The following is a 65,313-nucleotide window of genomic DNA, read 5'->3' on the forward strand; positions in this document are numbered from 1 at the left end:
CTCCCTCTCTCTCTGCCCCTCATGAGATTCTCTTTCTCTCTCTTTGTCCTTCACTCACATACTTAATCTCTCTCTCTCTCTCTCTCTCTCTCAAAAAAAAGAAGCAATGCAAAGTTATAAATGTAAAAAATAGATCAATTAAGATGGAATTCTAAAATATTCAAATGATCCCATATAAGGTGATAAAGGAGGGACAGAAACAAACAAAAAAGCAGAAGGAACCAACAAAAAAATAATAAAATGGTACACCTACATCTACCATAACAATATTTTCATTAATTATTAATATATTAAACCCTCCAATTAAAAGGCAGAGATTTTTAGAATGGATTAAAAAATAATATGCAATCTAAAGAGATGTATGTTATGCTAAAAAATGAAGATGAAAAGTAAGATGTAAACACGTAAAATGAAAGTAAATGAATGGAAAAAGATGTACCATGCAAACAGTACACCCAAGAAAGCTGAAGGGTTTATATTATCAGATAAAAGAGAAAACAAGAAAAAGACTCCTACAAGAGCTAAAGAGGAAAGTAAATTTCATGATGATAAAAGGTTTAATTCATCATAAAGACACAATAACAGTCCTTCAAAATATATAAAGCAAAAATTGACAGAATGGAAAAGAGAGATCGAATAGTGCACCATCTTAGTTGGAGATTTTAATACCTCTCTTAGTAATTGATGTACCAATTAGACAAAAAAACAAAGTATCAATTTAGAATTTTTTAAATAGTTGAAATGAATATTTAGCAGTGAAAGTAAAAAAAAAAAAAAACAACTTTTCAGACATTCAAAGACGATGAGAGCTTACCATCCATGCACCTGCAATAAAAGAACTGTTAAAGAAATACAAACCACAGAAGTTGATAATATGTCAGCTATTTTAATAGTAATAATAAAATAAAAATGCCAAATCTGTAGAGTTAGAGTGGTAAAAATAAAAATCTAAATAATAATAATATTGCAGAAAGATCCCCAATGCACACTTAAAACATATTAATACCTTTTTATGTTTAGGAAAAGGATGGAAATACTGAATAATGGGAGCCCTGTTAAGGAAAAGTTATAATTAAAAATGTATCTTTATATTTTAAGAGTAACACTAAAATAATAAAAACAGAAGTTATAGCTTTTGAATAAGAGAAACAAAAGAAATTTCATCAATGTAAAGAAAGGAAAGAAGGTAAAAAAGAGAACAAAAAAGAGAACCACAAAACACAAACTTAAAATAGAAGAAATAAACCCAATACATGAATTGCCACAAATAAAAACTACAATAGTTCTAATTACAGCAATTATCAGTTGATTTTTTCTTTAATTCCAACTTAAACACTGCTTTCAAAAAACCTAACTAAAAGAAAAAGCCAAACTTAAAATTGAAAATAAAGGGAAAGAAGCAGAGATATTGTCAAAAATACTATTCTTGTAAAAAGCTTGAGTAACAACATTAACATCAGGCAAAATAAGGTCAAAAGTCATTAGCCAAGGTGAAGAAATCTATATAATAATAAACAATCCACCAAGAGGAAGTAATATTCATGAATTTGTATGCACCTAATAGTATAGGTATAAACATAAAGAGCAAAAACTTTTAATTACCTTTATTAGGAACATACAACAAGAACTTTTTTGTACTACTTCCCAGGGAACTAAGTAAAAGACCTCAAATCAATCAGTTATACTCTGCTCCCTTTTTGTAAAATGGTGGTGTTCATGCTCATCTTACTAAACTCAGTGTTTTTAACTAAACAAATATATACTGATGTACATGTGTACATATATATGTACATATGTATACATATACATATATATGTGTATGTAAGTATGCATGTGTATATGTATACATATGAGTATTAACAGACACAAGATGAGAAAAAAGAAGAAAAACAAAAGATCCACCGCAAAAATTCAGGTATCATCAGGTACAAATGCCTCTACAAAAGGAAATGGATAAATGACGACAGAAGATAAACCATGAAAGTCATGATGGACATTAAAGAGAAAGAAAGAACTAATTACAAAGATCTAGAACCAGGGAGTTACACATAATAATTAAAATAAATAAAAAATACATTTCCTTTGGGACCTTGCATTATTTAAGTCAAATCGAAAATAAGTTAAATTCTTGACTATTTCATAAGTGAATAGGTTATCAACATTAAAACAGACAAAACCATTGGCTCTAAAGTGTCTCCTGAAGCATCTTTAAAAAAAAAAAAATAAAGGTAGTTGGATTGCATCAGGAGGTATTTGCTCTGATGGAAGATTTATTTAATTTTTAAGATAAAATGAGCTGCAATACAAAAATATGTAAAATCTGACAATTAATATGACAGATTTTCTTTAAAAATTAGATACTTTTGTGCTTTAAGAACAAAGTAGTTAAATAGTAATGCAGTTCATAATGAAGGTTGTTGAATTCCTTCTCATTACTTTGATCTCTCACCAACGTGTGTGACAGTACTTAACACTAAATGGATAAACTTACTAAATTCCCAATGTTCTCTTCTCCCTTGGGAAAGTAATTTCTATTGACATACTCTTCAAAGAAAAGCAGTTGTCTGCAAAACTGAGAACTAGTACAAAACAAGCTAAAAAGAGCAGGTTCCAAAAAGCCTAGTATCTAAGGAAGACAATACTGATAAGGTCAGAAGATTAAATTATGTCAAGAAAATGCAAAAAAAATGTTTAGTTATTTATTAAAAATTTTTTTTCAACGTTTTTAATTTATTTTTGGGACAGAGAGAGACAGAGCATGAACGGGGAAGGGGCAGAGAGAGAGGGAGACACAGAATCGGAAACAGGCTCCAGGCTCCGAGCCATCAGCCCAGAGCCTGACGCGGGGCTCGAACTCACGGACCGCGAGATCGTGACCTGGCTGAAGTCGGACGCTTAACCGACTGCGCCACCCAGGCACCCCTGTTTAGTTATTTAAAGATAAGACAGATTATTTCTTGCCTATGGGCTTCTTGAAAGTAGGATCCATGTCTTTTTCAACTGTTTCTCCAGGGACCAACAGAAGGCCAGGCATCAAACAGGCATTCAGTGATTAATTGTTGAATGGACTTAAATTAAGAAGGCATTGGTGCATTTACCTGGATCTGAAAGGAAAAGGGAACACAAGAAAAGCGAACATGTGTGGAGAACAATGACATCAGTAAATGACTGTTTTTACCACCCAGTGCCCATTTGTGTTTCTCCTGGTAACAGTGCCCTGAGGTAGTTCCTCTCCCTCTTAGCACATAGGTTCCAAGTGAGCCCCCAAAGATAGCTTAGGGATAGCATGTGATAAAAACCAAAGCCAGTCAGCATAGCACATTACCCTGGGCAGCATCAGTTCAGTGATGGGCGCCTGACACAATTAGAGACAAAGATACTTCTAAGAATCAGGGTAGGGGTGCCTGGGTGGCTCAGTCGATTAAGCATCAGACTTCGGCTCAGGCCATGATCTCAAAGTTCTTGACCATGGCCCCGCGTGGGGCTCCATGCTGACACTCAGAGCCTGGAGCCTGCTTTGGATTCTGTGTCTCCCTCTCTCTCTTCCCCTCCCCTGCTCACATTCTGTCTCTGTGTCTCTGTCTCTTTGTCTCTCTCTCTCAAAAATAAATAAATATTTTAAGAAATGAAAAAAAAAGAATCAGGGGACAGAATCGCTATTTTGCATTTGAGATTTGAAGACCACACCATTACGGATTAACAGCTGCTGCTGATCATGAGGGGAGAGCCCTCGCAGGGTCAAAGTCAACCAAAACAATGCAGAGATGAGAGAAACCCCAGCTCCAGATTGAGCCCCTGAATCCAGCTGCACCATGTGTGTCTGCCTCACAGGGTTATTTTGAAACACAGCTTTCAGCAAAGGGAGCCATAGTATTTCCCCCCATGTCACACAATCTTTAATTTTCTATGCTCTTGTCAGTTCTTACTGATATACCCCTTCCTCTTTTCTTCCCTTGTCCGTGCGTGATTCCTGGTCCTCACAACCATCCTCTTTATTTTCTGTGAGTTTACTCATTCTACCTTTTTCCAAATACTTGTGCTTGTGTTCCAGAAATTAAATTATGTAGGCGCTATGAATATGAAATGAATAAGACATAATCCCTTACCTGGGAGAGCTCATACTTCAGAAAGGAAACAGGCCTACACAATTTAATTTCTGGAACATGGTAGGTACTCAGAGTAATTGTAGACATAGCATGTGTGGTGCTGCAGAGAGAGCTGGAAAGAAGTCCAACGAGCTCCCAACTGGCTACTTAACTACAGTACAGAATATCGTGGCATCTCAGTTTCCCCTGTATGTAAAATAGGAATAATAATATAACATTCATGATTGTTCTGAAAAGTAAACAATGTTTGAAACATGTTTCTATGATGCCTAGCTTACAGAAAGTCCTCAATAATTACTGGTTTTTTAATTCCACTTCCAATAAACTTGATAATTCAAGCAAGCAATAATGAGAATGTAACCGAGGACTATAGTTACAGGGAAAAAGAAGACCGAATTTAGGAGCTAAAGTAAAATCAACAAATTTGGGCAAAGGACTAAATAGAACGAAGTACACAGATAATTAAATGTAACCTAGAAGATTTGGGGACTCAGAGGGACCACTGATGATTCATTATGGTGCAGAAAAAAAGCACAGAGCATGTTATCAGCTGGTTAAGAAAGAAATCCTCCTCCAGAGCTCTAGTAATGTAACTGGCAGTAGCAATGGTAAACTATAATTCAAGTGCTGTGTACACGTTAATTAGTCAGACTCCAGTTCTCTATTAGGGCCTCCATCAGCCATTCCAGTAATTAATTGCCCAAATTAGTTGTAAGCATTGAGCTCATTGATAAACAATTTAATGATAACAAAGCATATGGCAACAGCAAAAAAGAAACAGCTGAATATCCAAAATGGGGTAGAGCTACCTTATAGAAATTTCCTTAATACTTAGTACCCTTCTCTCACTAATTAAAGTTTCAGGCCTTTCTATGGAATTTCTACTGAACCTTTCTGATGAAATTTGCTGACTGGAAATGGCAGATCTAACTATCAGAATGAAGTGGAGGTTGAAACATATATTTGACACATAGATACTATACACATCAATAGTGAAATATCAGCCCACGAATCTCTTTTTCATTACTAGAAAAGAGCAAAGCTTAAGTATGATAATGCATTTTTGCTGACAGACTGGACAGTGCCAATAAGGCCAATGAGATTATATGTGGATTATCTCTAGTATTAACCATGTCTATTCAAGTAATATAGATCTATGTACACAAATTTAGACAAAGAGTGTCCCATATGGGACAAAGAGTGTCCCATAGCATCTTGGCTATGGGACCCTTAGTGAATTCTTTTTTTTGAAAGTTGATTTCTTAATTTTATATATCCAAACTCTTTTATTTAACTATTTGGGTGGGATTCTTTACAAAATAAATTTCTTATTTGCCTGACTCCTTATACAAAGAATATTAATGACTCAAGTTTATCATTATAAATAACAATTACTAAAGTGTTTTTTTGTTTTGTTTTTTTTAGTTTATTTGTATATATTTTGAGACAGAGAGTGGATAAAGGGTGGAGAGAGAGGAAGAGAGAAGGAACTCCAAACAGGCTCTGCACTGTCAGCACAGCACCCGACGCAGGGCTTGAACTCATGAACTGTGAGATTATAACCTGAGCCAAAACTAAGTCGAATGTTTAACTGACTGAACCATCCAGGAGCTCCAACAATTATTAAAGTCTTTTTTTTTTTTTTTTTGAGAGAGAGAGTAAGAGAGAGCACAAGCAGAGGAGGGGCAGAGGTACAGGAGAGAGAATCTTAAGCAGGCTCCATGCCCAATGGGAGCCCAGAGCCCTATGCGGAGCTGGAGCCCATCGTGGGGCTGGATCTCGCAACCTTAAGATCATGAACTGAGCAGAAATCAAGAGTCAGACACTTAACCAACTGAACCACCCAGGTGCCCCTAAAGTCTTAGGTATTTAAATACCCTTTAAATTAATATTTTCATTACTAGGACTTTGTTTTTGTAGCATAGTCAGTCTTAAAGGTGCCCAACATTTTACTACAAGGATATTGATATAAGGTTGGTTTCACACATAATTATTTACAGGATGTATACTCAAACACCGTCAAAATAGTATAGGTAAATGATAAAATATGCAACATTTACATAATTTTTACAAAATAAAAATTATAAGGAACATGTCATGCTTCTTTAAAAAAGGAAAATATAAATGTTACTATGAAAATATGAATCACAATATTGTGCAATGACACAGTGGTGACCTTAAAACTCCACAGATGAGCATAGTGCTGTTTGCTCTAACACACACAAAATCAGGCTCTATTATAATCCTTTTCAGGTCTTGTCCTTGAGTTTTGAAGTGTTTTGCCTTTCTCCATGGCAGTACAGCTATGTGCTCTGTCTTCTCAATATTGACAGTACATCTTTCCATAGCAACCCCATTCCGTTTTCATTCTCTTAGAGTCATGAGAGTAAGATGTCAGTGATCATTGAAACCAATCACCTTCTCAATGCTCAAGTCACCCCATTGACACCTCTGTCAAATGCCATTCAGCTGAAACTTGTACCCATACACTTATGACAACTTCTCCCTCGTCTGTCTATTCCTTTCAATTATGCGAGTTTCTGTTAGTTCCCTTACAATGTTAACATTTTGGTTTTAGGGATAGTCCTTAAAGTCATTCAAATATAAACACCTTTCCAGTCACAATTCTTGAAATCTTTAAAAATGACTATCATAGTACCCACAGTCTTCTCTTTTCCTTCATTTTTCATTCAGTCAATATACCATTATTTACCACCACCCCCTCCCCCGCTACTTTGTGCTGGGCACTGCTCTAGATACTATTAATACAGTAATGAGTAAGACCAATAAGGTCTCTGTCCTCATCAAACTCACATTGAAATGGGGAAGATAATAAACAAGAAAATAAATAAACAAGATAATTATAGATCACAGCAGGTATCAGGAAGAACCTAAGTAGGTTTTTGTTCAAGAAAAGGTACTGAGAGGGTCTGAGTACATAGAGAAGGCAATGAATCCGAGTAGATATGGAAGTTGAAGCTCCACCCATTGCGAAAGTCAAGGGAAAAGCATTTTAGGCAAAAGGAACAGAATGTGAATTCACTCTTAAATAAGAAAACTTTCAAAATCATGAAGGAACACAGTGGAGGCAACCGTGACTGGAGAGAGTGAGAAATGGGTGGAGCAGGGAATATGAGATAAGGTGGAAGAGGTAGGAAGCACAGATCAAGTAGGGACTTGGTAAGAGGCTTAGATTTCTTTCCAAATGCAATGGCACGTGACAGGCATGAGAGTGATAACATCTGATTTGTGATTAAAAGAACATTCTGGCTGCCTAAACTTCACAAATTCCTGTAACCATTTCTCACAGGAATGATTTGCATTGCTTCTCTTGGTCCCACCCCTCTAAACAAGCTCTAGTTTTTCTACATTCTTCTCTAGAAGGGAACCCAGAGGGGAAGGCAGTGCTTTGAGAGTGATCTATCATTCAGAATAAGGTGAAATACTCTGGGATCTTCTATTAATTTAGCTGAAGATTGTTTTCCTACAAGATTGGAAATCATATAAGGAAGCTTATTAGGAAAAAAAAAAAAGTAAATAAACTCTGCTTGAGGGCTCAGAGCAGTGGTTCTTAACCTTGCCTGCCCACTAGAATTACCTGGGAAGCTTTGAAAAAAAAATCCCTGGTGTCCTGACATCATCCCAGATCAATTAAATCAGAATGTCTGAAGGTAGTCTTTTAAATATCCCCAGGTGGTTTCATTGTACATCCAAGGCTGAACATCAGGACAGAATGGCTAGCCTTGTGCTTCCTAAACTTTAAGGAACAGAGGAATCATCTGAAGATCTAGTTAAAATGTATGTTCTGATTTCATGGGTCTGAGGTCTGTATTTTTTAATAGCTGCCAATATACTTTTGCTGCTGGCTTAAGAACCACACTGTGAGTAGCAAGAGTTTAATCCCAAAATTCTCATACCATGTGCAAGAATCATTTGGAGAGTTTGTTAAGACACAGGTTCCTGGACCCAATCCTCAGAGAATCTGAGTTGGTAGGGTAAGGCCTGAGAATCCGTATTTTTAACAAGTTCCCTGTTGATGTTGATGCTGCTGGTTCAGGGACAACATTTTGAGATCTACTGGGCTCTCCAGTGAGAAGGAAACACATAAACTGTAGGCTCTGATATTCAGAGCACAGACTTTATAATTTTGATTTTCATTACCCAGAAAACTTTTCATCTTTTTTCATTCTCCCCTGAATTCCATCTGGGCACATAGTTATGTATAGTCTCAACAGGAAAATGCTAGCTAAAAGTCAATTTATTTCAGGAAGAAAAAATATGACAATGACAAGCCAGCAAATGTGCTTTGGTAAGAGGGAAATTAATCGGGAACATTGAAGCCAGCCCTGATATGTTTCATAAGAAAAGCTTATGTTAAATTTTGAATTGTCTGCTTCTCATAGATTTTAGCTATAGCATGTAACCAGTTTCTCTACTTAATAAGATCTTGAATATTCTGAATTCTTTTGTTTTCACTGTGTATCTGCCTGTTCACTTTCTTGTTTCCTTTGTTTCAGTGAGTCTTCGTGTCTCTTTCCTGTGAACATGCTGCATAATACAAACTAATAAAAATATATGCCAAAGAGTAGGAAGTTAAGTATCATAAATAGAAAATAAAGTGAATTGTTCTCCCAGCACCAAGTGTTTCTCAGTAAACATGTTTCTGAGTAATATATTTCCTTCAGGCTCATCTGCATATCAAACATTGATAGATATATCACACTTCATCTGTCATATATATATGTATATATATATACTTATATATATATACATATATATGTATTTCTGATATGACACCATTCATTTCCTTTTGCTGTTTATCATCCTAGGAGTTATTATTTAAACAATTTTATTAATAAACTGTGTTTAACAAACCAGAAAGTTTGTATTTTCCTGTTATAAATAATTATTTACTCAATAAATAAAATGTTCATTGATGTCCAGGAACTACAAAATAATGATTAACTGTCTATAATGTAGATATAAAAACTACCAAGCTTAGCACTCTTCTTGAATCAGTTAAAAATTCAGGGGTACCTGAGTGGTATAGTGGGTTGAGCATCTGACTCTTGATTTTGGCTTAGGTCCTGATCCCAGGATCGTGGGACCGAGCCCTGCATCAGGCTCTGCCCTGAGTGTGGAGCCTACTTAAGATTCTCTCTCTGTCCCTCTCTCGCTCTCTCTTTCTCTCTCTCCACCCCCCGTCTTTTTTCCCTGCTGTCTCTAAAAATAAATAAATAAATAAATAAATAAATAAATAAATAGATGTATGTTATGATATCATCAAAGTCTTTAAAAAACCCTAAAACAATTATGGTACAATTCACCTCAAAATAGCATGGATTCTTATAGCTGTAAATTATAGTATGAAGATTCAAAGTGCATATTGTCAAACCAGGCAGATATGGGAGGTGGATAATTAGATATCTCTAAGTGTTCTACCAATTACCTGATATTCTTCAAACACAGTAATAAAAGGTACCTATTGGAGATCCTTCTCCCACTGGATTTAAAATGTCCAATTATTTTCAACCTTCTGATTAGAAACAATCTCTGAAGAATAGAAAGAAAGAAAGAGAAAAAGAAACAGAACACTCTCTTCAAATTGTGTTTTATTATTTTTAAGAAAAGAGAAGAGAAAGATTGACTTGAGAACTTACTCATAATAAATCTATTCTGGCAGAAACCCAAACAGAAACTAGAAGTTTCAAGTTAGAATATGGCATTTGATTAACATTTTGCTTGCCATCAGTCTTAACAGTTAAAGAAAATCAGTGAGTTAACATGGAGTGTCTTGCAAAGAAGTATAGAAAAACCAGAGAATATACCAAGACTCAGATTCCTTGTAAGACATGTTAGAAAGGTAAATTTCAGGCATGAATTCAATGACATGCTAAATTTTGAATTATCTCTTTCTCATAAATTTGAGCTATAGCGTGCAACCAGCTTCATGATTTCATTATTGAGTCACTTAGTGGATTACCCAGTGTTGACTAGCTCTAGTTGCATGGCTGGAACTGCATTGTTGAAGTCACCACATTATGAGTATTGCAGGTATACACAGCCCGATATGTTTCTTAAGTTAGTTAGCCCTGAGTGGAAACCTCTGAAAGCAATTAGCATTTTGGCAGTGGGGAAGGCGAAATGACCGAAAGCCACTGTAGCTAAAATAGCTCTACCTATGAATTATTATTCAAGCCAATATGTGTAATTTCTTCTGTGACAGGAGATGGGATAAACTAAAATTAAACTACTGGGGAGATAACATTGCTTAAAAAAAAAAAAAAAAAAAAAAAAAAAAAAAAAAAAGGAGCCATTTCAGAAAAAAGCCCAGAAAGTAATTATAAATGTAAGATATCCTGATTGGGAGAAAACACTACCTAGAGTTTCACACAAGTCTTTTAGAAGCTAGTATTATTTAATGCTTTCATTAAAAGCTCAGATGAAAATGTTAATAATAATCAAACTTACAAATGATTAGAAGAATTACTTTTGTTTTGAAAATTAGGATTAAAATAGAATATGAACCTGAGAAGTTGGAGAAACAGGTTAAAAATAACAATAGGGGCGCCTGGGTGGCGCAGTCGGCTAAGTGTCCGACTTCAGCCAGGTCACGATCTCGCGGTCCGTGAGTTCGAGCCCCGCGTCAGGCTCTGGGCTGATGGCTCAGAGCCTGGAGCCTGTTTCCGATTCTGTGTCTCCCTCTCTCTCTGCCCCTCCCCCGTTCATGCTCTGTCTCTCTCTGTGCCAAAAATAAATAAAAAACGTTGAAAAAAAAATTAAAAAAAAAAATAATAACAACAATAGTTCATTTGATAAAAGAAAAAAATGAAGTGGTTCACACAGACAACAGATTCCTACAAAACATTAATGAGAACAGAACACCAAAGAGCATGAGAAAAATGAAAAATGTCAATAATGTGTCACTAACACAAAAATTCTATGATACATTTTACCCTTCATTAAATACAGTATTTAACACAATTGAGCGAATTCTATTTGCATTGCTCTGGTTTGGCACCAAGTGAAATTCATTCTAGAAATATTACGTAATAAAAGAGACACAGATTATATCATTTCAAAGAGAACAGAAGAATTCGTAGGTTAAGAAAGAAGTACCTTCAATACGAAGATTACAGCAATTTGTTAGTCCAGAAAAAAGAAGACAAAGTGAAAATGAAAAAAAGTATTGAATAATATATAAATGGAAAATTGTACTAGTTGTGATGGTTAAGAGACTTTATAAGCAGAGACATGGACTTGAATCCTACCTCTTCAGCCCTACTATCCGCAGGAAAGAGAACATGACTTGGTAAGTTACCTCACCCTCTAAATTTCCTGATCTGTAAAATGTAGAAAATAATAATATCTAGGTTTGTAGGGTTCTTATAAGAATAAGTGAAATAATATATTCTGGAAAGTTTACATTGGTCTCATTTTTTTGTTGTTAATTAAGATAATTTAGTTACAGTAATGTTTTTCTATTTTTTTTAAGTTTATTTATTTAATTTGAGAGAGAGCCCACATGAGCAGAGGAGGGGCAGAGAGTATGGAGAGAGAGAGCATCCCAAGCAGGCTCTGCACTGACAGAGTGTGGGGTTCTATTGCTATGAACCGTGAGATTATGACCTGAGCTGAAATCAAGAGTCAGACACTTAACTGACTGAGCCATCCAGGTGCCCCTACAGTAATGCTTTTCTAAAGTGAAAAACAGGAAATACTAGACTACATCCCAACTGTGGGTTATTTTAAAACCAAGTCATTTTTTCCCAAAAATAAAGGGAATGATCTAAATCAGATTCCCAAACTTGCAAACAAAGCTTGTTTAAAATATTTTATTGTATTTCACAAGCACCTTTTGTCCTTGGGGCTACAGTTTGCTCTCACTCTTTTTATCTTTTGTGCCTTAAACTTAACTTCTAAGATTTCTAAACTTAATGTGTTATTTCCTACCTAAAACCTTTATATCCTCACTCTTTTCTCATTCTTCATACATATAATTTGAAGTCTACTATTTCCAGTGTCTTTCCCAAAAGGCCTACATTTCTTGTCACTTCCCTAACCACATCGATCAAATGTTGGCTGTCCTGAATTTCATAGGAAATGTGAGGCACTCTATGAGGGGTAGGACATTTGGTGAAAATCTAAATGAATAATTTCTAACACTATAAAAAAAATTAACCATTTCATGTATTTTATTGTATATAGTTATCAGAAAGGTTTTCACGTATCTTTAGGAGATTTTACTAAAGAAAGGCATGGTTTTTCTAATTCACTGGACACTTAAGTGCCCACAGGGGAGAGAATATGATACATGGTGGGGGGGGGGGGGCAGTGAATATGAAATCAATTCTGATGAGCACTCAGAAGTCTTTCATGATTCACGAATCCTGTCACTGAGACCTAGAATATCTAAGGTGTCAGATGAAGAAAAACTTGGCTCCAATTTCATTAAAATAGATCATTTAGTAATATGGAAGCTGTTATGAAAATGCTTACATAAGAAAAAACAGTTCAGAGACCTCACCTGCATTCTGAAATAAAATTGATTATTCAAACACATATTTTTACATGTGACTTGAGAATTCAGGGTTAGATACAGCAAATATCTTGATGTCAGGCATGAAAATATTGAAGAGATTTTCACTAGGAAGTCTAACAAAAATCTCGAAGCTAATAAATCCAAAACTAAATCCCCCAGACAAAATTTAACTTTACCTGAGCCCTCTGCTTCCACCCTTTTGCATTCAAAAAAAATGGGTAACCACCCTGCACTCAAATATTCCAAGATAATTAGGGGTGCCTGAGTGGCCCAGTCGGTAAAGTGTCAGACTTCAGCTCAGGTCATGATCTCATGGTTCATGAGTTCTAGCCCTGCATCAGGCTCTGTGCTGACAGCTCAGAGCCTGGATCCTGCTTCAGATTCTGTCTCCCTCGCTCTCAGCCCCTCCCCCACTCGCGCGCACGCGCTCTCTCTCTCTCTCTGTCAAAAATAAATAATAACATTAAAAAAATGTTTTTAATAAAATAAAATAAAAAAATATTCCAAGATAATCACCTCCACCCTTCCTCAAGGACTCAGGTAGCAGTCTTCTCCATCTTTGCTCATGACTCCCATAAGACAACCTGATGATTCCCTTGCCTTACCTGCCTCTCCTTCAAAGCCCCTCTCTTTTCTTTGAGATGGTCCTCATTAATAATCTTTCTCCATATTGCAACAGACTGAATAAAATCCTCTCCCTAATTGTCTGGTGCATTTTCTCTTTCACACACCAAAAACCGGTTCCAACTCTTGGCTCAGTTGATAGTAATCCATCCTGATGGTGGCTCAGGCTACAAGTCTTAGAGTCATCCCTGACTCCTCTCTTTCTCTCAAAGATCCCTGTCTGATTTATCAAGAAATCCTTTTGATTTAAACATCAAAACATATCCAGAATCTAGTCACTTCTGAATAATTTCTTCACTATCATTGATCTGAGCCACCAGCATCTCTTACATAGATTATTAAAATAACCATCCCACTGGACTTTCAGCTTCCGCTTTGCCTGGCTATTGTATATTCTCAACCAAACAACATGAGTGAATTCCTGAAATTTAGATCATAGGTTCTCCAAAGGTTCTCCAAAGCTTCTTATATTCAGTCAGAATCCTTACAGTGGCCTACAAGTTCTCTGCGAACCAGGCCCCCGTAATATCTCTGACCATTCTCCCCTGCTCACTCCATTCTGACAAAAACGGCCTCTTTTCTCTTTCTTGAATAAGCCAAGCATGCTCCTGCCTCAGAATCTTTGCATTGGCCATTGCATCTGCCTTGAGCTCCCTTCCTTCAGGTAGCTACATAAGCCATTCAGTAGGCTCCTCCAAATGTTTGTGCAAATGTCACTTTCTCCGTGAAGCCCACCTTAACCACCCTTTAAAAATTGTGCAAACAGGGGCGCCTGGTTGGCTTAGTTGGTTAAGCTTCCGACTCTTGATTTTGCCTCAGGTTGTGATCCCATGGTTTGTGGGTTTGAGCCTTGTGTAGGGCTCTGTGCTGGTGGTGTGGAGCCTGCTTGGGATTCTCTGCCTCCCTCTCTCTCTCTGCTCCTCCCCTACTCACTCTGTCTCAAAAATAAACATTTTTTTTTTTAAGTTTTGCATGCAAACCAGCTTTCCACATCTCACTACCATGTTCTGTTTTTCCCAGAGCACTTTACTTCTCTTAATACACTCTAGAATATCTTCATACCTATGTTTATTCTCTCTCTCTCTCTCTCTCTCTCTAGGAAGGAGAAACATTTTTATGTTTTATTCATTGATGTACTTCTTAGTCCCTACCTATTTTCTTTTTCATTGATATATTCCTAATACCTAGAAAAGCATTGGCACATAGTAGGCAGTTCAGTAAGTATTTGTTGAAAGATTGATTGGCCAGGTAATTAACTTGACTGATTGAATGAATAAGTGGACATAACAATACTAGCTATCTGTCTATAGTAATAATGAGTGCAGTGATGAAGCTGTGCACTGATGACCTGGATTATTTTCATTATGATTCTGTTTTAAGTTCCCACATCATTACCCCTAGTTCTCTTTCCAGGTTCTGAATGTGGTAAGAAACACTAGTATTACTGTGTATCTGGCAACATGGACACTACTTATGCATTACTATAGCCACACAGTCCTAAATAATAAGGAAATGGCGTAAGCTAAGTTGTGAATCAGGCAAGAGTATGCTCATAAGATAATTCTGTTTGTGAATTCACTAGAAACTTAGAGACCTTGGGGCACCTGGGTGCCTCAGTCAGTTAAGGGTCTGACTCTTGATTTGGGCTCAGGTCATGATCTCATAGTTTGTGAGATCAAGCCCTGAGTGGGGCTCTGGGCGGAGCCTGGAGTCTGCTTAGGATTCTCTCTCTCCCTCTCTCTCTCTCTCTGACACTCCCCCTCCCCTCATCAAAAATAAATAAATAAACATTAAAAACATAGAAAGAAACATACAGACCTCCCATTAAAGGAATGTGTATCAAAACCTGTACTTCCAAGATAAAACCATAGGCTACTGGGCATTTAATCAAGCCAAGAATGTTCATTCAAGTTTTGATAAGAGCTGTACAGAGTGGCAGGATGTGAGGTGGGGAAAAAGAGACTCCAGCTCTCTTCTCTATTTGAGGAGAGAAGGAGAGATTCTTGATTGCGCTGGAAGAGGACCACAGGTTTTATTTAAAATTTTTTAAAAATAGGGGCGCCTGGGTGGCTCAGTCGGTTGAGCGCCGACTTCGGCTCAGGTCACGATCTCGCGGTCCGTGAGTTCGAGCCCCGCGTCGGGCTCTGTGCTGACAGCTCAGAGCCCGGAGCCTGTTTCAGATTCTGTGTCTCCCTCTCTCTGACCCTCCCCCATTCATGCTCTGTCTCTCTCTGTCTCAAAAATAAATAAAACGTTAAAAAAAATTAAAAATTTTTAAAAATAATTCTTAAGGTTTTTTTCCCAGCCAGTTCATTTTCAATTCGCCTATTAACTATACTCATTTTGTCAGTGGCTCCAAAACTTTAGGATCAATCTCTGAAGACTGTCCAGTAAATAATATAGAACAATGAAGTCCAATGGAAACAACTGGCTTTTAGAATCAGAAAGATTCAGTTCAAATCCTGTACCAATCATTCATTACGTATCTTTGGCCACGCTTTTAAATCTTTTAACGTAGTTCCTCATCTAGAAAATGAAAACAATGATCTGTGCTTCAGACAGAGGTTGTGACAGTGCAGTTAGAGCTCCAAATACTAGATGTCGCTCATACTAGTAATTAAATAAACACTATCTCCGGGGCTTTTTTGTTGTTGTTTTTTTGTTTTTGTTTTTGTTTTTTTCTCTTCCTGAGGTTTAAAACCAAACAAGAAATCTCCCCTCATTCAAATGCCAATTGGGAATTAAAGAACTCTGTTTAAATTTCTAAAATTCTCCCAGGTTAAGGTACTTTCTGCCATAGGTTTTTCTGTTCCTTGAACACTCCAAGATTGATCATACCTTGAAACTTTGACCTCTGCCTGGAATCCTTTGCCCCATTTCATTACAGGCCTTCATTACAGGTGTGATATCTTAGAAAGTCCCTTCCCTCAATGGTGGCTCCTTCCCACGTTTATTACTCTCTATCATAGCACCCTGTTCCTCAAACTCTACAGCATTATTAAAGCTATTTTGTTTATTAACTTATTTAACCCTTTATTCTCCCTCCACCACCAGAATGTACTTTCTAAAGAGCCTTGTCTGAATTGTTTATAGCAGTATCCAGAGGACTTAGAAGATTGCCAAGCTCATTAGTGAGTGCTCAAAAATCAGCTGCTTAATGGAAGAATTAAAAGGATTTGTATTTAGTTAGTATCCTTTCTTTAAGGAGGAGCAAGTATCCTGGGTGCTGATTGCTTACCAGGGGGCTGGGGCTTGCATTCCCATCTCCCCCATGGAACCCTCCCCGAGAGGCAGGGGAAAGGGAACTTCATCTATTTCGCATAGATGCCTGTATCACTCATACATTCCTCACATTCTTTGTTGATGGACAGTCCCAACTGGGACAGCTGAAGAGCATATTAACAACTCAGCAGCAAGAGACTGACCTCTGAGAATCCTTTCCTACTCCTAAAGGATCCTCTTCTTTTGAAACAAACCCCACTCCTGAATTCAGCCAGATTTATTCCACTCAAACTTCTGACAAACATGCAGTTTTCATCCCTGGGTTCATTCTCAGGCTTGAGTCTAGCCTTGTTTCTGGCGCAAACACGACCCGAGCCTCTTTATGTGGCTTGGACAATTTGAAATGATGGGATGATGAAATATGAGAAGAGAAGAAGGAAAAGAATACTTACTATTTTTGTACTTGTGATTATTTGAACAGATTCCTTTGGTCCCATTATTGTTCCAATCTACTAAATTGAATTAAAATGTATGCTTGGGGAATTTTCTCTAATATTGGTAAAGTATAAGCATATATCATCTATTATATTAGAACACAGCACTTAAAATTCTTAATTGGTAGTATTGACTATTAGAATACATGGTATCCAATTTCCCATATATCTTAGATTTCATGGAATTTGAAGAATTGTAGTATATTCCATTCTGTAATGTTTTCATAACCTTCTTGCCACTGTGTATACAGGTGAGTGTCTGAATAGAGATTTTGCCAATGAAAGAAACTATGAATTGCCACCATAGATCTAAACCAGTTCACAGAAGAATAACTTTGCATTTGTTTACCTTTCTAAAAAGACTATTTTCCAACTGCTGGAAGTTTATTTTTTTTATAGAGCAAATGTAATGAAAAAGAGTGAATATTTGGGGGGTATATATATTTAGCCTCTTAAAACTCATATTACAAGACCCAGAAAAGATAGCATGTGTGTATAATGACTGCAAGTGAAATAATCAACAAATACAATAGGAAAAAGGCCAGTCCCTGTAGCTTCATGTCTACTGTTTTACACTGTGCTGAATGGCTAAATGGTTCATGACAAAAGATTTTCTAATGCCAAGCCGACCAAAAAATATGGCTTTTCTCCTGGCACTTCCAGGAGATTATGGTCTATTTGTTTATCACATATTTTTTTCATGAATATTGACTTTATAAATTTAATATGCATTCATTTACCTGTTTTATTATGCACATATGTAGGAGTATTTTAGAACTGCAGGATTTTTCTAGAAAGTTAGGCTTACATTGCTGAAAGAACAAAATAGTTTTCACATTCTGATATTCTTTTATTTATTCAACAGCTATGTGTCCAGAGGTTCCATTTTTAAAATTTACAATTTACCTGAATTCTTTACCTTAACCATCATATGTGCTGATGGTTTAAGACAGCTGTCTTACATCTTTATATAGAGGGAAAAAGGCATAGCAAATTCTCACCCTTTTAAAAGTAAAAGTAGGTCTTGGATCCTTTATGTTATTACTCAATTTAAACAATGATCCTCCAAAATAAAAAAGAGATCTTGAGGAACTTCAATAATATTTAACTACAGAAGGTATTTTTATTAACCACATGTAGAAAGTAGCATTTCTCCTAGCATTATTTTATAAATATTCCATTTCTTACCAATATTATTATAATTACTATTAATATTTAAAATAGTGTAACTTATTAGCAATAATAATAATTCTCAAACATGATGAGTACATAAAGGAATTATCAAATTGAGAATCAGTCCGAAACTAGAGAAGACTTTCAACTAAATATGCAAGAAAACCAAAACAAGAAATACTAGAAAACAGATTCATATGCTACTTGATATTTGAGATGATTCCCCCAATTTGCAAAAGGAAAAAATGAGAAATATCAAAAGTAAACAAGCTATGACCTTAACAACTGGAGAGTTGGATGTATATATTAGCTGAACATTTTAAAAGCTGAAGTTCCATCACATTTAAGTGGAAAATCAGAAGGTGGTGCAAATACACATTGCATCATCAGAAGGTTTTTTAACAGCACAGAAATGGTAAGTCGATTTTACTAAAAAGTGATTTCTTGTGCCTTTTCTATTCCCATCTTTGGTTTATTTTGGTTGGTATGAGAAAAAAAAAGGAAGATTAAAGTGAGGTAAGAGAAAAAAAAGTCGTGGAGCATTGAACAAGATAGAATTTTGGGAGAAAAAAAGCTATGTCCTTTTACTAATGGAACATCCAAGGTCCAATCAGAAATATAACCAGTTTTAGCTTGTATGAATGGGACCATGGGCAGGGGTGACTAATACATATGAAAGCAACCAAATTAGATAAGTTCAAAATATTTTTCCACCACTATTGTTTAAAGAACTTTTTTCCCCCAGTGAAGGTATACTAAAGAGTTTTCTTTAGTGGATAATTTTTTAAAGTGTGCATTGCTATGAAAGCTAAGCAATTCTGAAATTTTTATGAAATTGAAGAAGCAAGAGATTTTTAGGTCAAGAATTAATACTTCATTATGAAATTTCACCCTCTTTTGTCTTGGTTTCAGAAAAGATTCCACAGAAAACAAACAGCTAAGGTTGCCCAGAGGGAGAACTAAGGTTCCGTGTTCCAAAGTGGGTAGTGAATCGAAAATCCTGGAAAGTATCATGAAGCTAGAGAAAAGGTATTGATTTAATGAATGCATGTACATGATGATCGACAAGTTAGCATCCAGGTTCACTGCCCAATATTTATGGGAAGGAGTGGGGAGAAGGGGATTCTGGCAGCTTGTGCCTACTATTTCTGTAATGTCCAAAACAACCTTAGCAAGGGAGTGAGCAAGGACTGGGTCTGCATTAGGAAACATTCTCTGGGTTCATGAGGCTTGCTTTGAACTCTTTTTCACCACTATGTGTCAGCTTGTCTTTGTGTTGGTGGAAGGAAAAGGAAAAAGAAAAACATAAGACTGGCCTTTAGGTTCTAAATCAAAGCTCTCTGCTGCTGATTGTTGGTGTGGCTTTTCAAAGGCAAAGCGAGTGGGGGACATTAAAATTCCTTGTTTCTATGAACCAGGAGCTGAGAGGCTTTTTAGTTTTTTGGTTTGGGTTTTATTATTATTATTATTATTATTCTAAGTAGCAATAAAAGGATTTTTCAATGTATCTTACATTTACCTTAAAATATCCCTAATATTTATTTTTCAATTTGATTGGCACTTTGACAGGAAAAAGCAAGGTGAGAAAACTCTTTAAAAGGGAACCTAAACAGAGTGTGAGGAGGCTTCCCTTGTCACGTGATTTAAGAACCAGAGGGACCATTGCCCCTAACACAGTTTCTTGATAGTGACCCCAAGGTTCAAAGACAGATCAGTCGCCCAAGACTCCCACTCAGAAAGACTTGACAGGACCCTCCTCCTTGGATTTTCACTCTGTCCTCTTTATACTGCCCTATGCTGCCTCTAGCGTTAGATCAGGAAACTTTAAGGGATACTGAGGACAGGAGAATAGAAGAAAGCTGGAGAGGGCAAAGGTACTTAAGTGATTTACCTAAGTCAAGATGCTTGAACCTTTGCCTGGACAAGAAGAAGCAGCCTGCTCGTGCCAGGCAGTGAACGCACAGAGCGATAGCTAGCGCTGAATACCTCTGATGCTAATTTTCAACATTGGAAGATCAGCCTAGGGGAAGAAAGCTAATCGCTTCCCTCTTGCCCTCCACACCTTCTACTGGGATTCAAGTAACTGTCCTTCCTCAAACATCTTTGTGGGCTTGTTCTCTATAACACAAGTCCTCACCTGTGTCTTAGGTGCCTCTTTAAATTCTCCGTCCCCTCACAATTCGCAAATCATTATCCTGGGTATTCGTAAGCTGTAAACTTTGCCACTTTGGCACCTCAGGTGGACAGGAAAGATCTCTAGATTCCTTATTTCAGCGAAAGTCCAGAGGGCCGTTCCTGCCACTACCCCAACGCCTTACACCAACCCCCGCCCCCGCCCCCACACATACCCACTATTTATACACGCTAGGAAGACCCTCAGAGATCATTTATGGAGAAGAAGGGGTGCATTTTTGTGGCTGCTGGTGCACAGTTACCGAAAATCCTGGAAAGGCGGGCGCGGGACCGCATCCGTGCCTGTGCCGAGGCGCAGAGCGGGAACAGCCTGCACGTGTCCGCTGCCGCCCGGCCCCGAGACGGCTGGCACGATCGCCAACCGGGAATCGGTTGGTGCTGAGGGTGGGCAAAGGCAACACGACCCGGTGGAGGGCGGCGCGGAGGGTGGCGCTGGCGGCATGAAAGGCCTCTTTGTGCGGGACTTGGGGTGAGGAGGCGGTGAGAACGGCGAGAGCTGAGCCCGGACCTGGAGGCTGGGGCTCGGGGACGCCGCCACCCGCCACTCCTCAGCCGCGCTGGAAAGATCCGGGTAGTGCCGGCAGGGGGCGGTGTGACACCGGAGGGGGTGAGGTGAAGGCCCCCGGGTTTGGTCTTCTTTGAGACCTGAGGGGGGAGAGAGACGCTTGGAGAAAGCGGGACGGAATTGAGAGATTTGTCTCCCCGCCCCCTCCCCTGGGTGGCGGAGACATCGCGCTGGCTGGAAGGGTGCATCCCCTCTCCGGGCGCTCACTCCGCAGTCTAGGAGGCGAGAGAGCGGCCCCCGAGGGCGGAGCCTCCCTCCTGCCCCCGGGTATCGCTGCCCCGACCTGGGGGAGAGAGGCGGGCGCCGCGCTGCCCTCCCTCTGCGCCCCCGCCGCGTGGCTTGCGGCTTATTTTCCCAGCTGGCAAGCGTCGCGCTGCAGACAAGGGAATGCCTGTGGTGAGTTGTTTATTTTGTCGAAGTTTGCGGTGGGCCAGGGGGACGTGGGGGGCGAGCGGCAGGCAGCAGCCGGGACTATTTTGTTTAGGTCTTGCTCCACCTGTGTGGTATAAATCTGCCAGCCTCAGGGCGGCAGGGGGCCAGGGTGAGAAAACCCCAGGGCTCCAAAAGGCCTCTTTTTGCCACTTGCAGACCCAGAACTACATTTGAATTTTCCACTCCTGGAATCGGCTAGATCCTAGCTTACACTACGCCCCATACCTCTAATCACTGCTTCACGTACCCGCTGCGGACAGGGCTTGCGCTGTAAAGGACGGTCAGCGCCCATGGCCCAGGGACAGCTGGCCGTAGAAGTTCTTCCCGGGTACCCCTCCCCATTTCTTGAGGATAGGAGAGCTGTTTAATAGGAGGGGCGCTCTTCAAACTAGTGGGAACTTGTTTGGGCTACTTATGGCACGAAGTCCGTTCAGGCGTGTCGGGTCTACTAGTACCGCAAACAGATCCAGGTTGGCCAGAGTTTCCCAGACTTGAGGCTGGGGGTCGGTAAGCGCTTGGCTCCCAGGGGAGCCCAGAGGAATCCCCCAGGGCTGATGATGACAGTCACCACCGCGGCTGCGTTTGCCTGGAAGAAAAGCCTAAATACATTAGCGAGCTGGTAAAGCTTTTAAGGCCTTCTCCGGAGTGAGTGGCTGGCTAATGAGAGGTTAATTTTGTTTGGAAGGGAAGGCTGCGCTGGTTTCCTGAGATAAATGGACAGGAAGCGCATTACCTCCGCGCGCTGGCAAGCGGCTACCAAATGCTTTTTGCACCTGCCGCTTTGAGCGGTGCGATCCGCTGCAGAGCCCGCAGGGATCGTGGGGGCCGGTTGTGTACGCTCGGGTGATGAGCCCCACTCAGGCCCCGGGCCCTCTCCTTCCGGGGGCGCAGCGCTCACGCCAGGCTCTGGGGTCTTCTCTCACACCCAGGTCCTGCGTGCTCAGGAGCTCAGGGGCCCCCTGATCCCGCCAAGCCCCCTCCAGGAGCGGAAGGGTTAAGAATGATGTAAGTACAATCCACTAGCTGCTTTCTGCTGGGCTGTGGGACTCAGGGCTATTTTAGCCCCAGCTTTGCGTCCACCCTGGACTGGGGAGCAGCGAGGGGGCCTTTACTCTAGAATGGGTTGAACAAATGGCTACCCTGGTAGCTCCTCTGTCCTAGGTGATCTGTTAAGCAGAGAGACCCTCGTGTTAGATTTATGGAAATGGAGATATATTAATGGGAATAGTTAAGACATCATGTATGGGTTCAGATAAATAAACCTGTAATTCTTATTTAGAACCCATTAATGTTGCTGGCATGTGTTTTAATTCTATCCATTCGCACGTTCATACCATGGGACGTTTTGCTGTGACCCCTAATTGTGCTGTTCTGGTCTCATCTTTTCTTCCTGAAAAAGATGAAGGGAGAAAGACTAGAGATGGCAAGGAATAGGGTGCGTTTGTGAGTTGTGCGAGCTGTCACTTCACGATTTTTTTTCCTGATTAAAATGTAAAACTTTTATAAGTCATTGATTTTACGGGGGGGGGGGTGGGGGGGATACCCAGATTTTTCTTTGTGTAATCTTAAAATTCTCCTAACTTGCAGCATTCGAGCTGGAGGAGTGGATGCGCTATAAGCGACCATTCACCACGCTCTTACTTTCCAAGCCAATTCGGGGGATCTTGCTAACCAGTCCGAATTAACCCTGCGAGTGTGTCAACTGACCTTAAGTCTTGAAAACAGGAACCACCTTGCGGTTTAATTGTGAAAATTAACATTTTACTCTAGCCGGCTGAACACTTATGTGGTAATAAAAAATGAATTGTTAGGCGTATAAATCTTGAGCTTGTCAAATTTTACAACAGATGAGCAATAAAGCACCTTAGAAAATGAAGTTTTCCCTCTAAAGAACAGTTCCATTCCGATGCCGAATTTGTGGTGACTCGAGGACGCCCTCTATTGATAAGATAGTTTAGAGCAGTGTGTGTCTAAGGAACAGGATATGGAGGTGAGGAAAGTGGAGGCTGGGGGCAGGGTGGAATCATAGCAAGTAATGACAGCGAAAAGACCCCAACTAAACTGAATTTGATCCCTAACTTTTGGTTATGTGTTCTGAAGTATGGTGAATAAATTGCCATGCTTTTTTCATAAGGGTCAAATTAAATCTTGGGTTAAGGAAAAAGAACCATCTTACTGTTAGTAGTCTTTGTTGGCAACATATTTTGCAAAACTGTTCACATTTGATTACTTAAAAAAAAAATATGTTGACCAGTATTTCATTAACTTTAGTTCTTTGATTTATGTAGTAATTGCAAGGGAGTAAATTTTTAGTCCCATAGTATTTACTCCATAATATTATCTAAAAATCGTATCAGATAACTCCTCCTGCAAAAAAAGTCATTTCTCCAGGCAACTCTGAAGCTATTATTAAGCATATTATGGATATACACAAGGCTTGGATTATATCTTGGGCAGTGAAAGGTGTGTTTACCACTTGAGTCATCATAGTATGTAATAAGTAATGAAAAGTTACAGTAAAAATAGGCATTCTTCTTTAGGGACCTAGTGGTTTGTACAGTTCATAATGTGTCTAATGAGTAAGCCGGAATGATGTAAGGTTTGCCCTCAATTATCCTAGTCCATTGATTAGCACATTGTAACATGTGGAATATTAACGTGTCCGTGGTTGATACGAAATTACCAATTAGAGATTATGAGTAGCGAGCGGGTAGAATTGCAAGCTACAATTTGACTATAAGTGAATTTAAAATGGCAGCCCTGAGCCCTTTGGAGGAAAGGCAAAGGCAAGGGCAGTCGAAGTAACTCCGAGCCTTTGAAGCCATCTTTTAGATTAGATACCACTTCACACCTACTGATAACAGATTGGAACCTATCATCAACTTCACAACATGCTTTCCTGTGTCTCCACTTGCCAACCTCTTTTGTGGCACACAGTTGGGGTTTCTTCCTCATTTACGGATACATCCAAGTGGCAAAAGTGGAAACCGATCTGCCATTAAATTAATATACTAAGACCACGAAAATGTGTGGAAAAGCCACCAAGCAACAAGAAATCATGGCATAATTACTCTACACTGCATTAAAAACTCACTATCCTCATTAATCTAATTACACTGTAACAACACGTTGAAGTTCGCCCACTCTCAGACTCCTCCCCGCTGCTTTCAGGAAGGGAAATGTCAGAGGAACAATAACGCCAGAGCCTCGAACAGCTGCTAGCGAATTCCACCGGGAGCTGGTGGGTACCTTCCCAGCCCATCCGATCTGTTCCGGACCGCGAGTTACAATCGGATTTTCAACGCGGTGGGGTGCTAGTTTTACCAAACGTCCGGAAAGGGCTCGGAACACGGTTCCGCAGAGGTGATTGGCTGCGAAGAGACCTGCCGCCAGGCGCCTGGTAAAAGCGCCCACTTCCTCTCAGGAGCAGGAGCTGGAGCGGGAGTGACAGACTGGGGGTGACTTAAAACACATACGCACACAACACCTTAAAGGGAAGCCGAACCCAATCACATTAATTAAAAGGAAAGTCAAAGGCCGCTTCCTTTGTAACGCCGGCAAGAGAGAGTAGCCGTTGCCAATTTCTGTAGGACAGGAGGAAACAGTAAATCGCGGAAAGGGGTGAAGGGAATAGAAGAGGAGGGAGCGCGAAGGAGGTTGCGCCCGGGCGCGGCGGACAGGACTCTAAACAGGCGGACGCGGAACTCAAATTACAATGAGCAATCTGAGGGTGGGAGCAGGAGCGGGGGCGGGCTCTTTGTCCCCTGCGAGTGGCCAGCTGAGCCCAGTGGACCAGCGCTTGCAGCCAATGGGGTGAGAGGGAGGGGCTAGGTCGGGGGTGGAGACGACGCGGATTGGCGCGCGTGAGGAGGGCCGGGCGGCAGTGCAAGGCTGAGATTGATTGACCGCGGGGTCGCGGCACAGAGATATCCGGGCTGCAGGCGGCTGCTCGCTAGGGCTGGGCGCGCCTCCAGTGGGTCCACGCCCGCTGAACCCACGCTGGCCGGGACCAGGGCGCCCGCGCTTTGGGGGCCGGGCTCGGCACTAAGCTCACCGTCTTTGTGTCTTTTCTCCCGCCCCCTCTGCCCCGCCTGCCGCCGCGATGCCGCTGCGCCCCGTTGCCGCCGCCGCCGCCGCCTCGCTCCGCCCGCGGCGCGCTTTTCGCTGCGGCGGTGGCGGCGGCCCGTATCCGACGCGGGCCTGAAGGAGGAAGAAGAGAAAGCGAGGCACGTCCCCCGGTCCATGCCGCAGCCACGGCCCCGAACCCGCCACGGCGCCCGTGCCGCCGCCCTCGCCGGAGCCCACGAGACCTGCATGGACGGGCATGGGCTTGAGAGCAGCACCTTCCTGCGCCGCCGCCGCCGCCTCCGCCGCTGCCGCCGGGGCTGAGCAGCGCCACCGCCCCCAGCTCTGCCCGCCGCCCCTGGCGTTGCTGCTGCTGCTGCTGCTCAGCCTCGGGCTGCTCCACGCAGGTATGAGGCGCGCGCGCGAGGGTAACCAGCTGCAGGTCCAAGTGCTTTGTTCCCAAACACTCCGGCTCCCGAAGGCACACGTTGGGGCAGAAGGGCGGCATGGCGTGGTGAGACGGTAGAGGCCTCATGGGCTCCAGCCCTGCACCTCTGCCGGGCTCACGGCGCAGCGGCAGGAACGCACCCGCAGGTCGTGCGGCGCGCCCAGGGCGCAGAGGAGAGGCCTCCTCCCCCTCCCTCTCGCGTTTCCCCGCCTTCGGCTCGGACCGTTGATAAATCTTCCCAACAGTCGCTTATCGAAGATTTAGCGGGCGGGGGCGGCGGGGGCTGCGCCCCCGAGACAAACGTTCCGGATGCTTTATTGCTCGCTGCATTGGTGTTTACTGAAAGTCAGGCTGGGATCAGGTTTCCACCGCCGCCGCCCCCTTCGAAGCGAGACAAGGAGCCTTGTGCTGCTTCTCTGGAGTTGGGGGTGGCGACGAGGGGAAGAAATCGCACCAGATGTAAAGATTTTCACCGGAATTTGAAAACCTGGGGGGTTAATCTCGAAGTAATTTAAACGTCTTTAAACAGGGATTTCTTCGTATTTGCCAAAACTGCTTTTAGTTCAGTTTTCAACCTCTGTGGAAAAACTGGTGCTTTGTGGTTAAGCCGCGTGTTTTCGGGTTCCCGGAGGGGTTGACACATCTCCCTGCTTTCTGGAGGTCGGCGCTTCCCCTGTGGAAGCGGAGTGAGTTCTCTGTCCTTAGCCAGGTAGACCTACAGATGAGCCTTCTAGCAGGTGATAGTTATTTTTGTTGTGAAATAAGTTTCACTAATAGAGTGTTATGTCGTTTGTATCTCAAGGGAGGGGGTATCTAGGATGCTTTTTATAAATAAGTGCTACGTCTAGGAGTTTGTCTAAAAAATTTCTTTAGTGCCAAATTGAAGCTAAATTCTCTTAATTTGAGAACCAACTAGAGCATTAGATAAGTTTTCCTTTGAGATCTTTTTGTCCTGTATTTTATGACAGCAGTCTCAACGCTGTGATCTGGAGAATCGTGAACTGTAATGCCACCCAACTGTGTGGAGTAGTATTTATTTATTAAGTCATACCAGCCTTTCTAAAAATCTGGGAGGTCTTTTAAGTAATGGAAAAAAAAAAATGTGGCATTTGAGGAGACTTAATTTACTTTTGGTAACTTTGCATTGTGATGGAACAGCTGCATTTTAACACTCACTTGGGGAAACATAGAGTGTAATAGTAAGTTTTACAATGATTAAGGCTTTAAATGACTGACTTTAGAACCTTAGAAAATAATGTCAATCTGCTTATGGTTCCAAGAAAATTTTCATGATGTGTCAAAAGTTACATTCATAAGTGTTTTGTGTGAAGACTATATGTTCATAATGTCAAAGTGTAGGTTTCTTGAAATGGAAATTGAAGTACTGGGTAGGACTGTGTGTCCCTCTTGACTGCTTGGAATATTGTTCCCCTTAGTTGCCAGAGAGTTCTATTACAGAACTGGAATGTGGTCCTTGAAGATTTTTCTGGCCAATAATGAAAGCCCTAAGAAGTTGTTTTAATGTTTTTGAAAATTAAGGTGCCTTATTTCAAAAACTTGGAATGTGAAACTCCTCTCAGTATCTTAATGTGCCCTCACTTAAAGTCACTGCTATATTCTACCTAGAGTTTCTGTGGTGAGTGATATCTATGGACAACTTGTTGGGGTTGGGTGATTAATTTGGTTATGGAAGAAAGGGCTCCTTTTGAAAGATAGCTTTGAAGCATTTTTCTCTTGATCATACAAGGATTGTTTCTCAGAGAAGGGAGCCTAGCCGAGTGCTCTTTGCAGATGGGCTACCATATGTTTTATGCCTGGATCCATATAATTTGCCACAGCACCCCATATGTCCCTGCATTTTACTTAATTCAGCTTCAGCATATCTTATTTCTTTTATTATAAACTGGTGATTGTGTGGCAAGTTCACACGTGCAGTCCTGGCATCAAGGAAATGGGTCTTGAATGGTGAAGTCTTTGAATCATTAACCAGAGCTCTAGACCCACAAATCCTTTAGCACTTTCATTAACTGGAATGAAAATAGTACCACACCAATCATAGATGACCTGGCTCCAAAAATGAAGAGATCTGTAACTGCAGGTTTTGATTTCTGCCCTTAGGAAATGAAAAAAGAACTTTTATACTTTGCTCCCTACCTCCCCCCCCCCATCCCCCACTGTAAGCAAATCTCTACAATTCCTGAATGGAGATCCAATATGGGAGTTACTTGCTTACTCATACACTTCATGGCCTTGTTGGCTACATCCTTGAGATTGTTTCTGCTCTGCATTTTCTTGGCATTTTGACAGGAAGCTTACTTTACCTCCTATAACAGGCAAAGTGTGCACTGTCATTATAAATTCATGAAGCCTGGATATTTCTGGGTGTATGCTGCAAATTAGTCATTATACGGGAGCCTGCAGTGGGGCTGAAACTGCTGACCCAGATGCACTCTCTAGTTAGCCCTCCTCTTTCCCATCATCTCTATTTGAAAGGCTGTTAGAAACCTCATCCCAAACAAAAGAACCCAAGGAGTTCTGTTTTATGTGTCATTTCTCAAAAGAATCAGCACCTGCCTGCTATAAAAAAGGGAAGGAGTGGGGGGGTGGGCGGCCTGGGGGAGGAAGGAAAAAGGAGGTGGGAATCTAAATTATTTTCTGAACAGTTGCATTTGCATTTCATGCTCTTACTTTGGAATATTTTATGACTATTTGAAATAATTATAAGTAAGTGTATGCTCGGATAGATTTTATAGACCATAAAAAGAACAAATAGGCACTGGAAGTTTAGCGGAAAGTTCTTGTGCTGTCATTTAAATTGTAGTCCAGGAGCTCTTCATTATTGAGTGATCTTGGCCCAGTTTTCATTTCCTTGCTTTCTGCTTGCTATGACTCTGATTTAAAAAGAAAAACATAATTGATACAGTAGTTGCTCAAGTCTTTAAGCCATCAGCTACTGTTGTGTGAGACTCAGGAATGTGGAGGAGATGTGATATGAGGAACGAAAACGGGATTTGAGGAAAGGCATTGCGCCCTGGGCTTTGCTCTACCCATTTGTGATCCAGCCAGGACAAGGCCTGTAGTTTCCCTTTGTCCTGAATTTCCTAACTGTAAAATCGCTTTAATGCTTTTGAGTTGATTGGGTTTTTTTGAGTAAAAACAGTTGAAAATGACTTGACTTGATCTACTTTGGAGAGAGGAAATGTATAAATACAGGAGCTGCTTTTTACCAACTCTGGAATGAGTAAACATGAAATATGCCAAACACATGAAGGTGTGCTTGTGGGTTTTTTTTTTTTTTTTTTGAGTGTGATTTAGTGATAGCTGTAAGTCCATAGCTCCAAAATATTAAAATACTGTTGTTGTTTTTTTTTTAATTCAGGTTAAAGTAAATGCCCTATCTAGACTACATTTTTCTCTTCTTGGTCTTTGAAATTTAAAAATGGTGGGGAGGTGGCTTGAGAGGTTGTCATCTTGCAGTCTTTTCTGCTGAATTCAAGCTAGAAACAGATTACAGGCTGTTTCATTCAGGCTTAAAAGTACTTTAATACTGAAAAGATTAAAGTATCTTTCTGGAACGTTACTAGGGTTAGTTTTAAGTCTTCATCAGATGAAGTCCTAAATCTTGATAGTATCCTGAAGTTTGTGTCCACGTCTTAAAATAATTATATACTTAATGATACTCTTTTTCCCCCCCACATCTAGAATAGGAATTGTAAAATATTTTATGCCTGTAAAAGATCATGAAGTTCTTTTTAGAACAGTCTCCTCATTTCTCAGCTGAGGTACCTAAGACTTGAAAGGATTGAAACTTCCTCCAGTGCAATGACCTAAAAAGAATGTGGAAGTAACACAAAATATGTCTTAGTTAGTTTCCATAAAACTTGAGGTGGATGATTTAAGAAAAGTACTTTCCTTTTCAGTAATTCTAGAGTTCCCACTTTAAGGACCAGAATATTAAACTGTTTGGCACATACAACTGACCTAGTATTGGCAATTCTTACATCTTTTTATGCTTTGAGAGGTTTTTATTTTTTTATATGAGAAGCTAGTGGCAAAACATCATTTGAAAACTGTCAAATAGTAGGGTAGTAGTAGGTGGTTTTTCATTACTTCATTTTAACTTTGCCTAAGTCATTAGGTATATTGGAACTGTCGACCTAAGGAAAAAAGTCATTTATGTATGTTCTAAGAATTCTGTGTGCTATGTTTCCTTGGTTCTGATAAAACACACTTGGTGCAGTCATCTGCCTGTGCAGCATGATTTCAGTGTGGTGTCCTTTTTGATTCAGTGTACCCTTCCTGATGAGCTGCTTGGGATCTGGGATCCAATGGTGACGGGTGTTAAGGGAGAAGTAAATCTGCAGCTTGGTTAAACGATCAACTTTATTTATTTATTTATTTATTTATTTATTTATTTTAACATTTATTCATTTTTGAGAGACAGAGACAGCACAAGTGGGGGAGGAGCAGAGAAGAAAGGGAGACACAGAATCCAAAGCAGGCTCCAGGCTCTGAGCTGTCAGCACAGAGCCCGATGCAGGGCTCGAACTCAGGGGCTAGAACTCCCTGACCGTGAGATCATGACCTGAGCCAAAGTCGAATGCTCAACTGACTGAGTCACTCTGGTGCCCCTTGACTTTATTTTTTTTAAGAGAACATTTACACTTTGTAGCATCCAGGGGATTGTAGGTTTATATACAGTTTGTCAATAAACATCCTTAAGGAAATGCAGAATAACTTAGTACCTGGATTTTCTCTTGATATTCTTACCCTATAGCTGTACTAGAATCAAGTAAAGGTGTTTTAACTAATGCTATAAATTTAGGGATCCCTACCTAATGTGTGGAACCTTAATCATGGTTTTGTGCTTTCCAAAGCGAATGAGTTATACACTTAGCAAAATCAAAACAAAGTTCACATCTTTAACTTGGCCTTAGAGCAGAGGAATCTTTCTCAAAATCTATAAACAATAGCAAAGTGATCAAATACTCCGTTTAATTTTAACATGAGAATACTGGGCTCAGACTCATGTTCCCTAATAGTGGTTCATGATTTAAAGTTTTAAGGTAACTGATTGCGTGCAGTTTTTCTCCCGGTGGCTTAATTTGTGAGGGAAAAAGAAGCACAATGCAACCCTAGTTCTGAAGGCTTTCTTAAAATAGGAGTGTATGGAATAGAACAAACTGTTCCCAAAGGACAGTGTCATTTTCTCATGTAGCTCAGGAAGTTGTGAAGCGTTTAAAAAACGTTTGGTGTTATCTTTTTTCTCATAGGTGACTGCCAACAGCCAGCCCAGTGTCGAATCCAGAAATGTACCACGGACTTTGTGTCCCTCACTTCACACCTGAACTCTGCCATTGACGGCTTTGACTCTGAGTTTTGCAAGGCCCTGCGTGCCTATGCTGGCTGCACCCAGCGAACTTCAAAAGCCTGCCGTGGTAACCTGGTGTACCATTCTGCTGTGTTGGGTATCAGTGACCTCATGAGCCAGAGGAACTGTTCTAAGGATGGACCCACATCTTCTACCAACCCCGAAGTGACCCATGACCCTTGTAACTATCACAGCCATGCAGGAGCCAGAGAACACAGGGGAGGGGACCTGAACCCTCCCAGTTACCTTTTTTGTGGCTTGTTCGGAGATCCTCACCTTAGAACTTTCAAGGATCACTTTCAGACATGCAAAGTGGAAGGAGCCTGGCCACTCATAGATAATAATTATCTTTCAGTTCAAGTGACAAATGTGCCCGTGGTCCCTGGATCCAGTGCTACTGCTACAAATAAGGCAAGTATACTTTTTTCTTTCTTATAACTTGCAGATGTTTGATTCTTCAGACAATTTTTGAAGTATGATACAAAAGACAGTTTAAAAGGAACGTTTTCTTGTTCTTGGCATGCAATTAACAGGGTGAATGAAAGATTAAATGAAAATCATTTAGTAAAGAATTTCTCTGGAATTCTAGGCTTATGTAAAATGTGGGTCTTAGTACAACTAAGCAGTGATATGCAAAAAACAAAACAAAAACAAAAAACACCGAAGTTGAGTTCTCTATAGAAAAGGCAGGCCTGTTTAATGGGAAAATGTATACTTTTTTTTTTCTGTGAAGTCTTTTGAGTGTGACTCTTGTTGAAGAAATCCATGTTCCTATTTATCAGATGACCAAAGTGGGTGTTCCAAGTAAAGAAAGCTATCAAACCTGGGGCAATAACCCATCAGGAAACATATTTTATTGGAAATTCGGAAGCTATAGTAAAATGTAATGGCTATAAGCCAGCTTCCCAGTGGCAAAGCCACAATTGTGTTTTAGTTGTTAATGTTGCCGTGACCAAGGAATTTTAGAATTGGCTATTGTGGAGCAGTGATGTATAATCCCTGTCGTAATCTCAGGATAACATTTTAATTAAGCTGAGGGGAAAACTGACAAAATTAAGTTAAGCTTACCCTGCATAGCTGCCCTTGTCTGTGTTTGTGTGTGTGTGTGTGTGTGTGTGTGTGTGTGCGCGCGTGCGCGCGCGTGCGTGTGTGCGTGTGTACTTGCGTTAAGCTAATGCCAAATGGAGATCATCTGAACCAACTTTAAGGCACCACTGTCAGTGCAACTAGGTAAAGGGCTATGAACTGGATTCCCAGTTGGCAGTCAGTGCTAATTCAGGCATTAGTAAGTAAATACAGAGGTCAAAAAAGGTTTTCCAGAAAAAAAGACTGTCCCAAATAACCAGCTCCTTCCCTGTCTCTCCCAACTACAGAATCACACATACAGGCTATCTCATCTTGTTCATTTTCCTTTATCTGTTCGTCAGTTGGTTTGGACTGAAAGATAGTTGACAAGGATCAAGCTTTTGTAATAGTTATGACGGCTCTTTTGATTCCAGGACACCCTCCCTTGCCTCTAAACACGTGTGGCGTATATTTAAGTGAATTTAAATGATTTTACTTGGCATTTTGTGGAGGTAATTTTACAACCCCTCCAGAGATAGCTGGAGACACCCAGGGGTGTCACAAATCTAAGATTAGAAGTCATTGCTCTGAACAAAGAAGTCTGTTACATTAGTCCAAACATTTTAGGTGGACTCAAAAATGTTTATGCTTTAACTCCCAATAAAAGCCCAGGTTTGCCTTTCCAAATCCTGCAAGTAAACTTTACCTCCTCTGGTTTTTATAAGCATGCAAATAATTTTTCTTGTCTATATATTAAAATGCTGTAAGTTATGGTAGACAGGTACACAATTATGAACTTATAACACAAATCATGGCCAAAAATCCATCATTGCTGCAGAGTCATAGTGCATAAAACCTGGGGATAGTCTTTGGGAAAATATGAGGCTGAAGATTCAAGAAGGCACTTCCACTGGGAATGGAGAGAGTCATCATTGATCGTGTAGATAATTGAGGGTTTAGAGGGCCTTCACAATACCTTTGAGATTAGTAAGTGCTTTGTGCACAAGAAAATATTGGTTCTTTTCACAAGCCCTAAATTTAATTTTCCATGCCTTCCATCCAATCACGTGTCACGTCTACTTGTTACTTAGCCTTTCAAAATTCTATACTTTTTACTGATTGTGGTGAAATATTTGGGGACAATGAATTTTGTTATGAGTATTAATATTACATAAATGGAACAATTGACACTGAAGTATTTTAGGTCATTCCATTTCAGTTGTGATTGAATCTGTCATAGTTTTTAGCAAATAAATAAAAAGTACAACTTTGCTTTCTCCCTCAGTTTTGTAATGATCAGAAGTTTCACCCATTCCAAAAAGGATGTAGGAGAAAAACCATCCTCTGACTTAAATTCAAGCAGGCAATGAGAACATGTGGTCTTTACGTGCACTGCTGGAAAGTAGTTCCCCACATCTGGTGACCATGCTTTTCAGCAGCAGATGACTCCATGGCTTTGCAACCTCTGGTAGTTTTGTTGTGTTGTTTTGTTTTGTTTCCCTTCTACTTTTTTCAACTCTCTGCAAAGCCCCCCAAAATATCTGGAAGGTTACTGCTGAAGATCTGTCTCAATACTGATATGATCTGTGCTGGTGAAACACAACGAAGGGACTAAAATTTTGCAGCACAATTTCCTTTTACCTACCCAGGGCCAAAATAAAACCTTTAAAAATTTTTAAGCAACGAAAAAATGATGGTAATAAAAATAAAAATGCTCTGAAGCAAAAAGAACGTAGGAAATAAGTTCCAAAAAAGATCTGATTGTTTTTTTTTTCCTGATGTCTACTGTAATACTTTCTTAAAAAATCTTTCAGAAGATTTTTTTGCATGAGTCTCAGCTTTACTGAGACCTCAAAGAGGTACATAGACCAGCTCCTTAATAACTTAGCACTGCACATTGGAGTTACTGTATCATCCTTGGGGTCAAGCATTTTTAATGACGTATGTGCACAGTGTCACTAGATTTAACCGCTGACCAATGCTATGGTAGAGGCTAGCCAACTGTGCTGCTGAAATTGTTGTATGTAAGCACTCATTCATTTCACTGTCTTCAGCTATGAACTGAAGCACTGACCCCAGTGTTATGCTCAGTGAGGGCCTAGAGATAATTTCCTCAGTCCTGGGAACCTGGCTTCTTGAGCAAGCCATCTGGTAGTCATCTTTGTGATCTCTACCTGCCCCTTAGTACCTTTCCATCCTCACAGAAAGACAAAATGTAGGGGGAAAAAATCTAAACGCAATGAAAGTGAAGTCATCTCTATTCAAGGGGTCATTTATTAGCTAAGCCTTTTTCTTTGTCCACATAGCAAGCATTGAGTTTAGGGCAGCTAGACTTGCAGTACTCAACAATGTGGCCTCATCCACCGTCATCTACTTTCTGTCCTCCTTCCCTGGGAAACTTAGCGTGGTTTTCCAGTTGATCATGATGGGCACAGATATGCCTCCTCCAGGCCACTCTTGTTAGGCCCTCCACCAGCCCGTCTCCCTCTCTTCAGAGGAGTCTTGTGCGGTCGCTACCTTGCCAGGTAGGTGTGTGTGTCGCTAAAGGGGAGGCCAGGGCTAGCTTTTTATCCCCACCCAGGGGCTTGAGGGGTTTCTGGCACAGCTGCATGCCTTGGCTGAGATCCACACCAGCTCAGAGCTGTCTTTCCCACCTTTGGCTCTGAGAGGCGGCTTCAGGCCTGCAGGCCCTGGAGAAGAGAGATGAGAGGGACAGGCTTAGAACTGGCAGAATTGGCTAAATAGGGGGGGGGGGGGGGGAAGCAGTTTTTGTTTTGGGGGAAGAGGCGGCCACACTATTTAGGCTCCAAAAAGGACACATGTGCATAGCTCTCCTGGGCCTCAGACAAATACGCCGGATCATCTGGAGAGAATTCTGTTCAGTACCATCTCTTGCCCATTCTCTTTGCCAGCTCCTTCATCTCCTGTTCACTTCACTCTGTGTATCTGTGTATCTCTGTTTAAGTGGACTTAGGCTTTGTGCCATGGTTACAGAAGGCAATTTTGGAGTAAATTTGATGAAAAGATTCTTTACTTTACAAATGTATTCCTAGTAGCCTAAACAATGGGAATACTTTTTTAAATGATTTCTTACAAGTACTTTGGATACCTTAGCTCTATTTTTCAATTTATTTTAATGTAATCTTGTCTTTGTGCATCACTCTGGCTTTGTCATCCTGTCCTTCAGTCTCAATAAAACAAAATTGTAAGTAGGAGGGGAGATTGGGGATGACGGCAAGTGCCTTTATAGACTGCTACAGAATTTTCCATGCTTCCTCCTTTAGTGAGAGAAGGCAGTTTACCTTAAGGTGTTTGCATTTGGGAAAGAGGTATGTTCTTCGTCTTGGCCAAGCCAGGTGACTGTTGGCCAGGTGGGTGAGCACCCTGAGGTGCCTTGTACGTTCCGTGGGCTTCCAGCTCCTGGTAATCCTGTTGGCAGTAGTACTTAGAGCCTATCCAAAGCATGAGAGGAAGAGGCCATGCCCAGCAGCTACTTATTTATTAAAGTCCATAATTATCCCTAATTCTCAAATTCCAGCTACTTTCTGGGAAATTCCTAAAAACTTCCACTGGTTGATGATACTAAAGATATAGGAAGACTTAGATTGTTGGGTTCATTCTTGCTTTCTGTCTCCTTCAAACTATAACCCAAGGTGCATCATTGAGGTAAAACATACTTGCTTGTGGGGCCCTAGAACATGGTTTGGGTCCTCTCCTCCTCTCTGACGCCCATTCACATGTAGCTGTTGTTGCACAGCAGTACGTGGGCACGTAAACCAGTGTTCTGGATCATTTTCTGTTGGTTACAAAATCAAAGCGAGATGTGCCTGCATTTCAAAGGCTTTCAACTGTCATGTTAAACATATCTCTGGATCAAGGTCAGGAAGACTGTCCTCTTTTGAACCCAGGCCTAGTACATCTTTGTAGCCAAGTTTTTGCCCCCGACCCCACCCCATTATGTTTTTAGTATCTTTACAGAGATAGTCTGAGCTAAACAATAATGATCATTCTTATTTTTATTGACTAAGAAAGATGCCTCATACTCCCATAGGCAGGATTGTATTTTGAATATATGGACACTGTTCTTGCATGCTGGCTGCATTATTAGAGGGGACAGTGGCATTTTCTTTGAGAATATAGAAGCCTTTGCTTCCAGAGATCAGAAACTTCCTTGCAGGTGACTAACTTTTAAAGGCTGAAATTGCTCTTTATTTTGTTGTGATTATCTTTTATGCAGGTAATTCTTGCCATCTCTTTAAGATTGCTCCTTGTCCTAGCATTTGCAGAAATGCTGGGGGTGGGGGGGGGGGAGTAAGAGTGATTGAAGCATATTGGGGAACAGATGGGAAAGAAGTTTGCAGTTGTAGCTCCCTGCTCAGTGTAATCATTTCTCTCCTAAAGTGTATGATTAACTTGGCGCTGCATTTGAACCACCGAGCTTTACGGGGCCTACCATGGGGTGGTGAGGGAGATGCAGAAGTGGTATCAGTCTCTGTCTGGGTGTAAGCACATAGCACATCAGCCGTTGGTGGAGAATTGTGGGGCTTGTGTGTAGAACTAGCCACTCAGGGTTTCTTTCTAGAACATCAGTGGCCCACATTCATAAGCTGGTTGCAGATGTTCCTACTTAGCAAGTTGTCACAGGTGTCAAGAAGGGCCAGAGAGGTGGGCTGCTCGCTGTACCCAGGGCATACCCCTTCCCCTGGTCACTGTCACAGGTCACCGGTTCTACTCCTGGTATTTGGCACAGTCTCCCTTTCCACCCACTATGGTCAACGTGGCCCCTCTCTTGAACCTGCATTTCCTTATTCCCTTATACCCTAGAAGGATCTAGAACCCTGGCTGCCACTTTTGAAGGTTGTTGGTCTTTAATAACCAAAATAACTTTCCAGAGTTTTTTTAATAACTTTCCAGAATTTGACATCAGAGTCACCAATTCTTAAATTCATTTTTCTGGGTCCCATCTCCTCTTTAAAACCCATGAAAGCATATCTTAGATAACCTTCTCCTCCCTGACTTTATTTACTACTTGTAGAAACAAGATTGAAACAATAAACAGGGTGCCTGGCTGTCAGTTAGATGTCTTATTCTTGATTTGGGCTCAGGTCATGATCTCACGGTTCATGAATTCAAGCCCTGCATCGGGCTCTGCGCTGATAGTGTGGAGCCTGCTTGGGATCCCCTCCCTCCCTCCCTCCCTCTCTCTTTCTCTCTGCCCCTGTCTTGCTCTCCATCTCAAAATAAACTTTTTTTTTTTTTTTAAGAAGATGAAAACCGTAAATAGTTTTTAGAAGAGAAGTCAGCTATAATTCCAGGTGGTTGTGTTCTTCCTTTGTCCTTTTCTGTTTCCTGCCTAGCTCCTGTTTGTACTGGATTATAAGGTCTTAGGCCCAGGAGCTACTCAACTTTGCTTCATACGGGTTCAGCGAATTTCTTGGAGGGAAACGGATTTCCAAATATATGTAAGGGGGAAAAGAAGAAGGAGAAGAAATTATTAGCTGTATGGTTTATCTTTTAGTGTAAAAGATCATTCTGTAAGATGAATGGGCCTGCCTTGGTGGTTCTTTATGCCATTCTTGCCATACAAGCTACATCATCCTATTGTTCTGTGCATTAAAATCCTCTGGGTCCTAATCTTTTACCATCTCTGTTCTGTAGAATGAAGAGACTTAGAAGATGTTAGTAGAAACCATCTAAAATTGTATAAAGTTTGTACCTGCATATCTATTAAGCCCTGTATTTTGAGTCATCCTTCTCTGTGCCCCTCCCTCTGTCCCAGCTGTGGTTTAGGAGGAGCAGACCTTCAAAATATCCTCCATTTGTAAATGAGATGAACACAAGTCCTGTGCTAGCTGGGCAGGACTCCCTGCACTGCTTATGGGCCTCTGCTCCTTTCAAACAGATCCACGATCCTCCACAACTTAAACGAGAAGCCAAGTCTGATACACAACTGACAGAACTTCTTTTACTGTCACATTTCTAGCTGCCCTGTTAAATTTTCTTTGGGTCAACATTTTGAGAGGAAGGGGTGAGAAGGAAACACCGGATGGTTGGTACTTTTTTGTTGGCTTCAATTAATGCTACCCAAACAGTTTCTGCCTATGTGGAATGTGGCACATAAAAAGAGTTACTCTACAGTGCCGAACAATGAAAAATCTACCTTACCCATCTTGTCTTTATTTGTTTTGACTGCAGTAGAACTTGCTCTTCCACTGTTTTGAATTTTGTGTTCTCCTGGGTGGGGTAACTTCAGGACTTTGTAAAATGCTCAACTTAAGCGATAACTAACAAGCATAGCAGCACACATCTGAGGTACAGAACTGAACTGGACAGGCTTCCAGTGAAAACACAGTGCTGTTGATTGTAGAAAGAGCTTTTGGTGAAACTGGGTCTCTGGCAAGACGAGTTCTTTGTGTCCTAGTGAGCCGGTTATTTTAAGAGTTGAAGCTAAAAGAATGGCTAATTCTGGTGGGGTTCTGTGAGTGTTAGAACGTTGCATGTGTGCTACGGTAGATTGATAATGATGGCATTTAAACACTAAATGCTCCTCAGCTCTGCATTTCCTCCTGAAATGAGGGGTCAGGGTTTAATCTTTATACCTAAAGGTACGTTCAAGTGTGCCCACGTGTCCAAGTTTGCGCTCAGTGGTGTTGCTGACTTCTTCTCTCCTGCCTCACGCACATGAAGACCAAGGCTATTGCTTGTAGCATTTCAGTTAACTGACTTCTTGAAATACATGGTCATCACCTCCAGCCACCTCTTTCGTGAATGGGCTTTTTCTTTCTTTTTTTTAATAGCCCTGGGAACTTGAAATTGAACCTAGAAGTGGTAGAGAGTGAGTGTATTATAAAGACCTTCAGACCCTTTTAGTTTTCAAATCATTTCTCAGAAGTAAAAAATGATCGGAAGCTGTGATTTCCTAATCCCCATAGGTTTGGGCAATAACTCTGCTGAACCAAGGCCTAGGGCATTGGCCAGAGGTTCTGCTCTAGGGCCTCAGGATCTATGGCACTGCCCCCTCCGCCTCTTTGGAGGGCAATCCCCAAAGGCAAGACCTGCTAGGGCAGATTCCTGCCCCTAGAGTTACACCTCCAGCCCTGGCTCTCACCTTTCAGAATACTTCTGGCCTCTGGTCTGAAGCACAGTGGCAGTGGAGGCCTGTAACACTGTCCACACATGCTTAACTTCACATCTAGAAACATGACTTCTTACACTTGGTGGCCTCATCATAATGCAAAATCTGAATACAGCAACCAACAAGTGCCATGTTGAGTCCTCTGAGTGGCTAAGACTTGAGGACTAGATGCCCTCCCTCCTCATGCCCAGCCTAGCCTTGCTCTGCTCTGTACCAGGAAGCTGGCCTATTTCACTGTCTAGGAGCCTATTTATACTTAGAGCCTTCCTTGTTTTAAGTACACAGAAGTTACTCTTTGGAAGTCTACATTTTTGTGCCTCTTATGTGTCATCCCTGGGCCTGCTTCCCTTTCACTCTTGCGTATTCTTTCCAGCCACTGAGATTAACGCTTCTCCCCTGGACCACCCTAGCAGCCTCAGCTGTGGGTGTCCTTCGCCTCTGGTTTGGTTTCTTCTTTCTCCATCCGCTGCCAAGAACCCCTCCAGCAGCCAAGGCAGCCCTTGTTCCTGCATGTATTACCTGGGGCAACACTGAAGAATAAATAAGTCTGATCCATTCCATTTCTCTGGAATCCTGGAAGTGCGCCTAGAACAGAGCTCTGTGGAAAGAGATTCCGAGGGTAGAGAAACCTATTTTGATACCTCTTTTGAAGGTAAGAGGCCTCATTCCAGCCCTAAAAGAGGAGTCCGCCACCCTCCTCTTACACATGTATACTGTCTTTCTGCTAGTACCTAAAAAAATACACTTTTGTAGGTCTTAGGTTCAGCTTTCTTGTATGTAGATACTTGATGTATAGGTTAAGTCGTCATTTTAGAATTACATATCAGTTACTGACCATCTCAACAGTTTCCTCTAAATACTGTATACAATACTCTACTGTGTCTTTTTTAATTCAAGTATACTTCACATACAATGTCATATTGCTTTCAGGTATACAACATAGTGATTTGACAACTCTATACATTATACAGTGCTCACCACGATAAGTATAGTCACTATCTGTAACTGTACGACGTTATTACATCCTTATTGACTGTAATCTCTTTGTTGTACTTTTCATCTCCATGAGTTACTTATTTTATAACTGGAAGTTTATACCTCTTAATCTCCTTTATATTTCACCCATCCTTCCACTGCTACCACCACCCCGCCCCCAGCAACCACCAGTTTGTTCTTTGTATTTTGAGTCTGTTTGTTTCTTATATTACAGGTATAAGTGAAGTTATCCAGTGTTTCTTTCTCTGACTTATCTGACTTAGGGTAACACCCTCTTTATCCATTCTACTTTCAGTAGACACTTGGGTCACTTCCAAATCTTGTTTATTGTAAACAATGCTGCAGTAAACAGAGGGGTGCATGTATCTCTTTAAATTAGTTTCCATTTTTCTGGAGTAAATACCCAGCAGTGGAATTACCAGATGGTATAATCTTTTATTTTTAATTTTTTGAGGAACCTTTATACCGTTTTTCCACAGTGGCTGTGGCACCTGGCTCCACCAGTTTACGTTCCCACCCTTTTCTCTCCTACTCACTAATACTTGTTAGCTCTGTCTTTGTGATACTAGCCATTCTACCTGGTGTAAGGTAATCTCTGATTGTGGTTTTCATTTGCATTTGCCTGATGATTAGTGATGTTGAGCATCTTGTTATGTGTCAGTTGGCCATCTGTACGTCGTCTTTGGAAAAATGCGTATTCAGGTCGTCTGCCCATTTTTTAATAGGATTTTGTTTTTGGGATTGACTTCTATAAGTTCTTTATATGTTTTTGAAAATTATTCTCTTACTAGAAACACCGTTTGCAAATATCTTTTCCCTTACAGTAGATTGCCTTTTCATTTTGTTGGTTTCCTTCACTGTGGAAAACCTTTTTAGTTCGATGGAGTCCCAATAGTTTATTTTGGTTTTGTTTCCCTTGCCCAAGAAGACCTACGGAGAAAAATGTTGCTAAGGCCAACATTCAAGAGATTGTGGTCTATGTTTTCTTCTAGGAGCTTTAATGGTTTCCAGGCTCACATGTAGGTCTTCAATCTATTTTGATTTTATTTTTATGGTGTAAAAAGTGGTCCGCTCTTCCCAACACCATTTATTGGAGAGACTGTTTTTTCCATTGTATGTTCTTGTGCCACTTTGTTATACATTAATTGTCCATATAAGCATGGGTTTCTTTCTGAACTTTTTTTTCTGTTCGATTTATTTGCGTGTCTGTTTTTGTGCCAGTGCCATACTGTTTTGATTACTACAGCTCTGTGTTATAGTTTGAAATCAGGGATTGTGATGCCTCCAACTTTGTTCTTTTTCAAGACTGCTTTAGCTACCCAGGGTCTTTTGTGATTTCATACAGATTTTAATCCTAATTCTGTGTAAAATGCTGTTGGTATTTTGGTAGAGATTCCATTTAATCTGTAGATTGCTTTGGGTAGTATAGACATGTTAACAGTATTCTTCTACTCCATGAGCATAGTATATCTTACTGTGTATTTACTTGTTGTCTTCAATTTCTTTCATCATTGTTTTACAGTTTTCAGAATAGAGGTGTGTCACTTACTCGGTTAAATTTATTCCTAGGTATTTTATTAATTTTGATGCAATTACAAATGGGATAGTTTTCTTAATTTCTCATTTTGAGAGCTTCTTAGTAGTATATACAAAGGCAACGGATCTCTGTATATTAATTTTGTATCCTGCAGCTTTATTGGATTTAATTATTCTAATAGGTTTTTCGTGAGATCCTTAGGGTTTTCTATACATAGTATCATTGTCATCTGCAAATAGTGACAGTTTTACTTCCACCTTACGAATTAAGAATGACTTATCTTTCTTGTCTGATTGCTGTGGCAAGAGTGGACATCCTTATTTTATTCCTGATCTGAGAGGAAATTGACCCTGAGAAATAAAGAGTAGATATTTTGGACCTAGAGATAGAGCTTGTGAATGTTTTCCTTTGAAGCATGTACCCTTATTGGAGTGGTTTATTTTTGCTCACACCAGAGGACTTAATGTAGAGGCTGTGTGCCAGTTTATCTAAGTAAGGGTAAGAGGGGATGTGAGCAGTGGTTCTCTTATCCTCCCTTATAGGTGCCTTTTTTTTTTTCCAACCTATAATTGCACCCAGAGGATCTAATGAAGCAGACATATCAGCTGATGATGCGAAATAGAATTAATCTTAGCTTCCTTTAACACAAACAGAATTTTAACCAGGTACTTATCAAAATTGTGTTTCTCTGTGTTCTTTCCTAATTTCTGGGACTATTTCAGTTTCGTTTGTTGGCCCATCTTAATCCAAGAGATAGGAGTCCCTTGATCTGAGAGTCCAGTTCTGGAATTTGAAGATTCTGGTAAGGTCCTGCACTTACAGTGCTGAATAGCCTGACTAAACGCTGATGGTTGTTTCTTCCAAAATACAATAAGCACAAGTAGTTAAGTGTACAGCCTTAAGGGAATTCTGCTGTTTGAAAACCTATGCACAGCACTTCACAAAGCTGTTGAGCCTGGTGGAGCTCTTTCTCTATCTTGGCAAAGCTGGGCCTGGGTTTTCCTTTGTTGGTTACCTCATTTTCTTTTAATGCATTTTCTTTTCGTGGTGGAAAAGAGAGGCAGGTGCCCCTAAAGTTCGATTTTTCACAGCAAACCTTAAATCCGTATATCACATGTAGAAAGGTTGTTTTGTAGCTGCTATCTCTGTCTTCCTAATAGACCTTGTGGGTGGTAAAGATCTTAGGGAGTGCAACATTAAAAATGAATGAGGAGTACTGGAGTAGTTTGTCTGAGGTAGGGGTTGAGAGGGACTTGGTGGGAAAGGTTTAACAAAAGGCATTGATGTTTTAAATGCACAGAAATGTCATCCATCAATAATAAATGGTGTGGCGTAGAATAGATGTGCCAAATTGAGTTATTATAGCATATGGATCAGTTCATGGATGGGGAAAAGTAAGCACTATAGCTGGTGTTTTTAAATTCTCTGTTTGAGAGCTTTAGAATACAGTTTTGAATATCCTGTTTTCACCCTCTAATAGCTGCTAGTTGGCAGTTGAAAACATTTGGAATGTCCAAAAATTCTGAGGTGTTTGGTTTTTTTTGTTGTTTTGTTTTTTTGTTTTTTTTTTAAGAATAAGAATTGGGCGCCTGGGTGGCTCAGTCAGTTTAGTGTCCGACTTGGGCTCAGGTCATGATCTTGCAGTCCATGAGTTCGAGCCCCATGTCAGGCTCTGTGCTCATAGCTCAGAGCCTGGAGCCTGCTCCAAATTCTGTGTCTCCCTGTCTCTCTCTCTGACACTTCCCTGCCCACACTCTGTCTCTCTCAAAAATAAACATTAAAAATATTTTTAAAAAATAAGAATAAAAAAATTTTGTTTTTCTAAAAACAAGATAGAATCTGAAAATTAATTTCTGGCTTCTTACAGCTGAGTGCCTTTTTTAAGAGCTTGAGTTGTAATTGTATAAGGAATGAAGTTACATTACAAAATATAAGTCACGTACAACTGTTGCCTGGTGTTTTCTTCACTCACGTTGATTATATCTCTAGGTACCTCTTCAGTACATAAACTACAGGGAACCACTCAGGAAACCCCTCTAGAGAGCAAGAGAATGTGAGCTGGGGAGAGGGGCAGAAGGAGAAAGAGAATGAATCTTCAGCAGGGCCCACACTGATTATGGGTCTCAATCCCACAACCCCAGGATCATGACCTGAGCCGAAATCAAAAGTCGGATGTTCAACTGACCGAGCCACCCAGGAGTCCCAAGATTTTGATTCAAGGGCTAATTCTGTACATTTGCGCTGTGAGAATTATTTTGCCCAAAAGAGAAATATCAGTTTTGCTGTCTCATAGAGAAAATGACTCCTAGAAAATTGGACAAAAATCTGTTAGAAAGACTGGGATATTTGGTAAATGTAGATCTTAGTGCAGAAGTCAAGCTTGAGTGTTATTTGATCTAGGGTTATGGGAGTTACTGTTAGTGGAGCAGGCATAGCAGAGGACAATACTGCATGAGGTGTTTGAAATGACTCCTGAGTTGGAATTGGTGTGCTTAAAGAAAACACTAGGCTTGGTAAGACATGTGGAACTATTCCACTCCTCTTAATGTTGACTCTTGCTTGCCCGTTTAGGAACTTGACTGGAATTGGGTCTCTGATTGTCTCAACAAAACTAATTCCTCTTTGTTTTTCCTAAGATGAACAAAATGGTACTTGATTCTTGCAAATAATTTTCACTTAAATTTGAGGTTGGTTAGACTAGAAAGACAAATTACTTAGCTCTTGTAGAATCATTGGTTTAGTCCTTGAGTGTGTGAATGCTCCGGGTAAAAATGAGGACAGTGATTATATGAAAAGTTTTACTCACCCTTATTGGAGCCATCTGTATTAGCTTTCAACTCTGTGAGGTGCAGAATTTACTTGAATTAATCTTTTCACCTCCAAAGGATCCTGGCTTGTGTTAAAAAAGGCACTTGTCAAACTGTCTTCAGAGCCACCAAATAAATCTATTTTATAGTCCCATTAGATATCTAGCTCAGAATCCCATTCACTCTGGAAGGTCCTATGGTTGGATGCACAACAAATTTCCTGCAGTCATCTCTGGTACACCTCCTTTGGGTTGTTAAGAAGGTGTTGAAATGTGAGAAGGCCGGTAGTGAAATTAAATTGTGGGTCAGGGTAATTAGGAAGGGAGAACACCAAGCATTTTCATAGTACATTGTCTGGCTTTTAGTTGCAGCTGCAAACAACGGATATGAGTTTAACCAGTTGCTACGGTGCAGCTGGTTCAGATCTGGCTTTATAACTAACTGGCTGAAGTAAAATGAAATGGCTGGAAAATTCCAGTCAAGTAACACCAGTGGGAACATGTGGAATTAAATAGTGTGAGTAAATGCTGGCCAGATTGAGGAAAAAAATTTCAGACAAACTAGAGGGTGGTGGTGAGGATATGTAGAAGAGAGGTGGGGAGGGGGGCAAGCAGGGCATTTTCTGGCCCTTGTAACAAGGGTCTGTTGTTTGCATTAGCTCCCTTGCAGGAGAGGGAAGTTTTCCTCTCTCCAGAGAAGTTTGTAGTGTGGCCGGTCTACCTTCCTCCTGGACTGAGGTCACCTGTTTTTGTTTGTGTTTTCTTCTTCAAGAAGAAAGAAAAATACGCCATTACTTCAGGTCCTGACAACAGAAATGGCAGGCTATTGTCTTTCCTTTTCTTCAGGAAGCTTTTCCTACCTTGTGTGACCCAGAAGGCCCTGTCTCTCTTGATAGTCCTCTTCTTACACCACGTGTACCAGACATGCTGAGTGTGTTGGAGGTGAAGGTTCAGTGTCTTGTAATTGTTCTAAATAAGGAAGGAAAATGGGTTTACTAAAGGAAAGCTTTTGTATTATCCATTTTGTCTGCTTAATATGGAGAATTTAGACTTGGCTCCAGAAAAAATTTCTGAGAAGTTCAAGGGCCATTGTGCTGTTTGGGGAAAACATTTGCTGTAACTAGGTTGAGGGTATTTATTCTCTGCCAGTGCCCGGGACCTGTGTTTGCCAAGTGATTTCCCAGTCCCAGGGATTAGCCAGTCATGTGAAACATTTGATTAAGAGACTTAAAGAAATCTTAGCTGAGGCACGATTGGTGGCTCTTGGCAGGATGGCCCCATCCTCAACTCTGCTTTGTCTCTTGAGTGTTTGTAAGAATGTTTGTAATGATGAGCCATGGGGGCTGGATTTATGATCCAGTGAGGAATCTTTTTAGAAATCAAAGTTCTGGTGGGTATATTATTAATTAAGCCCCATAAGTTTCTACATAACTTAGAAAGGAGTCTTTTTTTTCTCAGAGCTATACCACCAGTCAGCTGTTTGGGGAAGAAGATACCAAGTTATCAGAAAAAATTACCTGTATCCGAACAGCAACATGGTTCTGTCTGAGGAAAGTAAAGTTTTTCTTGATGCACATTTCCTGGATTTGCATTAAATTTTTCTACTTAAGCCTAGAGGACTTTTTCTCCCCCTTAACAGTGGCACCTTTCATTTGTGACGCAGGAGCACTTGGGCCTGAGTCTGGAGATCCTGTCTCCAGCCATTCAACTCCAGCCTAGAAGAGAACACTTCTGTTTCCCTTCCACCCTGTTTAAATTTGTATGCGTTCCTCCCCACAGATAACCATCATCTTCAAAGCTCACCGTGAGTGCACAGATCAGAAAGTGTACCAAGCTGTGACAGATGACCTGCCGTCCGCCTTTGTGGATGGCAGCACCAGCGGTGGGGATGGCGACACCAAGAGCCTGCTTATCGTGGAGAGGGAGAGCGGCCGCTACGTGGAAATGCACGCCCGCTACATAGGGACCACGGTATTTGTGCGGCAGCTGGGTCGCTACCTGACCCTCGCCATCCGCATGCCTGAAGACCTGGCCATGTCCTATGAGGAAAGCCAGGACCTGCAGCTGTGTGTGAATGGCTGCCCCCTGAGCGAGCGCATTGATGATGGGCAGGGCCAGGTGTCTGCCATCCTGGGGCACAGCGTGCCTCGCACCTCATTGGCGCAGGCCTGGCCTGGCTACACACTGGAGGCTGCCAATGCTCAGTGCCACGAGAAGATGCCAGTGAAGGACATCTACTTCCAGTCCTGTGTCTTCGACCTGCTCACCACTGGGGATGCCAACTTCACCGCCGCTGCTCACAGTGCCTTGGAGGACGTGGGGGCGCTGCACCCGAGGAAGGAACGCTGGCACATCTTCCCGAGCAGTAGCCACGGGACACCCCGTGGAGGCGGCCATTTGTCTGTCAGTCTGGGACTCACGTGCTTGATCTTTACTGTGTTTTTGTAGGGATTGTCTTTTGTTTTTTTATTTTTTGTCTATAACAGAATTTTAAAATATATATTGTCATAATATATTGAGTAAAAGAGTATATATGTATATACCATGTATATGACAGGATGTTTGTCCCGGGGCACCCACCAGACTGTACATAATGTGCGTGACTGTTCCAAGTATGTTGGATGTAGTGTTCTTCGACTGTATTGATTTTGTTTTGCAGTTTTGTGAAATATTTTATAATGTCCCTGCCGGGGGACCTGTTAGAAAGCACTTTATTTTTTATATATTAAATATTTATGTGTGTACCTGGTTAGTACGTATAGTACATATACACAGACGCCATCGCAGCGTTCCCGCTGAAGAGGACCAGTGACGGTGCTCGTGGCTGTCCCTGGCTGTCCGTCCCTGCCTTCTCCCTTTGCTACTGATCTGCCACATTGGGTGCGCAGCTTTCACTGGCCTCCTGCTGGCGGAGCTGCGTCCCTTGAGCGAGGAGGTCCTTACTCTCACTCCGTGTGGAAGGACAGCTAACTAACTCCCCGACAGGCACTTTGGCTCTTGTGAAACACGCATCTCTAAGAAACCCTCGCCCTCCTTCACAACTGTTACTTTTTCAAAGGGCAGGGAGTGTATTACTACAGGTTTCATTAATTAGGATTGTTCTGAGCACTTAGGGAATGTGAGGTTGAGCCATATGAAACTGCTGTTTCTATTAGGTCAGAAGGGGCTGGTGATGGCAATTTCATAGATAAATACCAGGCATTTTACTAGACGCCAGGAGCTCTCAGACATTTCCTCCTCCCGTGTTCCTGTTTAAACCGTATCACGCCTTGCTCTTCTCTGTATCATTTGTGCAAGCCCAAGTTCTAAGCCTTCTTTCCTTGGCTGTTTATGCCCAGAGACACACTGCTCCCTGTCTCCACCCCCCGTAAACCCTCCTCAACCTCACCTGATGAACCCAGAGACTAGGCCTTGTTAGATTCTCTCTTCATGTCGAGGCCCAGATCCCATCACAAGGTGTGCCACTCTTCCTTGCCGCCCACACCGTGGCCTTCACAGTCGCTGGCGCTGACGTGTCTGTATGCATGAGGGAAAGGATAGGGTGTTAAATGACAGGAAAACTTTGAGGGCCTGAGCCAGTAAGTGGCAAAATGGGCTCTGGTGAACCCAGACCTTCTCACTGAGCAACGTTGCTTCCCAGGTGGTCTCTCTTTCTTTAATTAGATATGCTCCTTTGTAACATCTATAGTGATAATATACTAGTGAGTGCTCATGTAACTTGGTAAAATTCCTATAAAGTAAAATGCCTCCTTCCATTTCACCTGTTGGCACGCCCTTGCAAAAGGAAAGCACCACCCACAAAATGCAAGAACAATGAGGAAGTGAGTTCTACCTAGGGCAGGTGGATTTCTATTGTATCTATGTAAATGTTTGGTTCCAAGGAGAAACGAAATAATTTGTACCTTACCTTACTCAGATTTACATAAATGCAAGAAGAAAGTTAATTTTATATACCACAGCAATTAGGATCCAACTTGTGCTGAATTTTAGATAGCCAGGTATCTAAACCTGGGGCCTGCCTTTTGCCATGCCCCATTGATTAGGGTCACGGCCAGAGGCCCAAACTGGCAGGAGAAGAGGATTTTGGTTCGTGAAATTCTATTTCTTAGTGAACTGATGATCCAATTACAGCATGGAGCTGTGGGTTCATCTAGAGGTGGGAAACCGCTCTTTTTCTGATCTAGGAGAGGATAGTCTTGGGAAGTCTGGGAAAATCACAAAGGCACCCTACTTCTTACTTGATAAAAAGACGCAATACCAGAGAAGTGAAACTGAACTTGTTACCCTTCTATAAAGACGCGGGGGCCTACCTACCATGAGCTCTGAACTGTGGCTATTTCTGTTCACCTACAGAACATGTACCAGTTCAGAAGCTATAGTTAGCTAGTAATTTTGTTAGGTAATTGAGTAGAACAAAGGAGGAAAAATATTTAGAGTATAACCACTATTCTTGTGTGAACAGTATAAAAGTGAGGTAAAAGCAATAGAAGTTTCTACAGTGTCTGGCTTTAGAGTGTATATGGTTCATATTACCTTTGTCCTCTTTAGGGAAAGCAAAATCACCACCTCTACTAATAGTTGGGGAAAGAAACAGGTTGCTCTGCCATATCCTAGCTGGGAAGGATGCCTCTAAGCATTCTGTTTCACTAGCATTTGTGCCAGTGTGTTTGGCTATTTTCCCTTTATAATCAGTGTCCTCCTACAACATTTACAGTCCCCACAGATGACTAAGAAATACAGATGCTTCTCTAGAGAAGGGCCAGCTTATTTTCCATTTCTTTTCTAGGACTTTTAGAGAAAATAGTACTTGTACATTTTGGTTCTTGGAATCTTCCTTAACCAAGAGTTTCAGGTGATCCCACCACATGGATAAGATGTAGCTATTCAAAGGTCTCCTGGGGGAGGTTAAAACTTGAGGGAAAACACTGGTTTTCACAGATGCTCCACATGGCTGTCTTTAAAAGACTCAAAACATTTTTTTGTCCTTTTCTTCCCTTTGTTAATGCTTGGAAATTCCCACAGTGTGTCGAGTCTTTGCAAAGAAACCTTTAGATGTGGTTCATAGGTATATGGATAAGTATCTGTGTAAAACAGTGAGTGTGCAGTGTGTAAATACTTTAAATTATTATGCTAGAAAAATAAAGTTACATACCATGCTGTGGAATGTTTGTTCTGTGATTATAGTGACACCTGCTGGAAGAGCTGCAGAACACAGGAGGGGAAGAAAGGGAGTGAGGGGGTGTTTGTGCAAAATCCTCTGATTACTGACAATCCAAAACTGTCCACAAACTTGCGTGTTTTCTAAACTACATCTTTACTGTAGCTTTTCATTTTTCAATTTTAAGCAATTTCAAGTAAGAATCTGTAAAACTAGGCCACTGGTATGATCCTAAAGGTCTGTCTTTAGTAATAGTTTTGGTCCCTTGGCAGACATGGGACCTGCCCTGTGGGTGCTTTTAAGATAGCATGGATGGGAACTTCTGGTGGGAAGGACTTGGGGGCAGGATTTTTTGGCTTTGGGAACTTGTAAATCCCTATTTCTTGGATGTTCTAAAAAGAGATCACAAGATCTCAACTTGTTCTTTGTTCAAGAAACATGCCGAAGGGTAGAAAAACTTGAAAAAGAAATTAAACCCAAACTGAAAGCAAAGGAAATCAATTACTAAGTCAAATACTAAATGGGACAAATTCCAACTCAGGGAAACCTACATAATCATTTCTTAAATAGAAGACTCAATCCTTATACATAGTGTTTAAGTGTAGTTCAGAACAACAACAAAAATCCTCTGAAACACAAAATAAGATGACTGTGATACAGCCACTGAGAACCTAATACATAAGCCTACACTAAATGAACACTAAGAAATAAACCACATCACAATGAAGTCTATACTTACAAGTCAAAATTTCTCTTTCTGTATACTCTAAATCCAGACCCCCAGCTTTTCAGGAATTGAAATTTAAGGAACTGTCCAAAAACCTAACAAGGAGGTCTTTATTGTTTTACACAGGAAACCGTGACTTTAACAAACATTAAGCATCCTGTTAGTTACTGGAATTTTGTTGTCTTTTGGGGGTTTGTTTGTTTTTGTAGCCACATTTAGTATTCTATTGCCTGAGATCAGCTGGAATACCAGAGTCTTGGATTGCTGCGGTCCTTTCTGAGCAAATATACTTTAGGGGAACAGCAAGAAAAAATCTAGCAGTTTCTTTGTATGTGTCTTAAGGACTATCTCCCTGCCTCAGAGAATCTAAGACATTAAAAAAAAAAAGAGGAAGCAGTTCACAGTTCGTTATTACTTGACTGCCTAAGCTCACCATATTTTTCTCCTTCCATTCCCTTTCTGTCTTCCAAACGGATAAGCCATATCACAATATTATTATTTCAAGAATATTTGTCTCTGAACTTATTACTCTACCTTCACCAAATAAGCAAATGTTTGACACTATCAACTAAATAACATCAACTAAATAGTATCAACTAAATATTTAGTCCTTTGTACCCAAAATATGAAGTATGTGCTGGGAGTGCAGAAGTTTGTGTTTCCTCTCTCTTGTGAGCAGTGTGTATATTTATAAACAGAGTGGGGCAGCCACAGCCTAGGAAATACACTAACAGATCCAACACAGATGGAATGTGCACCCTGCCTGGTTACAGTGTTGTTCAAACCAAGTGAACCCACCAGGCTGGTCAGCTAAAATATATTACAGTCAGTATACCAAACTCCAGCAAGAAGAAAGCAACAGGGCCAAGTTTTCTAACTGACAGCTCATCATGGATGACAGTTCTATGACACTTATTATTATTATTACAGTAATGAAAAGTCCAACTACAGAAAAAGAAAAAAAAGTAAGCACTGCTACCAAATGGAATACACAAGACCTAACCATACACAAATTAATCAAGTAGGAATTGCACTTGTCATAAATGACATAATTTTTAAAACATGATTATCTCAATCACTAATGTAGCCCTTGCACCTAAATATATAAAGCAAATATTAACAGATGTCAATGGAAACTTGACAGTAGTATAGTAATATTAGGGGACTTTAATACCCACTTACATCAATGGATAAATCACCCAGACAGGAAATTAGTAAGGAAATATTGGCCTTAAATGACACATTTGACCAGATGAATTTAACTGATACATATAGAACATTGCATCCCAAACTGCAGAATAGACGGTACTTTTCAAGTGCATGTGGAACACGCCATGAAAAGATTACATGTTAGGCCACAAAACAAGTCTCAATGCATTCAAGAAGATTGAAATCATGTCAAGAATCTTTTCTGACCGTAACAGTATGAAACCAGAAATCAATTACAAGATAGAAACTGGCAAAAAACACAAATACATGGATATTGAACGTGTAACTGAACAACCAAAGTGTCAGTGAAGAAATCAAAGAGGAAATTGATACCTTGAGATAAATGAAAATGGAAACAACTTACCAAAATCTATGGAATGTAGTAAAAGCAATTCTAAGTTCATAGTAATACAGGCCCACCCAACAATCAAGAAAAATCTCAAATTATCTAACTTTATACCTAAAGGAACTAGGAAAAGAGTAAAGCTCAAAGTTAGTAAAAGGAAGGAAATCATAGGGGCGCCTGGGTGGCTCAGTCGTTTAAGCGTTCGACTTCTGCTCAGGCCATGACCTCACAGTTTGTGGGTTTGAGCCCCACGTTGAGCTCTGTGCTAACAGCTCAGAGCGTGGAGCCTACAACCTGCTTTGGATTCTGTGTCTCCCTCTCTCTCTGTCCCTCCACTACTCGCTCTCTGTCTCTCTCTCAAAATAAATAAACATTAATTTAAAAAAAAAAAATTTAAAAAAAGGAAGTCATAAAGATCAGAGTGGAAATAAATAAAATATAGATTTAAAAAATAGAAATATCAATGAAACTAAAAGCTCGTTCATTGAAAAGATAAACAAAATTGATAAACCTCTAGCCAGACTCATCAAGAAAAAAAGAGAGGGCCCAAATAAATAAAATAAAAATGAAAGAAGTTACAACTGATACAGAGGATCATGAAAGATTACTACAATTATTAATTACATACCAGAAAACTGGAAAATCTAGAAACAAATGGTTCATTTCTACAAAACTTCCAAGAATGAATCACAAAAAAATAGGAATAAACTCATGCAAGAAATGAAATTAAATCACTACTTTTAAAACTTCTGGGGCACCTGGATGGCTCAGTCAGTTGAGAAATCTGACTCTTAATTTCAGCTTAGGTCATGATCTCATGGTCATGAGGTCAAACCACATGTCAGGCTCTGCAATGGGTATGGAGCCTGCTTAGGATTCTCTGTCTCTGTCTCTCTCTCTCTCTCTCTCTCTCTTTTTATCTCTCTCTCTGCCTCCTACCTCATGCCCCTCTCCCCCACTCATGCTTTCTCTGCTTCTAAAAAAAAATAGAAATAAAACTCCTAAAAAATAACATTTTAGGACCAGACAGCTTCACAGGTGAATTCTACCAAATATTTAAGTAAGTGTTAGTACCTATCATTCTCAAATTATTCCCAAAAAAAAAGTGAATAGGGAAAAATGCTCCCAAACTCATTTTGCAAGACTAGCATTATCCTGATACCAAAACCAGGCAAAGACACCACAAAATAGAAAACTGTAGGACAATATTCCTGATGAACATAGATGTAAAATACCAAACAAAATATTACTAAACCAAATTCAACGATACATTAAAAGAGTCATATACCATGATCAAGTGGGATTTATCTCAGGGATGCAAGGATGGTTCAACATCTGCAAATCAACATGATACTCCACAATAACAAAAAGAATAAAAATTCTATGACCATCTCAATAGATGCAGAAAAAAATGTTTCAAAATTCAACATTCATTTGTGATAAATACTCTCAACAAAGTTGTTATAAAAGTAATGTACCTCAACAAAATGAAGGCCATTTATGAGAAACCCATAGCTAACATCATACTAAATAATAAAAAGCTGAAATCTTTTCCTCTAAGATCAGGAACTTTCATTCTAGCCATAGCAATTAATCAAGAAAAAGAAATAAAAGGAAAATTGGCAAGGAAAAAGAAAAAGTACCACTATTTACAGATGACATGATAATATATACAGGAAACACTAAAGACACCACCAAAAAAAAAAAAAAAAAAAAAACTATTAGAAAAAACAAATCCAGTAAAGTCACAGGAAAAAAATGGACAAACAGAAATTGGCTGCATTTCTATACACTAATAATGAGCTATCAGAAAAAAAAAAAAAATTAAGAAAATCCCATTTACAATTCCACCAAAAAGAATAAAAAATCTAGGAATAAACTTAACCAAGGAAGTGAAAGACCTGTAGTCTGAAAACTATAAAACAACAATGAAAGATATTGGAGATGACACACAAAATAATGGAAAGATATTCCATGCTCCTGGATAGGAAGACTATTGTTAAAATGTGCATGCCATCTAAAGCAATCTATGGAGTCAATGCACTCACTATCAAAATACCAACGCACGTTTCACAGAACTAGAACACATGATTCTGAAATGTGTATGAAACCACAAAAGATCCTGAATAGCCAAAGCAATCTTGAGGAAGAAAAACAAATCTAGAGGTCTCACCATCCCTGATTTCAAGATATACTGCAAAGCTAGTAATCAAAACTGTATGGCACTGTCACAAAAAGAGACACATAGGGGGCACCGGGGTGGCTCAGCTGTTAAGTGTCTGGCTTCGGCTTAGATCATGATCTCACGGCTCCTGAGTATAAGCCCCGTGTGGGGCTCTGGGCTGTTGGCTCAGAGCCTGGAACCTGCTTCAGATTCTGTCTTTGTCTCTCTGCCCCTCCCCTGCTCACGCACTGCCTTTCTCTCTCTTTCTCTCTCTCTCTCTCTCTCTCTCTCTCTCTCTCTCTCTCTCTCTCTTGTAAATAAACATTAAAAAATATTTTTTTAGGGGCGCCTGGGTGGCTCAGTTGGTTAGGCATCTGACTTCAGCTCAGGTCATGATCTCGCGGTCTGTGAGTTTGAGCCCCGCGTCGGGCTCTGTGCTGACAGCTCAGAGCCTGGAGCCTGCTTCAGATTCCGTGTCTCCCTCTCTCTCTGACCTTTCCCCGTTCATGCTCTGTCTCTCTCTGTTTCAAAAATAAATAAACGTTAAAAAATTAAAAAAAAAAAATTTTAATGGACACACAGAACCAAAGAACAGAATACAAAGCCTTAATAAGAAATCCACACTTAATGTGGTCAATTAATCTACAACAAAGGAGGCAGCAATATACAATAGGACAAAGGCTCTTCAACAAATGGTGCCAGAAAAACTGTAGAGCTGCATGCAAAAGAATGAAACTGGACCACTTTCTTACACCATGCACAAAAATAAATTCAAAATGGACTAAAGAGCTAAATGTGAAACTGGAAACTATAAAACTCCTAGAAGAAAACACTTCTTTGACATTGGCCATAACAATATTTTTCTAGATATCCCTCCTCAGGCGAAGGAAACAAAAGCAAAAATAAACTACTGGGACTATACCATAATAAAAAGGTTTTGCATAACGATGTGAACAATTGAAAAAATGTAAAGGCAACTTACCAAATGGGAGAAGATAGGTGCAGATGATATATTCAATAAGAGATTAATATCCAAAATATGTAAAGAACTAATACAGCTCAACACACACACAAAAAAACAAATAATCCAATTAAAAGTCCCACAACTGATAACATCTGCTACTTACTGGAACCAACGCGATTTGTTTGACTAAATAAATGTGTGACCGCAGGGAAATCCACTCTGGCAATTTACTGATATTGCCATGGTGTTTCAGTAATAAACCTGGAGACCAACTTATCTTAAAATATTGGTGGCTGCCACAGGATTAAGCCACAGTAGGCTCTAGGGCAAAAGAAAACAGGCAGAGGACCCGAATAGATGTTTTTCTAAAGAAGGCACCCAGATGGCCAACAGATGCATGAAAAGATGCTTAACATCACTAACCATGAAAGAAAAGCAAATCAAAATCACAGAGATATCACATTACACCTATCTTAATGACTAAACTCAAAAGACAAGAAATTATAAGTTTTGGTAAGGTAGTAAAGAAAAAGGAACTCTCATGCACCACTGGTAAGAATGTAAGTTGATTAAGCCTCTATGGAAAACAGTATGGAGGTTTCTCAAAAATTTTTAAATGGGAAAAAAAAATTAAAAACGGAAATACCACATGATCCGATAATTCCACTACTGAGTATTTACCTAAAGATAGAAACAACACTAATTCAAAAAGATAGATGCACTGCTAGGTTTATTGCAGCATTATTTATTTACAATAGCCACAATATGGAAGTGACCCAAGTGTTCATCCACAGATGAATAAAGAATATGTGGTATATATACACAATAGAGTATTACTCAGCTGTAAAAAAGAATGAGATCTTCACATTTCACAACAACATGGCTGAACCTAGCAGCTATTATTCTAAATGAAATAAGTCAGAGAAAGACAAATACCATATGGCTTCACTCACACATGGAATATATGAAACAAAACAAAGAAGAAAGAGGCAAACAAAACAAAATAAAAAAACACCAGAGTCTTAAATAAAAGAAAAAAACTGGTTGTCACAGGAGGGGAGACAGGTGGCAGGATGGGTGAAATAAAGAGGTTTCAGAGGTGCAAACTTCCAGTTATCAAATAAGGAGATCACAGAGATGAAAAGTACAGCATCAAGAATATAGTCAATGATATTGTAATAACATTGTATGGTGACAGATGTCAACACCCTTATTGTGGTGAGAACTAATGTATAGAATTATTGATTCATTATGCTGTACACATGAAACTGATATAAAACTGTTAATTGTACTTAAACAAAATAAAACATGAGCTACCAAAAAATAAAGATGAACCTCGTAACAAATTAAACCACAAACTTGAAAGTCTTATATGCTAAAAACTGTAAGACATTGATGAGAGCAGTTGAAGGACAACACAGATAAATGGAAAGATATTCTGTGTTCATGGACTGAAAGGATATTGTTAAACATTCATCCTAACCAAAGCAATCTACAGATTCAATGCATTTTAAAGCAATTTATCAGTGGCAATTTTCACAAAACTAGAACAAATAATCTTAAAACATGTACGGAACCACACAACACCCCAAATATCCAAAGCAATCTTGGAGAAGAAGAACAAACCTGGAGATATCACAATCCCTGATTTCAAACTATAATACAAAGCTATAGTGATCAAAACAGTGTGGTATTGGCATAAAAGTAGACCCATGGATCAATGGAACAAATTAGAGAGCCCCAAAACAAACCCATGCATGTAGGGTCAATTAATCTGTGAGAAGTGAAGCAAAAATATACAATGGGGGAGAAAGAGTCTCTCCAATAAATGATGTTGAGAAAACTGAACACCTATATGCCAAAAAAAAAAAAAAAAAAAGAATTAGGACACTATCTTAAAGCATAGAGAAAAATAATACCAAAATAGATTAAAGACTACTAATTTAACACCTGAAGCCATAACACTCCTAGAAGAAAACCTAGGCAGTAAGTTCTGTGAGGAGAGCTTTTTTTTTTCCTCCCAAATTTTTATTTAAATTCTACTTAGTTAACATATAATATTATTTTAGTTTCAGGAGAATTTAGTGATTCATCACTTACATATACACCCAGTGCTCATCATAATAAGTGCCCTCCTTAATACCCTTCAGCCATTTAGCCTATCTCCCACCCACCTCCCTCCATCAACCCTCAGTTTGTTCTCTACAGTTGAGTCTCATGGTTTGCTTCCCTCTCTCTTTGTCCCCCTTCCCTTATATTCATCTGTTTTGTTTTTTAAATTCTACATATGAGTGAAATTATATGGTATTTATCATCTGACTTATTTGGTTTAGCACCTCTAGCTCCATCCACATCATTGCAAATGGCAAGATTTCGTTCTTTTTGATGACTGAGTAATATTCCATTGTGTGTGTGTGTGTGTGTGTGTGTGTATATATATATGTACTTACACCACATCTTCTTTATCCATTCATCAGTTCATGTACATTTGGGCTCTTTCCATAGTTTGGCTATTGTTGATAATGCTGCTATAAACATCAGGTGCATGTACCCCGTCAAATCTGTATTTCTGTATCCTTTGGGTAAATACCTAATAGTGCAATTGCTGGATCTTAGAGTATCTCTATTTTTAACTTTTTGAGGAATCTCCATAATGTTTTCCAGAGTGGCTGCACCAGTTTGCATTCCACTAACATTGTAAGAGGTTCCCCCTTTCTCTTTGACATCTGTCTTAGCAGTATTTTTTTGGACAAGTATCCTCAGTCAAAGACAACCAATGCTAAAATGAAGAAATGGAAGTACATCAAATTAAAAAAATTTTGCATAGCAAAAGACACCATGAATAAAACAAAAAGGCAACCCACTAAATAGGAGAAGACTTTTGCAAATAATACACCTGATAAAGAGTTAATATCCAAAATACAGAAATAACTCACTCATCTTAATATTTAATTTTTTTAAATTGTTTTAAGTTTATTTTTTTGAGAGAGATAAAGAGTGAGTGGAAGAGGAGCAGAGAGAGAGGGAGAGAGAGACAGAATCCCAAGAAAGCCCCACACTGTCAGCGCAGAGCCAGATACGGGGGCTTAAACTCACAAACCTTGGTATCATGACCTGAGCTGAAACCAAGAGTCTGATGCCCAACCGAGTCACCCAGGACCCCCTAAAAAAAAAAAATAAAAATGAACAGAAAACTTTTTCAAAGAAGACATATAGATGACCAAGAGGTACATGAAAAGTGCTCAACATCACTGACCATCATAAAAATGTAAATGAAAACCACCAGGAGATACAGCATTGCACCTATCAAACTGGCTGTTGCAAAAAAAAAAAAAAAAAAAAGTGTTGACCAAGATGTACAGAAAAGGGAACCTTTATACACTATTGGTGGGAATATAAATTGGTGCAGCCACTATGGAAAACAATATAGAAGTTCCTCAAAAAAATTAAAGTGGTTCTGAGTGGCTCAGTCAGTTAAGTGTCTGACACTTAGTTTTGGCTCAGGTCATAATCCCATAGTAGTAGGATGAGCCCCACGTCAGGTGCCATATTGAGCATGGATCCTGTTTAAGATCCTCTCTCTCTCTCTCTCTCTCTGCCCTTCTCCTCCAAATCTATCTTTCTCTAAAATAAATAAAATGAAAAAAAATAATTGAAAATAGAACCACCACAAGATCCAGAAATTTCACTTCTATTTATCTGAACAAAAACAAAAACAACAATTCAAAGAGATATATGCACCCCTATGTTCAGTGCACCATTATTTACAATAGCAATGACGTGGAAGCAACCCAAGTGCTCATCAATAAATGAGCAGATCAAGTAGAATGTGGTATATACATACATACAAGGGAGCATTACTTAGTCATACAAAGAATGAAATCTTGTGATTTGTGACAGCATGTATGAACCTAGTGGTTATTATGCTAAATGAAATAAGTCACGTAGAGAAAGACAAATATCATATGATTTCTTACATGGAAACTAAAATACAAAATAAAATCAGACTTACAGATACAGGAAACTAACTGTTGGTTACCAGAGAGGGGAAGGGGCTGGGAGGGCAGGCAAAATAGGTGAGGGAGATTGAGAGTCACAAAGTAAAAGAGTCATAGGGATGAAATATACAGCATAGGGAATATAGTCAATAATACTGTAATAACTTTATATGGTGAGAGATGGTAACTAGACTTATGGGGATCATTTCATAACATAAAAATTTTGAATCACTATCATGCACACCTCAAACTAATAGAATATTATATGTCAATTATACATCAATAAAAAATAAAATAATTTGGCAATGCCAAGGGAAATAGTGCTACTTGATGGCACAAAAGGCTTTCAAAGCCTTTACACAGGAAGCAGCAAGGTAGTAACCACTGCCAAGGACAATAATTTTATTTTCTAGCAAGATTTTCTTCTGAGCTGTCAAATAACAATGCCATTAATACATTGTTGGTGATTTGTGCAGTAAGGACTATGGAGAGATCTATTCATTTGCTCATTCTAAGTACAAGGGATACATTCTGAGCCATGAATGTTCATCCTCCATCTTGGGAATAAAAAGGAAAGAGTAGTCAAATAACTTGGGATGGCACAAAATATAAGATTCTGAGTTTTCTGTCAAATTGGAAATTTGGTTGACATTTGGAGGTTGGGAAATAGGTGAAAGTTTATTTGGGGAGCTGGGAGGAAAGGAAGATATGTTCATTTTGGGGAAGTGGCAAACCCTTGAGCTATTCCTAGAACTAAATTTGCATTTATGCCCCTATGAACGTTCCAGAATCTAGGTCTGGGTCAAAGTTCCAAAGACACCTAAGTTAGACATATCCATAAGGGGGATGAACTTGGTACCAGGGCTTCTAGAAAAATGAGTGAGACCAAATGCAAAAGTTGCGCATACCACATGACTCCTGCTTGCCTCCTGATGGTAATGCCCCAGAAATCTCAGCATAAACTCTGTAAGGCCCTAACTGAGAGTAATGCTGACCTGCAAACAACTATTTGCCCTGGACAGAACCTTAGGGATGAAGAGTGGCCTGGGGACAGGAAGAACTCTGAAGAAAAGCTGCTACCAGAGAAATTATTGCAGATTTCTGGTTGTGTATTATGCACTTCAGCAAGTAAGAGTCCCAGTAGAGTATCCAGCTTTGGGAAAGGACACTCTAAAATGTTTTCATTGACTGGGTTGCACATAGAGTGTTTGGAGACAGGTCCCTGTGGTGCTTACAACGTAACCTTAGCTCTTGTCTGCAGATCCCTTCCAATTGTTCAGACTAGGCCAGGGATAGCATTCTGAACTCTTCAGAACTGCTTGCAGTAGAAAATGGCAAAAGGAAGGCAGCCTAGCCTGGTGGTTGAACAAGTCTTTCCACTCTCTGATCTTACAATTTTTTCAAAGGTAATAAGTGAGAGGAGACAAATGTGAGAAATTGCACACAGACGCTCAATAAAAAAGCAACATGGACAAAAGTTAATGAAAAGATGTTGAAAAGGACTATAAAAATAACAGAACTGGGAAGAAGAAAGTGACAAAGAAGTAAACAGTGAAGGAGGGACAAGTGAAAAAAATTGTACATAGCTAATAAAAACACAGAATGGAGTTATAAAAATGCAGGGCAATGCTGGAGATATTTACGAAGAAAAGTAGTGGCATAGAGTAATCCCATATCCTCTGTATCAGTCAAGGTTCTCCCTGAAATAGAACCAATGGAATATATAATATATAACAACATGTACATATATAAATATAGATAGGTACAGATACAATGTGTATATAACCAAATGTGTATGTATATACATGTGTCTGTGTATACACACATATATATGTAGATGTATATGTAAAAACACAACAGTTGACCTTTAAACAACACAGGTTTGAACACAGTAGTACATGGGTCTACTTAGGATTTTCTTAATATTTTATCTAGCTTACTTTAAGAAAATGGAATATAATACATATACAAAATATGTGTTCACAACTGCCTATGTTATTAGCAAAGCTTTCAGTCAATAGTAAGCTATTAGTAGTTAAGTTTTGGGGCAAAGTTATATGTGGATTTTTTACTGTGTTGGCAGTTGGGACCTCCAGGCCCCATGTTGTTCAAATGTCAGGGATGTGGGGTGAGGGAAGGGAATTTGTAATAGAAATTTGCTCATGCAGTTATGGAGTTTGAAAGGCCCACAATCTGCCATCTGCAAGCTAGAAAACTAGGAGAGCCAGTGGTGGAATTTAGTCTGAGTCCAAAGGTCTGAGAAATGGGGAACAGCTGGTATAAGTCCAAGACTCTGAAGGCCTAAGAAGCAGCAGCCCCAATATGCAAGGGCAGGAGAAGATGAATGTCTCAGCTCTTGAAGAGAGAGAGAATTCACCCTTCCTCCACCTTTTCATTCTATTCAGGTCCCCAGTAGATTAGATAAAGCCTACACACATCGGTGAGGACAGATCTCTACTCATTCTACTGAATCCAATACTAATTTCTTCCAGATACACTCACACAGACATATCCAGAAGTAATGTTGTACAGTCTGGACATCTTTAGTCCACTCAAATTGACATATGAAATTAAACATCACATCCTCCTTTCATATATTTGCTTTTAAAATTTATTATACATCTCTTAGGCATTGGAAGGGATAATAACTGATCAAGACTCTATGATGTCCTCAACACAATCCAATTTGAACTACCTCAAGCACAAAAGCACGAGGGATTTATTGTAAGGTTTCAGAAATATCTTATGCAACCCCAAGGGCAGGAATGGAGCCAGACCCACAAGGCTGGAAACTGCCTGGAAAGCTGTTAGGGTCTCATTTCTGCTTTTGATTCTACAAGTACTTTTTATTCTCTCACTCTGCAAGCCGGTTTCTCTACTTCACAGGAACTCTTACTGGAACGTGGCCACCTGTGGTTCCAACTACCTGCAGAGAGTTTACATTCTTGGGAGCAATCTCTTTGTTAGGTGAACATAACACAAAATGGGCAGTGAGCCTCTCCCTCACTTCACCACAGACCTTCATGAAATTTTGTCACTTTGGTGCTCTACAACTTTGGTGTTGGCCACTTTATTCAGTTTCTGAGAGGAAGGAAGGGAGGAAGGAATAATTCAACTTAGTAATGCCACAAGAGTAGAACTAGGACTGAAATTAGAAGAAACAAAGAAGGAAAGAGTCAAGAATAAGTTGACAGATGTAACTGAGATCATTGTAAAGACTCCAAGCTCGTGGTAGCCACTTTTTTTTTTGACCCTAACCTATTAAGAATACCAACATGGAGGCTGTGTGAAAGGGAAAAATACTAGAACTGGACTGATCCTACACCAACAGAGGGAAGCAAAGGGATTTTTTTGATCATCTATCATGTCAATGCAGGCACTTTGCAAACTCTAGGAGATTTGAAGAAAATGAGCAGAGAGGTTGACTAATTAGGGTGTGATCACCAAGCAGTAAGGGGTGGAGCTTGTTTACATTAGCATCCAGGTTCACTGAGATTATCAAGTCAATGCTTGCCATGTAAAACCATGCTCAGTCCAATAATGTTTTATTGTTGTATATGATTTAAAGTATAGTTACCTACCTGAAAGAAAATGCTAAGACAGTCTATTATCATTTTTTATGAATTAGTAAATACTACAAATTATCATTTTGTTAGTTAACAATGCATCTAAAATATTTGAGAATATTATCATAAGAAGATAAATCACACACCCATAATCTTAGTTAAATACTTTATTTAGTTACTATAAAAAATGAACTTCACCATCCTGTTTGAATCAATAGGGTCAAAAAATTTTAAATATTTAGACTGCTTTATATATAAATACTGATATAAACTCATGTGCATGTATATAACATCAATAAAATCTTATATAAATATCAACATTACTAATCACCTCACAAAAATGTGCTGGAACTTGTCAACTCATCAGAATCACATTCTTTGGCAATCATGGGATAGGACTATAAATTCACTATATAAAATAACTCACTGCAATTGAAGACATATATTAATGAGTAGAAGAATTGGATTGAGGGTAATATTAAAGGGAAGAGTTATTCAGTTAACAAATGTTTGTTGAATACCTACTAAATACAAAACACTGTTGAATGCTAGAGAGTCAAAGCTAAATAGTCTTTTTTTTAAAGCTAAATAGTCTTATTTCCTTACCTAGAGAAACTTAAAATCTAGGATACACATTTCTATGATGTGTATCCACGGTTTCAATAAAGTAAAGTACCTTGTCTCATGGTTCTATGGATTAGCTGGGTTCAGTGGGGTGGTTCTTCCTTGGGATCTCTCCTTCAGTGGTAGTTAGAGATCAACTGAGGATACTGTGATCTAAATGCTCACTTGGGCTGGACATCCAAGATGGCACACTCAAATGGCTGATAGCGACTTCACTGGCACACTCAAATGGCTGATAGCAACTTCACTGGGGGATCAGCTGGGGCTGCTAACTAGAGTACCTGCACATGGCTTTTCTATGTTGACTTTGCCTTGGGCTTACATACATAGCATGGCAGCTCTAAGAGGGAGATAGTATAAAAGCAGAGAAGATAAATAAAATGGAGTTAATGGCTATACCAGGACTAGCACAGTGTCACTTCCACTGTATACCATATGTCAGAGCAATCACAGGGCTTATCCAAATACTGTATAAGAAAATAGAGAAATAAACCACCTCTTGGTAAGAAAGTATAAAAATAATATTGTAGAAGATAATGTAGGACTAGAGTTATCTTTAGACATCTTTGGAAAACACCATCTGACACAGATACAAAAGCATTGTTTTGGCAAATGATTTATTTCAAATCATTTTAACTTACTATTAAAACTTTGTATGCAGTAAATTACTATCTATCTAACAAATGAAATTATCCTATCTATACTTTCCTGAGGGAAAGAAAGAAATGCCTCATTTAGGGAAAGAACCCCCTACAAATAGTAAGATAATACTAGTTTGTGTCTAACATGTGTATCACACACACACACACACATAGAACAAAAACAAGTCTTTAATACGCAGGGCAAGATAATAAATCCAAACACAACCTTCACTGATAATGAATCTAAGTGCTTATCTTAGAGTGTTGTATCTTTTCAGCTCTTCATCAATTCAAACTGAAATTAATCTATTGAAATCATCTATATGATACTGTTACATGTTTTAGAATATATAATCATGTCTTCTTGGCATTTACAACCTATGTCCAAGAGGAGAAAAATGCTCTCTCTCCTTCATGAAGAGTCTTAACAATGGTTAATGTGTCTATTACTGAGTGTTTGGTTTTTGGCTCTTTCCCCCCACCCCCAATGGCTACCAAAAAAAGTTACACAAAATACAGAATTGAGTGAACTGCCTCTTAACCTACATTAATTTTGAAACAGGTTCAAGCATCTCTTCTTGCTCATCAATAGACATGAGATCACTGTAAAAGTCTCAAAATTTTTCCTATAATGCTCTGTATAAAATAGAAATGTGAATCATAAATTTGGTGAAACTTCTATCAACTCTTCATTTTTGAATAGGGTCATTAGATAGGCATGGAAAACCCAAAAATATCCCCCTGCTTAAAAATGTCTTCCTAGTTCTCTACATATTTTAGTCTTCTTATAAAGACAACTTACTTAAGTGGAGACTTAGAAAATCCCAGATGGTAAATATATAGGTTCTTCCATGGCCAGAAGAAAGAAAAGTATATTAAAATATTGCAGTTTTTCTGAGAAGAACCACCTCCTCCCTCACCTTTTGGTACAGCGGAGAGAAGTCTTTCTTTCACCTCATGTTCTCCATGAGCAAAAATTCAGTCCTCTTTCCTAGCTCTCATCCCCAGTGTAAGCCTTGCAGCCATTTATCAGTGAAGACAGTCTTGATAGCTTCCAAGCTCTCTGAATGATGAGGTTAGAAAAAAGTAGAAGGTGGCTGATTCACTGGAGGGCATGTTGAATCAATACCCAGCATGTGTTG

At 39.9% G+C, this 65,313-nt stretch overlaps 1 protein-coding gene across 1 annotated transcript; it reads left to right on the top strand.

Moving 5' to 3' along the window:
* The first annotated feature begins 21,015 nt into the window (after positions 1-21,015).
* On the top strand, positions 21,016-49,938 carry LOC125917052 (repulsive guidance molecule B). Its single transcript, XM_049623306.1, has 5 exons — positions 21,016-21,315; positions 22,281-22,356; positions 25,558-25,823; positions 31,138-31,646; positions 46,554-49,938. The coding sequence occupies exons 2-5, from the start codon at positions 22,352-22,354 to the stop codon at positions 47,220-47,222; spliced, it is 1,449 nt and encodes a 482-aa protein (XP_049479263.1). The 5' UTR covers positions 21,016-21,315; positions 22,281-22,351; the 3' UTR covers positions 47,223-49,938.
* The last annotated feature ends 15,375 nt before the right edge of the window (positions 49,939-65,313 follow it).

The sequence above is a fragment of the Panthera uncia genome, unplaced genomic scaffold (assembly GCF_023721935.1).
Source record: "Panthera uncia isolate 11264 unplaced genomic scaffold, Puncia_PCG_1.0 HiC_scaffold_1431, whole genome shotgun sequence".
Lineage (NCBI taxonomy): Eukaryota > Metazoa > Chordata > Mammalia > Carnivora > Felidae > Panthera > Panthera uncia.

What these genes read in the sequence shown, in the direction of transcription:
- LOC125917052 (XM_049623306.1), top strand. An exon ending in CCTCGGGCTGCTCCACGCAG is followed by an intron (nt 25,824 to 31,137) that starts GTATGAGGCGCG and finishes TTTTTCTCATAG; the next exon opens with GTGACTGCCAACAGCCAGCC. An exon ending in GTGCTACTGCTACAAATAAG is followed by an intron (nt 31,647 to 46,553) that starts GCAAGTATACTT and finishes TCCTCCCCACAG; the next exon opens with ATAACCATCATCTTCAAAGC.